The sequence below is a fragment of the Salvelinus sp. IW2-2015 genome, linkage group LG6.1 (assembly GCF_002910315.2).
Source record: "Salvelinus sp. IW2-2015 linkage group LG6.1, ASM291031v2, whole genome shotgun sequence".
Classification (NCBI taxonomy): domain Eukaryota; kingdom Metazoa; phylum Chordata; class Actinopteri; order Salmoniformes; family Salmonidae; genus Salvelinus; species Salvelinus sp. IW2-2015.
Window position 1 is genome coordinate 15,573,637 of NC_036845.1, and position 72,089 is coordinate 15,645,725.

General features: G+C 42.6%; 2 protein-coding genes across 2 annotated transcripts in view; both read right to left on the minus strand.

Annotated features, from left to right (window-relative positions):
• Positions 1-33,093: 33,093 nt before the first annotated feature.
• Positions 33,094-57,528, minus strand: LOC111965198 (serine/threonine-protein kinase 40). Its single transcript, XM_023989233.2, has 11 exons — positions 57,310-57,528; positions 53,084-53,210; positions 52,627-52,712; positions 51,605-51,748; positions 50,257-50,487; positions 49,540-49,592; positions 40,475-40,590; positions 38,358-38,505; positions 37,710-37,829; positions 37,386-37,470; positions 33,094-37,191 (listed from the first exon to the last, which is right to left on the minus strand). The coding sequence occupies exons 2-11, from the start codon at positions 53,199-53,201 to the stop codon at positions 36,970-36,972; spliced, it is 1,323 nt and encodes a 440-aa protein (XP_023845001.1). The 5' UTR covers positions 53,202-53,210; positions 57,310-57,528; the 3' UTR covers positions 33,094-36,969.
• A 12,521-nt stretch (positions 57,529-70,049) lies between these two features.
• Positions 70,050-72,089, minus strand: part of LOC111965202 (protein OSCP1-like) — a 10,983-nt gene continuing 8,943 nt past the window's right edge. The window contains exons 9-10 of the mRNA XM_023989236.1: positions 71,412-71,475; positions 70,050-70,999 (exon numbers count right to left, since the gene is read on the minus strand). Coding sequence (XP_023845004.1) covers positions 70,874-70,999; positions 71,412-71,475 — 190 coding nt within the window. The 3' untranslated portion in view covers positions 70,050-70,873. The remainder of the gene's footprint in view (positions 71,000-71,411; positions 71,476-72,089) is intronic.

Below are 72,089 nucleotides of genomic sequence, written 5' to 3' on the forward strand. Positions count from 1 at the left end.
AAAACTTTGTGGATGGGGCCTCCTGAGTGGCGCAGCGGTCTAAGACACTGCATCATAGTGCAAACTGCATTGCTACAGATGCTGCTTCAGAACCTGTGCTGGCCGCAACCCGGAGAGATAAAAAGGCCTGTTGCAGCATTTACATAAGTATTAATTTATTTAAAATTGCATCGGCGCTTCTGGGGGATTCTGGTAAGATGCCGGCAAACTATCACACCACTGAAGATTGCAAATGTGTCGTCTGCGTAGAGGTGGATCAGAGAATCACCAGCAGCAGAGCGACATCCGTTATGTATACAGAGAAGAGAGTCGGCCCGAGAATTGAACCTTGTGTACCCCCATAGAGACTGCCAGAGGTCCGGACAACAGGCCCTCCGATTTGACACACTGAACTCTATCAGAGAAGTAGTTGGTGAACCAGGCGAGGCAATCATTTGAGAAACCAAGGCTTTTGAGTCTGCCGATAAGGATGTGGTGATTGACAGAGTCGAAAGCCTTGGCCAGGTCGATGAATACGGGACAGCAATGTCTCTTCAGATGGCAGTTATGATATCGTTTAGGACCTTGAGCGTGGCTAATGAATACACCCCTGGTGAACCACACTGAGGGAGTAAACAATTAACTTCCACATTTGTCCAAGCAGCATCACTCATTTTGTAGCCTACAGCTAATAATAAACTCAAGGCCTATTCACAGATTGTGTCTTTTAGGAGAAACAGTAATGACCAGGACCAATGATGACCAGGACCATTGGTAAGTAAACATCTTCCAACCCTGTTTAGCTGGACTACTTTATGCTCTGTATACAGTATGACACATAAACACAAGTTCATAGCAGTGATTTAGATAAACATGTGAGATAAGATGACAACTGGAACATTGAACTGAAGAGCATTGAAGAGCCTTTGAAAGCAGTCGTCGTTATATTGGTCACAGACACACARATGAAAGAGCATTAGGGCGTTGTCTCTKGGGTGTGTGACACGTGGTCACTCTRTCTGACGTACACCCTCCTTGTTGAACCTTGTGAGATGCCTCTGGGCGGTGAYATCATCAGCGTCCATTATACACAGCCCTTTTATATTGAACTCCATATTCTTAAGGACTTTAAGATTTTGAAGGTCTTTGACTTGTGTCCTCTTGTTTACCACCATAGATAAACGTACTGGGTTGTATTCTATATCTATTTTATATTTATGTGTACCACATAAGATTGGTCTTTTCACAGGTAACTTGTAATTGACCAATACGAAAAGTTATACCGTATTATCTTTTTTATTAGAAGTAAAAAAGTATAGAGCATATTAAGCATAACCATGGCCAATAACATTTGTATACCAAATGTATTGTTTGAGGTTAACACAAAAAATGGCAAGCGTGGTGGTTTGGGTTTGACAAAGCACCAGGCCTGCAAGCTGGAACCAGTTAACTGTCCTACCCTCCCTCCACCCCACACTGGCGACTGACCTGTCATAATGACATAGTCCGTCTGTAGTCGCCCCCACCTAAAACATTCTGCTCCTTTGGCCTCAGTCCGACCTCCTCCGCCCCAAACCACCTCCCTGAACTCTCCTACTCGCCTCCTCTTCAACCTTGTCTCCTAGATAGCACTGACACTAYAGCTGAGAAATGGACGCCCTCAAAACTCTAGACAGATGCGTTCTTTCCCCTTTAAAAAAAAGAGGCTACAATGAATCTCTCAAAGGCATACTCTGTTCAACTCACAAGGGAAACAGAGAGAAAGAGGCAGAGAGGGAGGCAGGGAGGGAGGGAGGGACGAGGCCTCACATGCCTGTGTTGACCTGTGTTTTGAACTCTGGTGCCTTTAACAAACTCACATTTAACTCACTTAATTTCACAAGACAGGGACATGACAGATCATTAGCCTGGCAATATAGAATCAAAATAGTTACAATCTCGAACTGTTCAGACTTTACAGATGTTTTCGTGAGAAGACCTGTTTCCGGGATGTCTCCTCGTCCCACAAACTCTGTTGTATGTCAGCTGTTTTCCACTGCAGAACCAAATGGCCGACAATGGCGGATGCAGTGGATTGTGACGCAACCCATGCAAAAACACGGAAGTCTCTAGCTTAAAGTCATGGATTTTAATGAATGAAACGTCAATTAAAGTATTATACTAATTTGATTCCTGCGGACATGAACTCCATATATTGAACTTTTCTATATTCTACTAGCTAAATAATATTAGTGACATGTATACAGGGCCTATAGAAAGTCTACACCCCTTTGAACTTMTTTTTCACATTTTGCTGTCTTAAAATTACATTTAAAAAGGGATTAAATAAAAACAAATCCCATAGAGCTACACAACCTTCTCCACATTTTCTAAGTGAAAGAAAGTTATAGAAAATTGTYCAAATTAAGAAAATGTAATAAAACTGAAATATCACATTTGGATAAGTCACCACTCCGCTGAATACTTGGAAGTACTTTTGGCAGCCATTACAGATGTGTTATCATTTTCATTAAGATTCTACCAATTCTGCAACTCTTAGGACAACATATATTCATAGTTTTGGTCAAAATTGTTCAGGGTCAGTAAATTTGGTTGGGAATCATTGATGGATAGTCATATTTTAACTTAGTCTCCAATTTTTAAAGCAGATTTAAGTCAGGACTGAGACTAGACAACTCAGGAACACTCAACACCACTTGGAAAGCCATTTTGGTGTGTCTTTTGCATAACAATGTGTATAATTGTCCCACAGAAAAATAAAACCATATGCCAGGGTTAGGTTTTCAGAATACATTTTACCTGGGCTTTGCTCCTTTCAAATTTATTTTGATCCCAGTCCCTGAAATGACATGCATAACCACAATAACCCATAAAATAGAGGGGGTTTCACTCTGTGTTGTATTGGAATTGACCCAACTATGTCGTTTTTTAATTTATGGCAAAAAGTGATTTGCTGTGTTGTCTTGCAGTATTACTTAACAGCCTTGTTGCAAACATAATGGATGATTTGGAGTGGATTATTTAACACAGGTTTCTATGAATGGAGCAAAGCTCAGGTAAAATGTTAGAGGAAAGGGGGGATCAGTCTTCTGAAAACCAACCCTGAGTTTTATTTTTCTGACATTTTAATGCCAAAGACACCAGAATGGCTTTCCAAGTGGTGTTGAGTAGGTTTGAATATTGGTTTGAATATGGCTGTGATGCTGTCCATCAATGATTCCCAACCAAATTGAATGATCTTGAGCAATACCAAACATAAGGAACACCTTCCTAATATTGAGTTGAACAGCCTCAATTCATCACAGCATGGACTCAACAAGGTGTCGAAAGTGTTCCACAGTGATGCTGGTCCATGTYGACTCATATGCATCTCACAGTTGTGTCAAGTTGGCTGGATGTCCTTTGGGTTGTGGACCATTCTTGATACACCCAGCAATGTTGCAGTTCTTGACACAAACCGGTGCACCTCGCACCTGCTATCATACCACGTTCAAAGGCACTTCAATCTTTTGTCTTGCCCATTCACCCTATGTTCCTAATGTTTTGTATTCTCAGTGTATGTTGCCCTAAGAATTTAGAATATGTTCTATAACTTTCTTTCACTTTGAAATTGTGGAGTAGGTTGTGTAGATCTCTAGGAARAGTGTGGAAGTAGTGGATACAGCTCTGGGCGAAGTCATCCMCCAAGCCCCCTCCTCTCAGTTGATGTCCTATACAGTATATGAGWCCCTCTACTCTACTGCCTCCACTCAGACAGGAACCCCAGGAACGGTATGCGGGTGCCTTGTGGCGCTCCGGGCTGCAATTTGGTTTACACGTAAACAAGCCTTCCTGCCAACAGGAAACCAAGTMAAAGCATGTTTCGGATTCCCAGCTATTCCTGGTTTATGGCAAAGAAAGGAAAAGGAGGATGTTAAAAAAGAATTACCACAAAAAAAGTGTTTTTCGACTGTCTACGAGTACCCTGTGCAATGCTATAGTGGGATTATGATTTAAGATCATGAGGCATTTATACATGATAATCAATGGGTATCATTCATTCAATTGTTTTAAAAAATATCAGAGTAGGCCTTTAAGGCTGTGAAACCTTGCGCGATCTGTTAGTTTCGTTCACCTGGGGGCAAACGTCCTTGTTTATCAAAGGAGGATTTCCTTGCTGATAGAGCTCATTTATAACAGGGAGTCTTTTGGTCAAGGGGTTCTCACTACTAAACACGAATGGCTTATGCGGACTAATGGCATGTTTATGAGGAAAAAGCTAAAAGCCTCAGGAAGAGAGAACCCCTTGTTTAGCAAGGCCAATAAAAAAAACTTTTTAAGTAGTGGAAATGGCCCTGTATTGTCACATTCGTGTTTTTGGGCCTATAAGAAAGCAAGACATTGATTTAATACCCCACCCCAACCAATGAGCACTCCCTTGGGACAAAATCTGCCAATCAGGTGCCAGACAAATCCACATTGTCCCGTCACTAATGTGTCCATGCTCCAATGATATACTTCCTGGAGTCCCAGGAGGTTTTAAGTCCTCACAACCATCATCCTCCCTATGAAAACACATAACCGCCTCACCCGGTCCCGTAGACACTGTACTGTATATACACAGACATACAACTAGACTTACAGCTATAATTACAAGCTCTTAATTYTTTCTGAGCTTCTCACGTCTGTTACGGGAAAGAGATAAAGAAGTGAAATGTTAACCAAAGGCAATCATATGCATCGGATGAGGGTTGCATGAATCATAAGGATGCCGGTTTAGACCATAGACTGTATAAAGGAATACCCCCATTGCAGATTATAAACTGTATAAAGGGATAGACCCATGTCTTGCCAAAGCCACGCAGACAAACCTCACAGGACCAGATCTGTGTTAAAATACTATTTAAAATATTGTTCAAAAACTTTGAGCGTTGGCTTTAGCCTGTGCCAGGTAGACGGGTTTGCACATTTGGGACATTTCTATTGGTTCCTTTGCAACAGRCAATATCAATCAAGCACAGGTAAAGTATTTGAAATGATTTCAAATAGTATTCGAACCCAAGTCTGGATGGATGCGTGCCTCACCACAACCGAGGAGACGAACAACACAGCCTTCCACATAATGACATGGAAACTAACTGGCAGCAACAATRTGATTCCGATAACAAACAATCTGTTTCCAGTCATCCGCTTCCCACAGTTTAATGCCTGGACTTGTGCATAGTGTATACAGTATGAATATTGAAATACCACACAGAAAAAATGTGTGTACATTCTAGCATTTATAAGATAAATTCATGTAGATTATACTGCGTGTGTGTGTGTGTGTGCTGGAGGCACTTGGTTGGGGCATTTGTTGTGTGTGTGTGTGTGTGTGTGTGTGTGTTATGATGACGTAGTACAGATCCATTAGCACCAGAGCTCTCCCTTTCATTAAGATGGAGCCTACATGAGCGTGCTGGAGAAGAGGAGTATAATCAGGATAATGACAGGGTGACACATACTGATGATAGGCAATGGAGACCAGAGCCAGGTTAACAGACCAGGCCCACTGCACATTTACTGCAGGTGATCACCAGGTTCACTGCATATTCTTCCCCCAGCACAGGACCCAACAAGCCCAGGCTGGGAGAGGGGAGTGAGAGGACATGCCCATCCTGATGTTCCTCCACTTTGTGTTCTGTCTGTCTGTCTGTCTCTCTCACGCACACACACTGTAGTCTACAATAGTTGTATTCCACCCATCTACATGCTAGACAGACAATATGCTAATTTTTCTGTGTGGTATTTCAATATTCATGCTGTATACACTATAAACAAGTCCAGACATTTTGAGATATTTAACCTGAACTGTCTCCATCTCCAATCCCCAAATGATTTGCAACACTCATACTCTTACTGTTTCTTTCAACTTCAGATGGCTGCTGGCTAACTCAATCCCCATGCAATCCCTCATCACCTTGACCCTCCCCTTCCTCCCTCTCCCTTTGCCGGTAACTGTTGACTCACAGTTAATTAAAATAAATAGACTGAGTTAGTGGCATCCTCCTGGGCTGGAGTCATTACTACATGGTGGCTGCTCGGTCATTTGGCCTCCACTGGTTCAACAACCCGGGAGTGCTGCTCAAAGGACACCCACACTAATGACAACAGGAAGCACTGCTTTTCATCACAGTCCATCCACAAGGCAAAGATTGACACTCCACATTCATCAGTGGGGTTTAGACCTACGGTAAGTGCGAGAGGAGTCTGGCCTTTTAGAAATGGGTGAAGAGACTGCATATTCCAATGAGCAACATACTGTAATTCAAATGGGGTTTTAAGGCAAAAGTACTGCAAACAAAGAACCATGGGTTTTAGTTACACATGGCTGTGGTAAGGATATGCAAATGTCGTATTTTGCTCTGTCACCATGGTAGTTTATAGATAAAACACAGACTAAAATCCTACGGACCAATTGTATCCTTTTCTTTTACATGGAGGTTAGATCAGCTTTAATATTGAAGATAGATTGTAGGTTCTATCAATTTAATTGTTTACATCATTTCTGATCCCCCTAATTTATATTTTCTCTAAATAGTTTTTTCACCGTACCATCCCTACCCTAATTGGACTAAACTAAAGGACAAAACTTCTACTGCTACTWACAACTATTTCACTCACATCTACAGTACCTGTAGTTAAATAATTATACATATATTCCTAATTTCCTCTTTTTTCAAGTGCTGGATTTTCACCCACAACGGCCAATCCACCATTCATTTTGATTTTAACTCCAACCCTCCAATTTTCACAGATCAAGAGTTCATTTGGGTGTATATGCTGTCTCTTATACACATCTAGATGTGTATAAGAGACAGCATCTTTTCTCATCCCCCTAATTTATATTTTCTCTAAATAGTTTTTTCACCGTACCATCCCTACCCTAATTGGACTAAACTAAAGGACAAAACTTCTACTGCTACTAACAACTATTTCACTCACATCTACAGTACCTGTAGTTAAATAATTATACATATATTCCTAATTTCCTCTTTCTTCAAGTGCTGGATTTTCACCCACAACGGCCAATCCACCATTCATTTTGATTTTAACTCCAACCCTCCAATTTTCACAGATCAAGAGTTCATTTGGGTGTATATGACACTGGCCTGGATGTTAGAAGTGCAGCAAGCCATAGACCGTTCTCTCTGCTATCACATGGCAAGCAGTACCAGAGCACCAAGTCTGTGACCAAAAGGCTCTTGAACAGCTTATACCCCCAAACCATAAGMCTGCTGAACAGTTAATCAAATGGTTACTCTGACAATTTCGATTGACCACCTTTATTATTTATTCGACTTAATTGTTTTGCACTGACTCATAGACACACTTTGCATATGCTTCTGCTACTCTGTTTATTCTATATCCTGATTGTCTGGTCACTTTTACCCCTACCCACATATACACACTAAAAAGAAAAGGTTCCTGGAGTATCCTTTAAGGGTTCTTCAAATTTGAACTGTGGGGGAATCCCTATAAGTTCTTCAAATAACTCCTTTTAATGGATACTCAAACATTTTGGGGTACTACCCCGCTCCCCTATTATTATTATTAATAATACCCATAACAATACCACAATATTTTAGCTGTCAGTGTTTATTATGATTTTAGTGGCAAAACAGAAGAAAAAAATCCAAATATGACGTAAACTTGTGAGGACAGATGCTGGGAGACAAGAAGCCAGTACAGGGAGTGAACACTTAATAAACAACGGGCACAAAACAGACGACGGACAGCGTGGGGACAGGGAAAACATAAACAACAATAATTCTGACACGGGGATGAAAGAGGAACAGACAAATATAGGGAAGGCAATCAAAATGTGAAGGAGTACAGGTGAGTTCAATGAAGCGCTGATGCGGGTAACGAAAGTGACAGATGTGCGTATGATGTGCAGCCTGGCGGCCTCGAGCGCCATGGAGGGGGAGCAGGCGTGACAGTACCCCCAACCACCCCCCCCCTCTAGGGGCGCCCGGCGTCCATCTGGGCGAACCTGACGGGCCGGCTGAGGTGTGAAAGACTGACGATTCCACTGTGGTGGAAGCCTTGACGAGCCGGCTGAGGCGTGGGAGCCTGACGAGCCGGCTGAGGCGTGGGAGCCTGACGAGGCCGGCTAGGCGGAGCCTGACGAGCGGCTGAGGCGTGGGAGCCTGACGAGCCGGCTGAGGCGTGGAGCCTGACGAGCCAGCTGAGGCATGACGTGGGATGGGAGTCTGCTGAGCCCACGAGAGCAAGGAAATCTCTCGAGCTAGCTAAGGTGTGGAAGCCCAACGAGCCAGCTGAGGCACCCCCGGTTCCATCGGCAGCGGCACCTGGACCCGACGCCACCAACAAAAAACAAAAACTCCCTGATGCTTCAAATTGTGGAGTCAGCATTATTTAAGGACAGACGCTGGGAGACGAGAAGCAAGTACAGGGAGTGAACATTTAATAAACAACGGACATGAAACAGAACACGGACAGCGTCTGGACAGGGAAAACATAAACGACAATAATGCTGACACAGGGATCAAAACGTGAAGGAGTACAGGTGAGTCCAATGAAGGGCTGATGCGCGTAACGAAGGTGACCGGTGTGCGTAATGATGGGCGGCCTGGTGACCTCAAGCAGGTGTGACAAAACTCCCTGCAGAGCCCCAAGTCCAATGGGTATATCCTCTGGCGTGTTGATGTTAATGTGTTGATGTTCTCTGTATCCATTGCCAGAATTATTTTGCAGTGCATGGTGATCGAACAGGTTTCCTGTTATATTCATCAGAGATGTAGGGAGGGAATCCAAAGAATAGTTATTATACAAACGTTTAACAAAACATGCACACAACAGTTTTCATTCCTTGATTTTTGTGGTAAATGTGAATAAAAAATAACTGTTTTGATCATGGTTTTCATACACATACAGTACCTTGTCCATAATGTAAAGCCTATGGGATTTTCATTGAAGAAGTAAAGGAAGAGGATGGTGCATGTGATCTGCATCACATACCAATACCAATTGACATACCTTTGTATGCCTCCTCATCTGTATACCTGCAGACAGAGACACCAAAGTGAGCAGTTCTGTCATCTGCACCCAATGCAGCTAGCCTTCAACATATTCCTTGCCTTGATTGACCAAACCCTCCTTCCTTGCTCCTGGCCTACCTTGCTTGTTCCACTTATCCATTTGTTTTTACGGACAGACAAGAGCAGAAGCTCTGAGCTTTCCGATCAGGCCCATTGTCTATTGTCACTCACACTGTTCCTAATCCTGTCAGTCATTATGAATGTAGTTTCCAGGTGAATAGAAATTCCACCTGTTGGTTATCCTAACTCTGGCTGGATTCCAATAGGAATTACACATCACCTTAAAACGCAGCATAATGTAACTTGCAAAATTCGGGTAAATTTCCCAGGGTGTCCAGAAATCCCAGTTGAAAGATTCCTGGAAATCCTCCATCCAGGATTTTTTTTTACATCTGGGAATTTTGGGAAGATTACTGGAATTTTACAACCCTACTTGCAGGCCTGATGTGGCCACTGTATTAGGCTAAAGATAGGCCTCAAAATAAGTCCTTATGAGATACAATATGTAATGTGTAATGTACTGACATAAAAAGTTTAATAATAATGAAAATATTCGCCTAGGAACTCACATGGTGAAGGCCACTAACAAATTCAGTCATGGGTGGCAGCTCTACAATTCACTCGAAAAATAAATTATATTGGAGGAGAGGCTTAGTGGGGCTGTTACTCTAAATGTTCAAGCTGATAACTCAAATCTGGCTCACCCACAGCACAGGTTTCAAACTCATTCCAAGGAGGGCCGAGTGTCTGTGGGTTTCCGCTCCTTCCTTGTCCTTGATTGATGAATTAAGGACACAAATTAGTAAGGAACTCCCCACACCTAGTTATCTACTATAATATAATAATACTACCACTATAATTGAGAATTTCAATAAGCATTTTTCTACGGTTGGCCATGCTTTCCACTTGGCTACCCCTACACCGGTCAACAGCCCTGCACCCCCCACAGCAACTCGCCCTAGCCTCCCCCATTTCTCCTTCACCCAATTCCAGATAGCTGATGTTCTGAAAGAGCTGCAAAATCTGGACACCTACAAATCAGCCGGGCTAGACAATCTGGACCCTCTCTTTCTAAAATKATCTGCCGAAATTGTTGCAACCCCTATTACTAGCCTGTTCAACCTCTCTTTCGTATCTAGACCCAAACTGCTACAGACCTATATATATCCTAACTTGCCTTTCTAAGGTCTTCGAAAGAGACATTACTGTGCAGCCGTATTCATCGACCTGGCCAAGGGTTTCGACTCTGTCATTCACCACATTCTTATCGGCAGACTCAACAGCCTTGGTTTCTCAGATGATTGCCTTGCCTGGTTCACCAACTACTTCTCTGATAGAGTTCAGTGTGTCAAATCGGAGGGCCTGTTGTCCGGACCTCTGGCAGTCTCTATGGGGGTGCCACAGGGTTCAATTCTCGGGCCGACTCTCTTCTCTGTATACATCACTGATGTCGCTCTTGCTGCTGGTGATTCTCTGATCCACCTGCTACGCAGACGGACACCATTCTGTATACCTCTGGCCCTGCTTTGGAAACTGTGTTAACTAACCTTCAGAGACAAGCCTTCAATGCCATTAAAACTCTCCTTCCGTGGCCTCCAACTGCTCTTTATAAACAATGCATGCTCTTCAACTCGGATCCAGCTATGCCCACACCTGGCCGCCCATCCACCCGTTCCAGCATTAACTCTTCTGGACGGTTCTGACTTAGATATGGTGGACAGACTACAAATACCTAGGTGCTGGTGTAGACTGGTAAACTCTCCCTTCCAGACTTCACGAATTAAGAGCAATGTCTCCAGTATCCAAAATTAAAATCAAGAATCGGCTTCCTATTTGCAACAAAGCATCCTTCTCTATGCTGCCAAACATACCTCGTAAACTGACTATCTACCGATCCTCGACTTCGGCGATGTGCATTTACAAAATAGCCTCCAACACTGTATCAACAAATTGGATGCCAGTATATCAGCAGTGCATCCGTTTTTGCCACCAAAGCCCCATATACTACCCACCACTGCGACCTGTATGCTCTCGTTGGCTGGCCCTCGCTTCGTACTCGTCGCCAAACCCACTGGGCTTCCAGGTCATCTACAAGTCTCTGCTAGGTAAAGCCCCGCCTTATCTTAGAGGTCACTGGTCACCATAGCAGCACCCAACCCGTAGCACACGCTACAGCAGGTAACTCACTGGTCACTCCCAAAGCCAATTCTTCCTTTGCCCGTTTCCTTCAGTTCTCTGCTGCCAATGACTGGAACAAACTGCAAAAAATCATGAAGCTGGAGACTCATAGTCTCCCTCAACTAGCTTTAAAGCCCAGCTGTCAGAGCAGCTCACAGGGGGACCCCAACGCAAAACCTGTACATATAGCCCATCTGTAAATACCCACACAACTACCTCAATCCCCATACTGTAATTTATTATTTTTCTTGCTGCTTTGCACCCAGTATCTCTACTTGCACATTCATCTTTTGCACATCTACCATTCCAGTGTTTAATTGCTATATTGTAATTACTTCGCCACCATGGCCTATTTATTGCCTTACCTCCCTTATCCTACCTCATTTGCACATACTGTATGTAGACTTTTTTTACTGTATGTATGTTTATTCCATGTGTAACTCTGTGTTGTTGTATGTGTCRAACTGCTTTGCTTTATCTTGGCCAGGTCGCAGTTGTAAATGAGAATTTGTTCTCAACTAGCCTACCTGTTTAAATAAAGGTGAAATAAAAATAAAATAAAATAAAATCCAGGRCTTAAYTGAAAGGAAAATCCATAAACCTGGAAACATTAGGCCTTCCACAGAAAGAGTTTGACACCTCTGCCCTACAGGTTCACAGTGACTCTCAGTTTGRGTAAAGACTACAAAATCACTTTAATTAAGTAACTGTACTCAGATATATTAAGTGCAACGAGCTTCCTCAAAAGCTTTGAGTAATGACAGCACATTGGGGTTTACAGTGCCATGTACACATCACCATCATAGCCACATCTTGTTTGAACCTTTATCATCAATGCATGGACCTCAAAGGATGCATTAATACCAAAATGACTTAATCATTATCTCCTCTGCTTCACCCACTCATCCCTTTGTGTACAGTTAGCCCATGTCAAAGCATGGCACCTACTCTAGAATAGRCTCTTCCTGCAGGCACAGCTGAGAATAGACACTGCCTATTCATTACTGTCCATCACATTTACAAGGGATCTCCTTTCCCTCCTCTACCTGGACCCGCCTCCACTGATTACTGTCCAATAAAGGGAAAGGGGGATACCTAGTCAGTTGTCCAACTGAATGTATTCATACRGTGTCCTTATTAGGAGGGAGGGCTGACATTTAGGGAGTTCAGAGGGTCCATGCAATGATAGTATTGGCCTTATAAGACATTAAGAGGCCTTATTCACAGCCCATRCATGTGGATATCAATTTGTGCACTTTCATCCAAAACCTGGGAATTGAAACCCAACTCTTCAACCCATTATAGAGTCTGGTGCGGCACTTTCCCCCAGGCCCAGACCATCCAGCATTCTTAGCCTAACGACAAATCACTTCATATCAGAAGTAGTACACACAGCCAACTTTTACTGAGATAGATCTTCTTGATCCACTCCAGGGAATGCACAACTATAATTCCATAACTCAGATAGATATAGGCTTCCCTTGTGCACACCAAATACATCAACTTAGTACCAGTTCGGAGTACAGTACGTGAAGGCCATATTTTCTGCACTGTGGAGGGGTGCATGTGCGTGTGTGTGGGGGGGGTTGGTTTGCATTGCATTTCTCAGCACTCTCGTGACAGTGGAATGCAAAAACACAACTCCCTAGAAGTCCAACCATCTGCTTCACTTGTAATCGGCTTGTGCCGTGTCAGAGTGTTTACAGTGAGACCGAGCAGTTTGAAAAACCCTCAGACTCCACCATGAATCAATTTCCACACAGGACGTATGAAGACACACACAGAGAGCACACGCACATACAGACACACGCACGCACACACACACAGACCAATGAAGATACACACACACATGCGTATGAACAGTGGTGGAAAAAGTACCCACTTGTCATGCTTGAGTCAAATTAAAGATGCCTTCATAGAAAATGACCCAAGTAAAAGTGAAAGTCACCCAGTAAAATACTACTTGAGTAAAAGTCTAAAAGTATTTGGTTTTAAATATWGAACTTAAGTATCGAATGTAAATGGAATTGAAAAAATATACTATCAAAAGTAAACGTAAAAGTATAAATCATTTCAAATTCCTTACATTGAGCAAACCAGACGGCACGATTTTTTATTTATTTTTCTTTCTTTACAGATTGCACACTCCAACACTCAGACATAATTTACAAACAAACATTTGTGTTTAGTGAGTCCGCCATATCAGAGGCAGTAGAGATGACCATGGAAGTTCTCTTGATAAGTGTGTGAATTGGACCATTATCCTGTCCTGCTAAGCATTCAAAGAGTACTTTTGGGTGTCAGTGAAAATGTATGGAGTAAAAAGTACATTATTTTCTTTAGGAATGTAGTGAAGTAAAAGTMATCAAAAATATAAATCATAAAGTACCGATACCCCCGAAAAACTACTTAATTAGTACTTAAAATATTTGTACTTAAGTACTTTACACCACTGCGTATGAAGACACACACACACGCATGCAGGCACATAGGTTATTCACCCTAACTATGCTGTGTGTTGCTTATCAGCAATGACTTCAAGTTTAGGGTCAAGCCAGAGAGCTCTGCCCAGAAACATGGTAGTGTTAATAGGCACCTCTAACTGCTGTGGAGGGTCAAAATACATCAGACTTTAACTGCCAATCCATATCATTTATGGCATCAGATGAAATCTACAATAGTGGATGGAAATGTGAACACACATAACCTAAGATATTATGATTTCATAGAGTGATAAAAAGAACAAGAAAATAAATGAAGAAAAAATAAGAAATTGTTATTTGAGCAATTAGCATGTCACATCTATACTGACCAAAAATATCAACCCAACATGTAAAGTGTTGGTCCCATGATTCATGATCAGAAATAAAAGATCCCAGAAATGTTCCATACACACAAAACGCTTATTTCTCTCAAATGTGCACAATTTTGTTTACATCCTGGTTAGTGAKCATGGGGACAATAAAAGGCCACTCTAAAATGTGCAGTTTTGTCACACAACACAATGCTACAAATGTCTCAAGTTTTGAGTGAGCTTGCAATTGGCATGCTGACTGCAGGAATGTCCACCAGAGCTGTTACAAGAGAATGCAATGTTCATTTCTCTACCATAAGCCACCTCCAATGTCATTTTAGAGAATTTGGCAATACGTCCAACCGGCCTCACAACCGCAGACCACGTGTAACCACGCCAGCCCAGGATCTCCACATCTGGCTTCTTCACCTGCGGGATCGTCTGGGATTAGCCACCCGGACAGCTGATGAAACTGAGGAGAATTTCTGTCTGTAATTAAGCCCTTTTATGGGGAAAAGCTTATTCTGATTGGCTGGGCCTGGCTCCCCAGTGGGTAGGCCTATGCCCTCCTAGGTCCATCCATGGCTGCGCCCCTGCCCAGTCATGTGAAATCCATAGATTAGGGCCTAATAAATTAATTTCAATTGACTGATTTCCTTATATGAACTGTAACTCAGTAAAATCGTTGAAATTGATACATGTTGGCTTTATATTTTTGTTCAGCGTAGTTCTATCCTGCTAAAGTTATTTCAAAAGTGAGATGGAGTCTTGAGAGGGCTGTGCATGGGCTATGAAACACCTTGATTCTTTATTATTAAAGAATGCAGAACCTCCAGGGTGTTTTGTCTGCTCTCTGCATACAGTACAATGAACCCGATGGCATTCATTCAATCACACAATCCATGGAAATATCCTTTTGCTCCACTGGGTGAAATGTAATAAACATCTCTTGTTACAGCACATGCATTCCATCTGTGCAGCTGTAGCCACCATCTACAAAGCAGGCCTGGCTTTAGTGATGCATATGTGCCTCAGTTTCACAAACAGACCTGGGTTCATATATTATTTCAAACACTTTAGCTAGGCTTGATTGAGCTTGCCTGGCCCAATGGAACCAATAGAACAGTCAYGGAAAGTGCAAACCCCTTCCATCTGCCATCCAAGGCAGGTCAAAGGAAACACTTCATGAGTTTTTATCGTTTTTTTAACCTAGCTCTGCTCGTAGATGTTTCACCTTCCGAAACAGCACGTAGCACAAGTCYATATGTCCCCATCACTTAAACACCATATTTCTCAAGGGTGCTATAGGGTGATATTTATATTGGATATAGGTCGTTAAAGGCCCAGTGCRGTCAAAAATGTGATTTTCCTGTGTTTTATATATATTTCCACACAATGAGGTTGTAATAATACTGTGAAATTGTGGGAATTATGATAAGGCCATTTTAATGTAAGAGCTGTTTGAAAAGACTGCCTGAAAYTTCAGTCTGTTTTGCTGGRATGGAGTTTCGGCCKTACATGGTGACATCACCATTAAGTAAATTAGTTAATAGACCAACAAGAAAGAGTTCCAAACGGCTCTGCCAACAACAACTAATTCTCAGTTTTCCCCTCCCCACTAAGACAGTCCTAGCAAAACTCTTCCTTGAGAAATTGCTCTTTGCTACGAAGCATTTTTTCTTCTTATTTTTGAACATTTTAATTGAAAACAATCACAGTAAGGTATTTAATTGTTACCCAGAAATGTGTTGATAATGAGATAAAAACGGCTGCACTGGTCCTTTAAGTTGGACTTGGTAGGTTAAAAATGTATCGTAGTACGGTGACCCTAAGCGGCAAACCAGAGTCCAAACCAAACATCACTTCCGGATTATATTCGTCTATGGAAYCTTGATTCTTGATTTAAAGGCCAGCCTACAGCTTAGACACTCAATGACATGATTGTATTATAATGAACATTTMAAAAATATTTCAGAGTATTACAGACAGGTCACTGGTCACAGTAGCTTTTATTTCACAGGTCTGAGATCAGTAAAGATGGGGATCATTCCCTGGCCAGCTAATGATCGATTTTTTTTTAAATGGGGGTGGGGACCACAAAAAATCTAAACTAATCATCAGGAGCACAGTGACTTGCGGGTCTGCGTACCCACACATGCAGTCAGAGTCGAGCCGGCGGTAGCCTTTTGGGGGCCCTGAGCAAAATTTTGTTGCAGTTCTAAAGGAATTTTGCTGCAGTTCTATACATTTTGCCATGGGGCAGAGAGAACATTTAGCAATTTTATAGCAAATTTCATGCACTTCTACAAATTCTGCCATGGGTCTTAGAGAAAAAATKKAMGTTTTACAGCTAATTTCCTGCAATTCTACACATTTTGCCATAGGGTGGAGATACAWTTTTGCAGTTTTTAATAAGATATCTGAGTGCGAGTGACTGACAAGATCATTGGGGTCCCCCTGGTCGGTAATTCGACCAGGATTACTACAARTTTAGATWKCCGTAAACTTAATTMTGCAAGAAATGGTTGTGTAAAAAAACCTTTGAGCAAATATTGATATAATAATCATATCGAAGTAAACTTGGATTCAATCGTTGTTGTGTTGTTCTCCCACTACGACTCGGGAAAGCATAAAGTATATTAGGCTACAGATTAAATCAATTATGATAAGCTTCACAGGGTGGTGAAAGTGCACCTTATTGAGCTTGATGCTCCTTTCCAATAAATACTGAGGATCTTAAATTCTTATTCTGGTGACATGATGATCAATGCTTGGCTTCCATTTGACAAATAAAAAAGATTTTGTCCATAATAATCTCATCATGTAGGAAAGCCTACACGCACTGTATCTGYGAGCTGTTGGCTAGAGAGCATGTACCAAGACCATAAATATAACAAAAAATATTTGTTGACAAAMCCATTAGTAGAGTTGAAAATGCAATGGAAACCCATTTCACTTGTCTCCTGGGTAGATGGGAATTGAACCTGCAAAAGTCTTTATGTGCATTATGTCATCTTGCACAACATCCTTTTATCCTCAACAAGTCAATTAGATGGAAACATCTCTGGTGGGAAAATGTGCACATTGTTTTCATGCAGATTTTTTTATATTAAAACTTGTCAGTGTCTGACATAAGAGAAACTGCTGATGCACAACCACATTTTGAAATTACACCTTGTGTATTCTACTATTCTAACTCTCAACAGTAAGCTGAGACCCCACCCCCCAAAAAATCGTTTTATTACATTATTATTATTTATACAATTTTTCAGGAAAACACTGTCAGGATCTAAGCCTAGAAGCCCTCCAGTTGCCAGGTCAGTATGACCAGTATGACCACTCAGCCTGCCCCTGAGCCTGCCTGCTGTCCTGTACCTTTGCCCCACCTCTGGATTACCRATCTCTGTACCTTTACCCCTGTTGCTGTAATAAACATTGTTACTTCGACACGGTCTGCATCTGGGTTTTACCTTGATTCCTGATATTTGGGGCAGTGAGACCGTGTGTTGGATGCATTCAATTCAGATTCTCCTGAAAAATCTTGTTGGAAGTTGTCATCCAAAGTGCTATCATTACAATTGTACGCACCACATCTGACCATTAATGCACTGGTATAAATTGCGTGTAGGCCATGTGGGGAAAAACTCAGAGGTGTCTGACCTCAGATCTGGCACTGTCTTTCCCGATAGTCTGGGACTGTCGTTACCGCGTCTCCTAAATTTAAACTAAGCTTTACTCATCCTAAAATTCTGGCCTAGAATTGAAACAAATTAGATTTTCAGACAAACCACCAATATGTTCTGTAGAAATGAGTTGTACAGCATCCATATTTAGAAGTTGTCAGACAAAACTCTGTTCTCAGTTTTCAAACCATTCAAAACAGTATCACTGTGTCTCAAAGTGTTCATCACTTTGAAATCATTGTCGTTCTATCTCTAACTAAAAGTAAGCATGTAAGGTCAGACGCGTAATCTGGAAATGTGGACATGGTGAGTTCACTACAGGACACAGACAAAAAGAAAACGGCCTCACAAATAATTCCCTGGAAACTAAAAGCTGTTTGTGGGGGCAATAAGTAAAGCTTCAGATCTGTCCTCCCCATGCGGGGTTGCCTGTGTTTTATATCAGAGCATAAACACAGCTGACACCTGCTCTGGCAGGGTTCACTGTAAACAACCTGAAAATCATCAAGGATGGATGTGCACGCACGCACGCACACACAGRCGTATGAAGACACACACACAGACCTACGAAGAAACACATATGAAGACAGGCACACCACCCACACACACAGTCCATTCACAGAAATGCTCCACCCTCTTGTATCTGCCTGATAGAGAATTGAAGGGCTTGCAGTAAACCACAGTGCCTCGTTCTCCTCCCCTCTCTCTCCTGCAGAGCCTTCCACGTCATCCACTGTCTGCAGGCCTACTGTGCTTCTATGTTTATCAGCTGGTCTGGATGGGCCAGGTGCTTCGAATGAGGGTGTCTACGTAACTTTACATAACCCACACATACACACACACACCTCAGTGATTGAGGACAGAGGTAACAGTGTGGATGATGGAGGGTGATTGGTGGAGGAGCCTAATAAATAACAGAAGCACCCTGCTCTGCCTTTAAAGCTCCATTTTACAACGGGTTCTCATTTTTCAACAAAAGCACAAAATACAATCTCGCCCCAGTGCCAAGATATCCAAAGCATTTCCACAGATGGAAGATAGATATATTGCCCTGGCGTACACCAGGAGTACAGGCTTATTTTATTACTGTTTGGAGAGATGTGAAGCGCCTCAAATCCTAGGTTTGAGTTTTTCTTTCATGTGCAGAATTTCAGTCTGTCCTGAGCCCTGCACTTGCATTTCTTCAGGGAATGTGTTGACTAATCGTTTTGCGTACACGGCTTGGCTTACACCATTCTTTGATTGATCAAATGTCTGATTCGGGTTTTAATTAAATTCAATCACATTCAAATTAAAGAGAGAAAAAAAACCATTGGGTTTCATGTTTGCTGAAGCTGAAATACCCTCTTTGGTAGCTGAATTCAATTAACTCAGGAAGATATGTTATTGGCGTAATGTTCTGGGCTTCTGACTGAAACAGTTCATTTCTCCTTGTTATTTCAGTGTTATTTGTTATTTAACATGGAACGGTCTGAAACTGCGTCACCACCCAGAGAAAGTATAAAGTTATGACCTTTCCACCACGTTTTTCAAATGCAAACAAATGATCGACTTTCAGGAATTCAACAGCGACAGCCTAAAAAAATACCTAAAAATGTAAAATAAAACTCTACTGCTCTTGGAATGTCTAAATCAAAATCCAAGGTTTTTATTTTCCAAATCTGACAAAGGTCCGTGGCACACCACCCATTTACTGTGATATACTGCTGTCAGGAAGTTGGATCATTTTGCAACTCCTCATTGGATATAGACTGAACATTTACAAATTAATTATTTAAATTAAAACTATTTGGGATTGTATTTGGAAGATTTCATATATGTTTCCATAGTTAGACCCTAGGTTATGTGGAAAGCTATGATATATAGAGCATATAGAAATTGGTATAGTGCAGTTCAGCAAAGTAAGAGAGCGCATATTTTACGCTACAGAGACACCATCCTTTACACACGCCTGGAATGAAAACATAAACACAGTTCTTAACTTTGGCTAGAGAGGTGATGACACTGTCGAGGAGGCATCCCAGCTAGCAATGAGGAATCGGCCCAGAAGCGCCCCTCTTCTGGGGGGCCTGAACTGATTGAAATCTGCCCAGATTCGGGTGTCGGACTCGGCCCGGAATCAAAATGAATGACTGCCCAGAATCGGCCGAAGTACATCGGGCCGTTTCCGTTTACTGGAATTCTTCCGACTTTGCCAGCATCTTACCAGAATCCCCCCAGAAGCGGCCACATGCAAATGTAAGTAAATGTATACAAAATTACCCAAAATAAGTAATTTTAAATGTTACTACTATACATGTTATACATACAAATTAGACCCATCCACAAAAAAACATTTTGTGTCAGAGGACACACCGTACACCTGGTGACCATGTCAGCGTGCAGGCGCCTGGCCCGCCACAGGAGTCGCTACAGCGCGATGAGACAAGATCATCCCGGCCGGCCAAACCCTCCCCTAACTCTGACAATTGTTCGTCGCCCCATGGGTCTCCCGGTCGCGGCCGGCACGGGTCTCGAACCAGCATCTGTAGCAACACAGTTTGCACTACGATGCAGTGTCTTAGACCGCTGCGCCACTCGGGAAGCTCCATCCAAAGTTTTTAATGCTTATCAATTGCCTTGCACAAAGTATCAAAATACAAAAATACTACACACCACTCTTAAAGAATTTAATTTAAGTGTTAATTGTATTTTTTGATCACAGAAACAATGACAAAATATGGAAAAATCAATAATTAAATATTAATTATATAAAGCAGCCCATGTAATCATCTGCCAGAGAGTAGCCTCAATCGGCCAGAGCCCCAAGTAATATATTTAGGCCAGAATTTCTCACCGGAATTGGCCCGAGCTCAATCCCCGCATCCTAGCCATAAGTAATACTGCCGAAGGCAGCCCAGCCTCGGGCCACATGACTTCGGCCGAGTCCCCCGACTCTCAGCCGGAATCGGCCCAGATCCACTGTGGTAGCTGGGTTGTAATGATGTCGACCAGACCGAGCCCCATTCTCCTCAGCCAAATCTTTAAAATGATTGACAGYGACGGCTTGACCTCATAACAGACCATATACTGYACCAGGTGACACCCACATCCCTGTCTGGATAGTCGCTATTCCAGCCACAGAGCTCCATTGGTTGTTCTTCCCTCCATCCCCTGGTTATCTCCTCAAAATAAATAAATATAATAATAATAATGCTTTGTTTAAAAAGTAACATTTTGGAGATTTCATTTAACCTAGAGTGAGTGAGAAAAAGGCAATTCTTGAACATGGGGTGAGACGTTCTCACTAATTTGTAAATAAAGCCAGTTTGTTATKAGAATGATTTATTTCTGGAGAAATCAAACTTGATTATTTAGCAGACATCACTTGCTTATATTCAGTCAACACATACAGTTGAAATCAGAAGTTTACATACACTTAGGTTGGAGTCATTAAAACTCGTTTTTCAACCACTCCACAAATGTCTTGTTAACAAACTATAGTTTTGGCAAGTCGGTTAGGACATCTACTTTTGTGCTTTACACAAGTAATTTTTTCACCAACATTGGTTACAGACAGATTATTTCACTTATAATTCAATGTATCACAATTCCAGTGGGTCAAAGTTTACATACACTAAGTTGACCGTGCCTTTAAACAGCTTGGAAAATTCCAGAAAAAGGTCATGTTATAGAAGCTTCTGATAGGCTAATTGACATAATTTGAGTCAATTGGAGGTGTACCTGGGATGTATTTCAAGGCCTACCTTACAAACTCAGTGCCTCTTTGGCTGACATCATGGGAAAATCAAAAGAAATCAGCAAACAAAAATTGTAGACCTGGTTCATCCTTGGAGGCAATTTTCCAAACGCCTGAAGGTACCATGTTGATTCTGTACAAACAATAGTACGCAAGTATAAACACCAATGAGACCATGCAAGCCGTCATACCGCTCAGGAAGGAGACGCGTTCTGTCTCCTAGAGTATGAACGTACTTTGGTGCAAAAAGTGCAAATCAATCCCAGAACAACAGCAACGGACCTTGTGAGATGCTGGAGGAAACAGGTTACAAAAGTACCTATATCCACGTAAAATGAGTCCTATATCGACATAACCTGAAAGGCCGCTCAGCAAGGAAAAGCCACTGCTACAAAAACCGCCATAAAAAAGCCAGACTACGGTTTGCAACTGCACATGGGGACAAAGATCGTACTTTTTGGAAATGTCCTCTGGTCTGATGAAACAAAAATAGAATTGTTTGGCCATAATGACCATCGTTATGTTTGGAGGAAAAATGGGGAGGCTTGCAAGCCGAAGAACACCATCCCAACCGTGAAGCACGGGGTGGCAGCATCATGTTGTGGGGGTGCTTTGCTGCAGGAGGGACGAGTGCACTTCACAATATAGATTGCATCATGAGGGAGGAAAATTATGTGGATATATTGAAGAAACATCTCAAAACATCAGTCAGGAAGTTAAAGCTTGGTCGCAAATGGGTCTTCCAAATGGACAATGACTCCAGGCATACTTCCAAAGTTGTGGCAAAATGGCTCAAGGACAACAAAGTCACGGTATTGGAGTGGGCTATAGAAAATGTGTGGGCAGAACTGAAAAAGCGCGTGCGAGCAAGGAGGCCTACGAAGCTGACTCAGTTACACCAGCTCTGTCAGAAGGAATGGGCCAAAATTCACCCAACTTATTGTGGGAAGCTTGTGGAAGGCTACCCAAAACGTTTGACCCAAGTTAAACAATTTAAAGGCAATGCTACCAAATACTAACTGAGTGTATGTAAACTTCTGACCTACTGGGAATGTGATGAAAGAAATAAAAGCTGAAATAAATCATTCTCTACTATTATTCTGACATTTCACATTCTTAAAATAAAGTGGTGATCCTAACTAACCTAAGACAGGGAATTTTTACTAGGATTAAATGTCAGGAATTGTGAAAAACTGAGTTTAAATGTATTTGGCCAAGGTGTATGTAAACTTTCGACTTCAACCGTATATCTTAAGAATATCATGGAATATAATTGAACATTTTAGTTTCTCCATGCTTGTTTGAGAGCAGCACGAAATGGTGCTGAAATAGACATCCACAGCGAGAAGGCTATACATAAATCTTTTAAATAAAAATAATAAAATTTAAACGATAGTAAGCGATTGTAATCTGAATAAAGGCCAAAATAATATGTATAAAGGCCAATATATAGCCCTGCTATGAGCCATAATGATGCTGTACAATGTGATCATCTGTGTTTGAAAGAGTACTTTCCAGTAAGCAACAATTTGTTTGCCTTCATTAGACAACTTTGTTCCAATATTTTTGTAATTCTGTGATAATTATTCCCCATAGTTATTCGTTATGGATCCATAACTAAATCAACATCTGCATTTTGAAAGAGTATTTTTATCATTATTATATTAACGAAAGCATAAAGATGCTCATGAAGAAATGCAGTAGTGTACAGTATATACTTTTACATTTGGACAATAAAGCATTTAAAGCATTTTGAAGATATAAGCCACCTGCATTTGTTTATTAGGCTACTGTGCAGTCTGAAAAGTAAACATAGCCTACAATACATACTGTAGTAAACATGGGAAAGTGTAGAATTCCTTACATAAGGAAGAGCAGGCCATGTCCAGACTTTCTCGGTGACCTCAAGTACCTTCAATAATGGCTGTACTAGAGAATGCGGGCACGCAGGAGACCGGGGTACAATTCTCTGATGGACGTAAGGAGTAGGCTGTCCTTGAAAATAAGAATTTGCTCTTAACTGACTTGCCTAGTTAAATAAAGGTTACACTAAGAGCATAACATTTCTACACCCTCATTTTTTNTTAAATAAAGGTTACACTAAGAGCATAACATTTCTACACCCTCATTTTTTAATTCTAGTCTAACCAATACCCAAACGGAGATGAAGTGAAAATAAAAAATCTCATTGATTTATCAAGAACAGTCCCCATGCTTGTTTCAGAGCAGGGCAAAACGTTGCTAAAATAGTTGTAGGCTATTGCTTCTAACTTCAATATGCTCTAAATAAATATGACCTACACCACATTACTCAACACTAGTGAAACTCATGTTGACTACGGTAGGCCTACAGTATATCGAAAAATATGACGTGACTTTCCGCCAATAATTAGAGGATATTTCTGTAATTTATTGATATTTATTCCCATAGTAATTCGTTATGGATCCATAACTAAATAAACATTGGCATTTTGAAAGATAATTTGTATCATTATTTTATTAATGAAAGCATAAAGATGCCATTATTAGTTACATTGTTTTAGTTTCAAAGTGCAGACTGGCACTGAGAACAGAACAGCGGGAACCTTTCCCAAGTCAGCGCCATTATTAGTGCAATCCCCTTTAAATATTTTGGATATCTCGTTTTCAAATCATGTAAAATGAGCGAGAAAAAGGCCATTATTGAACATGGGGTGAGACATTGTTACTAATGTGTAAATAAAGCCAGTTTGTTATTTAGAATGATTTATTTATGTTTTTAGAGAGAGAAAAATCTAAAACCTAGTCATCTCGTGTTTCACAGTCGAGGCCAGCACGGGTATTGTACCAGGATCTGTAGCAACACAGCTTGTGGTGTCTCAGACCATTGCACCACTCAGGCACTGTACAACACCACTGGTCAAGAGAGGCCTACAGTACTACAGTAAGAGCAAAATAATCATAACAAAATAAAATAAGAAAAACCTTAGTGTAACAACAGTTTTAGTAAGTAATACTGAAGTCGTGCACAATTATCAGTTTCTATTTAGGTTTAAGTCGCCCATTCATTGTCAGTTAAACACAGTAGGACCCAAAAGCATAATCAATACTCTAACTCTCCCCTTGCGCTGGTCTGGAGCAATGAAGTGGTGACGCAGGGTACTGTACTAAACCACAAATTACCTCTAAGTCCCACGGCATAAGCTTGCAACTTTCAAAGGAGGAACCACTGTAGGTTGATGTATGGTAAATATGTAATTTATTAATAGTCACATTATGTAAGCCAACCGAGTTGCAGTAAAATGTACCTCCCAAACCATACACATACGCAGCCAGCCAGCCGGCCACACACACTAACTCACGTACACAGTCCTGTGCCTAGCTCATCCTGTTCTTTGATGAGCGCTAAAGTGATGGGCTTTAACAGATTAAGCTGGGCTCTGAAGTTTGAGGGCTTTAATTACAGAGACTATTTACTGCATGTTACAGGGAGATGTGCTCCTACCACCTCCCACCCACACCAAAGCCTCCTTTTGAAGGGGCAGATTGAGACAGAGGAAGTCCAAGGGCTATTTCCCATCACTAGATAGAGGGGAAGAAAAGAGGAGGTTGGTTACGTGCAGGAGTGGAATTGGGGTGGGGGGGGGAGGGGGGTTGGAATCACTCCATGAAACTCCCAATGCAACATCCTAGGAAAAAGGAAAAACACTTTTTTATATGTCGTATAACTCTGTCCTTCCAATTCCACCNGGCTGTCCTTGAAAATAAGAATTTGCTCTTAACTGACTTGCCTAGTTAAATAAAGGTTACACTAAGAGCATAACATTTCTACACCCTCATTTTTTTATTCTAGTCTAACCAATACCCAAACGGAGATGAAGTGAAAATAAAAAATCTCATTGATTTATCAAGACCAGTCCCCATGCTTGTTTCAGAGCAGGGCAAAACATTGCTAAAATAGTTGTAGGCTATTGCGTCTAACTTCAATATGCTCTTTAAATAAATATGACCTACACCACTTTTAACAGCACATTACTCAACACTAGTGAGACTCATGTTGACTACGGTAGGCCTACAGTATATCGAAAAATATGACGTGACTCTCCGCCAATAATTACAGAGGATATTTCTGTAATTTAGTGATATTTATTCCCATAGTAATTCGTTATGGATCCATAACTAAATAAACATCGGCATTTTGAAAGATAATTTGTATCATTATTTTATTAATAAAAGCATAAAGATGCCATTATTAGTTACATTGTTTTAGTTTCAAAGTGCAGACTGGCACTAAGAACAGAACAGCGGGAACCTTTCCCAAGTCAGCGCCATTATTAGTGCAATCCCCTTTAAATATTTTGGAGATCTCGTTTTCAAATCATGTAAAATGAGCGAGAAAAAGGCCATTATTGAACATGGGGTGAGACATTGTTACTAATTTGTAAACAAACTGGCTTTATTTACAAATTAGTAACAATGTCTCACCCCATGTTCAATAATGGCCTTTTTCTCGCTCATTTTACATGATTTGAAAACGAGATCTCCAAAATATTTTAGAATGATTTAGAATGATTTATTTCTGTTTTTAGAGAGAGAAAAATCCAAAACCTACAGTCATCTCGTGTCTCCCAGTCGAGGCCAGCACGGGTATTGAACCAGGATCTGTAGCAACACAGCTTGTGGTGTGTCTCAGACCATTGCACCACTCAGGCACTGTACAACATCACTGGTCGGGAGATGCCTACAGTACTACAGTAAGAGCAAAATAATCACTCCATGAAACTCCCAATGCAACATTGGAATCACTCCATGAAACTCCCAATGCAACATCCTAGGAAAAAGGAAAAACACTTTTTTATATGTCGTATAACTCTGTCCTTCCAATTCCACCNTTGGAATCACTCCATGAAACTCCCAATGCAACATCCTAGGAAAAAGGAAAAACACTTTTTTATATGTCGTATAACTCTGTCCTTCCAATTCCACCCCTGGTTATTTTTGTACTGACACCATCATCCATAGCCCTGGAAAGCCTCAAAAGCACAGTTGTTTCCTGCTGCTGCTAATGATATATGTTCATCCCAGTGAAAGTAATAGAGTAACGTATATACTTACAGTAAATCACTTGTGATATGGTCGCCATTCCCCTTTTGTTTCTTACAGTCACCCAACGTGAGAAGGTAACATGGTAGGCTAAGCTACTGAATGAGCCGCATGCACTTCAAAGTGCTCAATCTATTCAACAGACCCATATCAGCTTTCCTTAAATGGGGTGCCTGTAAATTAGGTTCATGTGAATAGAACTGTTCTACCCTCACTAGGGGTTTCTACGACAGACTATGAAAGTGAAAAGTATGAGCCCCAAGACAAAGAGAGCACTTGCATAAAATAACAAAATAAAGACGTTAAATCTGTTTTAGCAGTCAATTGTTTCAGCCTTTCTGTTGAACAAGCCCAGTACCATTCACGTCAAGCATGTACAGCTATCACCAGAACAAGACTGGACCAAGCGTAGTCAACCATTGACGTCATCATTCAAAATGTCGAAGCTCGGCAACACAATGAAAACATCACATATTTCACTGGCGAACGCGGTGAATGCACAGTAATTTAAGTCATCTAATTTGTGAGCAAGAAGTGAAACGTTGAGGGAGTATGCTTCTACACATCATTAAAGAAKGGAAAGTGTGGAAAGAAAGACAGCTGAGTTTCTTTCCTGCAGCATTCCCAATGCTCCTGGCTGGAACCAAAGTGAAGCACAGCCCGATGTTTCCTCATTCCCTGGGAGCAGTGTGTGTGTGTGTGTGGTGTGTGTGTGTGTGTGTGCTGACGGTGTGAATGGGGCCAGCTGCTGGAGTCGTAATCACTGAGTGTTCTGAGGCCTTTTCTGAAGCCTTCCCAAGACTTTCCCCACATTTGGCTGTAGCTAGACCTCTGTGGGATAGGTGAGGGCGTGTGTGTGTACATGTGACCGTGTGTGTGTGTGTGTGTGTGTGTGTATGTCTATATCCATTAAGTTGGGCTGCACTTGGATCTATCATCCAGCGAGACTGCTAGAGTATTTGAGTAAGAGGGATATTGACTAAATGGCACCAAAAAAAAAATCCTGAAAGTTTGGACGTGATACCGTCATATTTCAACATTTGGTATTTGGAAAACATCAACGGCCCATTTGTTCAAACCACTTTTATTTCATGTCAGACTCAATTAATTTTGTTCACTTTCTATCGGCTTGGGTGTCTCTTTATGCATTCCAAATGAAAAATCTAGCAAAGTAATTTTCAACCAATACTTATTTCAAATCATCACATAATGTGCCTCAGTATGAATTCTGCATAGGGTTAATATGTGAGTGGGTACAGGTAACTCTATCCATGAATGTGTGTTTGTAATAAGAAAAGTAGATCTGAATGGTTCTTGCATTCAGTTGATCTGAATGGTTCTGAGGCTTCATACATTACATTACAGTTGAGAACCCCTTATCTCACCTCACTTGCTCACATTGTATATAGACTTATTTTTTATTTTTTTCACTGTATTATTGACTATATGTTTGTTTTACTCCATGTGTAACTATGTGTTGTTGTATGTGTCGAACTGCTTTGCTTTATCTTGGCCAGGTCGCAATTGTAAATGAGAACGTGTTCTCAATTTGCCTACCTGGTTAAATAAAGGTTAAATAAATAAAATAAAGAACCATCGCACTGGCTTCCTGTAAGGGCAAGGATAGACATTCCTGAAGTGAAACAGAAAACTGGGTCATATTCAGTAGGCACCAAATGGGATAAAACAGACCCAAACAGGGAGGGACTACCTGAACTTGTCTAATAAGAAACACTTGTTTTCCATTGCATAGTGCTTTGCTACGGTGTGCCCCAATAAACACGACCCAGTGTGGTAGGAGGAGCAAAAGTGAGACAAGACACCAACGATATGTAGTACAGTTGTGGATATTAAAAAGGTTCCTTTTCAAAATGTCTGTTGCAGCAACGGTCCATTGTTACTGTGACAAACTCTCTTGCTGGGTGACGCCAAGCAGCAACTTCATCAGCGAACATCTAACAATAACCTATGCAGTTAAATACATTTCTGAAATATACCCGACAGCAAATGTTTCTACCTGAACTGCAGGTCAACTTTAGCATGCCCACACCTGTATGATTAACTTTACCACTCCTAAGACATATACTATTAGTAAAAGTGCAAACATCAACAAAACACCACTCCACAAATGTACACATGAACATACTCAATACTGTTCTGCACAGTGTCCTCATACATGTATAGAAACTCAAACATGCATACTCGTGCATGTGTTTTGTGCACACATGCTTGCATGTTTGCACAGGGACACAAACACACATACACGCATTTGCACACACACGGGCAGGCAGCCAGAGCGTGCGCACACAGTCACACACACCTCCCTGTTCAGCTTGTGGTGGGCCGGTATCCTGCGTTGACAGCGCGGACAAGTACTCCCATTGAAAAGTTCCCTCTTCTCCTCCCCCCTTGCAGATGTTCACAGTTAGCGGGCAGTTTGACAATGACAGATACGCTCACACGCCATTTTAGATATCCCAAATACCCTGAGACATGGCATGAGCAGAGGGAGAGAGGCAAAGAGGGAAGAGAAACCATGCATACCACACATGCTAAATGGATGGGATAGTCTTGTGTGACTCAGTCGGTGGCGCTAGCAATGTCAAGGGTTCAATTCCCACAGGGATCACATAGACATACTAAAAATGTATGCACTCACTAAGGTGGCATGTATTAAGTTACTGAACATTGCTGTATGCAGCAATCGACAAGTGAATTGACATCTATGAATCTCTATGGTACAGAGGAGTGACTGGTAGAATGCACGAGAGTTCCGAAAATCTTCACCCCTTCAGAGGACTCTAAAAAACATGTATCTTTATTGCCTGAATTCCAATCCTCTCTAGCAGTGACCAGACTCAGATGTGTCATTCTTTGAAGAATCAAACATGTTGTTTATCCTAATTCCTAGAGTGGGCCCAGTTCAGTTGGATTTCTCCACATGGAGCCCAGAGAGAAATATGAAAGGAATGGACATCCATCCCCCATTGCCCTGCAACATGTCAAACAYGAACACTGTGTGCCTGTGCTGCACAAAACGGGATGAGAAAGAATCATTAATGCCCACTCCAAACAGACAATAACAAGTGCCAAGTTGGCCAAAGACAGGCCCGCTGCAAGAGCTACACTGCAGTGCGAGAGAGAAACAGACAGAGAAAAAGACAAAGGGAAAGAGAGAGCGAGAGGGGAATGAGAGAGAAAGAGAGCGAGAGGGAGGGAGCAGCTGAAAGCAATCATCTGTCATGGGAAGAGGCCGTTACTGATGTGTTTCAGATGATGATGATGACTTAGTGGTTATGTTGCAGGTACAGCATGTGAAGGTTTAGTAAAAATTACCTCATGAACTCTAGGGATTTTAGAGGGCATACAATAACAAAACGCTGCAACCGAAAATGAGCATGTTCAAACAGTACCTTGCCGCATCACTCCGTTTCGGACCATTTTCCTTCATTTCGTGCCAGGAATCACGACCCTGGTCTCAGTCAGAGGTGGGTGGGTGGTGGGGATGATGCTGGACTCATGTGTCAGGAAGAGAAGATCAGCCTGTGATTGGACATGAGCGGCTAAAACAGATCAGAAATTTGGATTGATTACACTTGATATTCTCTGGACATTCTCCTATTTAAAATGTTGTTGTGTCACATTACGTCAATTACACAGTTATCGAGACAGTTGTAATCAGGGGTGGAATAGGTAAAAACTCACTCTGGATACCGACCATGTAAAATCCTAGGAATTCACCTTCAAAACCATTGCCTGACGACTCAAACTGAATTCTTCCTCTGCTCTGTTTGCTACACACTTCATTCTGATACTGTCATTGTTGAAGTCGTTTGTGGTGACATCAAAATGAGGGCTGTTGTACAAAACAAAGTCATCAGCGATTGGATCATCTCTAACCAATCAGAGTATCAAAGCCAATGGTGAATTTTCAAAACGCTGCTTTACCCACGTATGTTCTGGCCGAACCCATTGGTTTCTGGGATCAAACAGAATAGTTAAAATGTTGTGTTCTCATTCTAGAAATCGTTGGGGAGGTACTCAGATCCAGACTCATTGCGGAGAAGGAACTAGCGTGGTGTGGCCGGAGCAAGGAGTTTGGGAAGCCGGGCAATGAAACACACTTTTACATGTCAAAATGTTTCCACTCCTACTTGTCTTGTGCGGAACAAGTCTTTCACTGAGAGCAGTGATGTGTGGTGAACACTGGCCTATGCAGTTGTCTTAATTCATTTTAGATTGGACACTCCCCATGTCTACATCCCATAACTGACTCCAATGCCACAAAGTATTTATTTTAGCTGGCACCAGCTTTACAAATGTGTCGAAAGTCAGTAACCATTGTTGAATTTGTCTGTCCCCTTTAATGTGGGGACAGAAACAAGCCCGTGTGGTTTGGATGAGAGACCCAGCTGGATTTATAGGTCCTATTTAATGTGGAATTCAGAACTCCATTAGTGGTATCAACTTCAGCAGTGATGACTTGATATGTGTCCATCCATCTAAGTCTGATTAAATCAACAGGAAGATGTCATTCTGTGGCTATAAACTGCATCACTAAACAAATTAAAACAAATGCATACATAGTCACAGCAGTGACTGTACAACTAAACTCCTCTGTGGTCAATGAATCCTTCAGTTTTTTGCATCTTAATCCAGTCTTAGATCTTTGGGTTCATTTCCTGTATTTACTAGAGCGTGGGACAACAAAAAAAATGACAGAAAAATATCAAACTAGAGGGATAGTTGTTTGAACAACAACTGAAGGGCAGGAATCTTTTCTCCAAGTGTTTTCCCTGGCCGCTCACATGGAAACCTTATGCACATCCTGAGCGAAGAAGAAGAGATGCCTCGAAGAGCAACAGACCCTCCGCAACACAAAGTAGATGCTCAGAGGAACGTCATCAAAACACTGACTATGAGATGAGTGGGTGACACACAGGAAGAAAATTTCCTGAAACAGGTTGGGACTACCTGGAATTCTCCAATAAGAAACGCTTGTTTTCATTTTCAACGGTGTGCCATAATCAACAAGTCAATCATTCTAATCTAAACTACTTGACTGTTTATTTCCAACCTTGGACACTGAAGTGTTTACAATAGACTTCAACATGATCAGTTGTGGCATCTTTAAGACTCCACAAAATGAGATACTCTTTGTTGACGTTGGAGTGGCATGAAAGGCAAACCCTTATGAGCTAAATCAGGACATAATGATAGTGGCGAAGCCAAAGTGTAATGCCTTTTGTTCGGAGCCTGCCAGAGAACGCATCAGTCCAACAGGATACACAGCTGAAACACACACACGCACACACACTTCAATTGAAAATCTGCATAGCGAAACATTACAATTGAATTACTAGAATGGAGGGATAAAAGATCTTCATACAACAAATTTGGCTGCACCCTCAGAATGTCCGCTTGAACGGGGACGACCATTCTAGTAATTCTATTAATATGGTTGGAGGCTCGGAGCTATTGAGCCGACCCTCGTGGAGACCACTCTTCTCCCCCAGCTAAGGATGAAAGGGTGGGGGGTACAGCCARGCCTCCAGTGGCCAAGGCCCAGCCAACCATGACATACTCTAGTTGTAGGGGTCTCTGAGGGATGGGCAAGGCTCTGTAGCGTGTCAAACCCCTCGTCCGTCCACACATACATTTGTGCCGTTGCTGAGAGACTGCTAGGTCACTGAGTGATGCGCCGTTTGGCAGGAGTTTAGGTGACCTCGTTTTCTATCCATCTGACGTCAGAGCAAGTTGAAAGCAAAGCAGCATCACGGCGGAGTTCTTGTACAGACAGGAACTGAAAAACATAAGCTATCCAATCAGTGTATTAATAATTTACTTTAGAGTCCTCTTCATCTCGTGGGGACATAAGGTAGTAACAATCTTTTGTCACTGGAGTCTTCAGCCACAGCTTGCGCACTATCCCAGAGACCAGCTCAGCCGCCACTATGAATAAGATAAAAAATAAAATAAAAAGGCCCATCCATAACTCTAAATTATCTCACCAGAATCCATGTTACAGGACTGATCAGGAGCTTGTGTGCGTTAGCAGATGCAAAGAAACTAATCCCCACAAGGATGTGTGTTTAAAGGGCTGAGGTGAGGCAGCGGAGTAGGGGCACATGMCCGCGGTGCAGGGGGACCAGCAGGGGCCTTCCTGTTGGAGCAAATCTACCTTGGCCCATGGTCCAAAACTCCCTCAGAGAAAAGACACTGTTTCAATGGAGTATTTCACACACACACACACCTCTCTGCAGGGAGTCGATACACATTCTGTAACGGCATGAGACAGACTGAAGAGTAATAACTATAGGAAGATAACCATTCCTTTCCATTTGGTGAACTGAATACATAGGGTTTCATTGACGATTTAGGATTCAACACTTGGGGTCATTATCATCATTACTACACAATATCTGGTGTTCTTGGTTATACATAGAGCAAATGCATTTCTATTCTTTGAGAAAGTACTCCACCTACTGGCAATGACAGGAAGTATTGTCAACATTCAAAGTTTCACATGAAATAAAAAAAATGGTAGGAATAGTGTACTTTTCCATATCAAAGTTTATTGCTGACATGCATGTAGAGATTTGATGAAGTACAAAAATATGTCTTTTATACAAACTTTTTTTCTCATCTCTGTACAATTAGCCAGGTTTTTGTATTAGATGCCCATATCCAACAAAGCAGCTTACAACAAATCCTGCTGGTTTTCAACCATTTTTTAAACTTTTACCACCACATCATACACCATCATCTATTTTCCAGTTGAAATATTCAGCAAATCAAATACATCGTTAAACTGACAGACATTTCCCATATTTTTGAATTATAGTAAAAATGAAAACTTAAGTTGAATGTTCATTAAATGAAAAACATTAGGTTTTTCTGTAAGACTCAAATTCCCAATTCTTCCTGGTTGGTTGATTTCAGGCAATTATAATTGTGGGACCACCGCAAGTTCAAAAAAAWAAAAWAAWAATCATGCAAAATCACATTTTACAAAGAGCTCAACATCATGCTTCGTATGGTGATTTCAGTCCACAAAACTTATATGAAGGGGACAACTTTCATAGACAAATGGGACAATTCTAACAGCCAAATGTGAACACTATCTTGATAATGCTACAGATACCTAATAAACCTACATATTTATATCCAATAGTGGGTTATGGTCACCCTCAAGTACGACGGGATCACAAATTTGCCTTCAACTTCAGCAARGGCTGTGGTATTCACAAAATACCCTTTTCTCATGAACTACTGACACACTATCAACTACAATACTGCTTTTATACCCAGAAATTCACATTGAGGTGGGAAAAAAGCTAACATCTCAAAATCTCATTACATTTATTTATTTTTTCTTTTCCCAAATGTGGTGGCTAGCATTGCCTCTAATGCATGTCTATATAGAATTTGTGTTAAAGCGGGGTTGTTCAGGAGTGTGCAATGTTACAAAACGTTCAGATGAAGATATGATTTCCTGTCATGTTGAATTTGGAATCATGTCAGTTCTATTCAACACACAAAACGTTCAGATGAAGATATGATTTCCTGTCATGTTGAATTTGGAATCATGTCAGTTCTATTCAACACATTCCTATCTGCAACATTTCACCTTACTGAATGTACCCCTGATCAGAGCTGGTATCGTTCCACTAGATGGAAGCTCTACTGGTGTTGTCGCTGTAATGATGGTTTTATATTTACATACTGACCAAAAGTCTGGTATGGGGCGATAAACAGTTGGCATGGTCCCAGATCTGTTTGTGCTAGTCATTGTCAAGGCAACAGGAGTTGGCAAAACGGCACAAACAGAACTTGGATTCGGGTAATAAACAGATCACTACCATAAATCATCATAATGCACGATTATTTGTGTAAAAAATAGAACTATGCAGAGTCAGTTTCATTATTAGTGTAGCTTAAATCGACCACGAGTGTGTGGCAATGGTAAACAATTATAAAAAGAGATCTTTAATGAAGATGGGCTGAGAGAGAAAAAAYTGCAATGGCGGCTCAAGTTTGGAGAAACAAATGGAACCAGAAAACTTCTTGCTTAAAGCTAAAATGGAAAATAGATTTGATGCCTGAAAATGGACAGTGAATAAATAACAAAATAAACATAAATGAAATTGAGGAAAAAGACAATATACAATGAAATAGGACGAAACTGACTCAAGTTTCTACCCATGTGATCAGTTTGGTTATAAATAGGGTGAAGGTCTAAGCAATGCGAATACCCATAAAGATGGGTAAGCTTATGTGAACAGATGACTAATATTRTTCACGAGTTAGTAGCTTAGCAACATTGCTAGCTATTTTTGACAAACTTTGCTAACAAATGACAACATTGCCATCTGTCTAAAGTAAATTTGCCGACATAATGGCAAACATTTTCCCTACTTGCCTACTTTAGCAATGTCATCGTATTTCCAGGACACTAGTGCACTTTAGACGAAACAGCCGTTAGCCTCTGTGCAGAATGATTGGATTGATCACGTTTGGCACCACTACGGCACCGCCAGCAGAGGGAAGCTTAAGAATGTGCGTAACGCGACTGAGACAACCTCATTGTTGAGTTTCTCTATGAAATATTACACTATTCAATTATCACTATCAACATTATAGTAAGTCTTTCATGATCAGCTACTACAATATAACTTACAACAGCTAAACGGGCTTGAGAGCTATGATCATCGCGGTTTTGTTTGATTTTTAAACTTTGCTACGCACTAGAGCATTCACGACTAAGACAGGGGCAAAAWGAGGGATGCCCATCTTTCATAGCGGACACATTCAGTCCAGCCAGTTTTGAAAAGCCTGTATGTTCTCAGTGTGTGCAAGCAACTGAGGCAGGCAAGATAAACAGATTGGGAAGGATGGCTAGTTTAAGGGTCTGCACTGACTCACTGGGCTTAAATAACGTGGCTCTAGTCTGCACCTACCACTGAAAAGGCCCTGGCTTTGTCTAATACACCCCTGGCCCAAATCACACTTATCTACACACTGACAATCACTGGGATTACCATTCATTCACATTCATGCCCAATACCTGTCTCACAATGATGATGTCACGGGATAAATGGGAAGTTGAATACCTGGAAGTTGTTCAGTGGTGAACGTGGGGGAGGTATCATTTCCTTGGCTAACAATCAGTTAAGACGGGCCATGATTTCTCACCCCCAAAAAATGATAGTGTCCACGTCATGATTATTAATCAAAGATGCCAATTAGAACAGCAATAACGAGAGAGGATCAACATGAAACATCTAATAAACGTCGCCCCATCCAGCTCTTCCAGGTACTTGACACCTAAATGCAAAAAAATGGTTCCACAGGGGGTGAGAGCAAAAGCAAGAAAACAATGCAATCTGCTAGACTTAAAGACAGAAGTAGGCGATTTTGGCCACCCTTTGATAGTTAGCATTTTCAATGTAGAATAGATAGAAGTGTAGAATGCTACTTATTAGTCATAAGGAAAAAAGCTTATTCATATTCCACATTCCAAACCTTTATGCACCAAAACATAGTAATGCTTTCTGTCTACGGTGACAACACTACCCCGACAATTCCTTGTTTTCCGAGAATGGTGGACATGGTGTAAAATGCACACAAAAAATAAAATAAAAAATAAAGATTGAGAGAGGTAGATTTGAAGTCGTCAGTTTAGAGACGGGACTAGTCCAGATCATTTTGGTTATGAGGAAACTAAAGAGAGTGAATTACGTCCATGATCAAGTGATCTCAGTTTGGAGAGTTGAGGGGGAGGTTAGAGGAAGGTTGCTACATGGTTCTTCTGGCCCTGTATTGCTCAGGGTTTCAAGAATAATTGGGGGTAGGTAGGAGGGCAATGGCCAGGTCTCAGCAGAGGGAAACAAATGGGAGGGGGGGCTTTTCATGTACAAACACACACATGCGTGTCTGGTATCCCCCTGGCCTGTACGAGTCCATATGTGCCCATAGCTGTTTGGCTGAGTCCATATGTGCCCATAGCTGGCTGGCTGAGTCCATATGTGCCCATAGCTGGCTGGCTGAGTCCATATGTGCCCATAGCTGGCTGGCTGAGTCCATATGTGCCCATAGCTGGCTGGCTGAGGTGGGGGGTTCAGTGGGAGCCTTTGGTTGAGATCTTCAGATTCTCCATCTAAGCCATTGCTGTGCACACCACCGACACCCAGACTTGAAGTGTGAAAACTATGAGAGGTTGTCAGGTGAGTGATCAGTTCTGCCCCCCCCTCCCCCCATGTCTATTCCCACTCCACCTACCTAACTCCCCACAGCTAGGGACCCCTCTACCCAAGGGAGGGTTGGGCTAAGCTCCCATAGATATTCTCAGTTTCAGGGTACCTTCCCGACACAACCCTTGTGTTCCCCAACCCACTTGTCCCCTTGAGGGCAAGGTGATGGGTGAAGGGGCTACTTCCGGAGGAAGCGCTGGGCCAGGATGGCTGCGTCCAGAGGGCTGACGGGTGTGGCATCGTGGCCCAGGCGCCGCACGGGCGGGATGGCGCTGAACTGGCGTTTGGCGAGGAAACTGGCCTTGGCCTCGTGAATAGTGTTCTTCTCCTCGGCCAGCAGCAGCTGCTGGCGCATGTAGTTCTCAAACTCGTACTGCGACGACTCCTCCGTCATTTTCACCTGGGATAGAGAGACAGATGCTTATCAGTTAGTTACACACTGGGTCTTGTTCATCAGGCACCAGTCAGTAAGGGAGGAGCATTTGGCTCTGTTCCCCAGAAGGCTTTAGGTGAGCTGAAGTTCTRARGATTAGCCATGCGCTAATGCTAAAGGCTGAAGGAGGGTCAAGGGGTTGTTGACCACAGGGATCTCACCTCCTGGAGATGCTCTGGGTGGCTGATCTGGTCATCGATGTCCGGTACAACCTGAAGAGGTCCAGTCAAAGAGGATACTGACTGCCTACAAAGCACACACACAAAATAGAGTTTATCGACACAGCAAGGGTTGACTGATGATTCTATTGTGCAGCGTTTAAATTAACCTWTTACGCTATGTTGCACCAAGTTCAACATCTTGATGGCATTATAGATGATACTCTTACACCAGATGTGAATATATTGTTAAGCACTTTTTCAACCATAAACCACTACTGCCAATATCTACAGTTCTCTCCCTGTCCACCAGGGGGCGGGACTTACCATGAGGCAATAATGCCGCTGAGAGACTCCAGGACCTCGGCAGCGGTCAGCCTCTGCTGGTGGTCTAGCACCAGCAGCTTCCGTATAAGACACACAGTGTTCTCTGACACACGCCCGTCCCTGAGGGGAGAGGGAGGAAAGAGAAAGGGGGAAGGGTTATATTTATGGCCTTCAGTACCAGAAGGCGAAACTGTTGAATAATACAAGGAGGAACCAACAAGAGCATGGTCCTCTGTAGCCTAGTTGGTATAGCGTAGCGTTTGCAACGCCAGGATAGTGGGTTGGATTTCCCAGGACCACCTGTACGTAAAATGTATGCATGCATGACTAAGTCACTTTAGGATAAAAGCATCTGCTAAATGGCATATATTACTATTAGTTCAGAACTACTGTGCAAGTCTGMCAAAGTCCTTGAGTAGACCAACTGTCATGATAAGCATCATTGTAGCGACTTCCAATTCACACCAACGCAGTATAAAAAGGGCCTTGAATAATGCCTGTGTGGCGCTGTATGGGATGGAAGGTGTTATACGACATGTAGCACGCAACTCTGTATGGGGGTGCATGGAGCAATAATACTTGTGTGGTTTTGTATGGGATGTGTGGTACAGTATTGTGGGGGGGGGGGGGGGGGGGTTGTATGTTGACCTACTCTGGATGGAGTACTCTGCAGCCTTGATCTTGCGGAATAGTTCTTGAGGTATGCTGTCGTAGAAGGGGAACTGGCCGTAGAGCATGGTGAACAGCACCACGCCAAGGGCCCACATGTCACTGGGCTTACCGTGGTATGGCCGGCCTGCAAAAGAAACATTAATAGAGTCATTTAAAATGTTTCACGAGCTAGGTCTCTATACAATTGGCGACAGCCTACATGAGATTATTGTTCTGGACAACAAAAAAATAGCGTGAGTTTTTATTTGTCAAACGGCAGCCAAGCATCGACAATATTGACACGAGAATAAGACACTTGATATTTATTGGAAAGGAGCATCAAGCTCATCATTATGCACTTTCACCATCCTGTGAAGTTAATCATTTATTTCATCTGTAGCCTAATAAACTGCATGCGGTCATTGTGGGAAGTCAGTGGGAGAACCACACGTCTTCGCCCAAGTTATCGATACGTTATTATATTAATGAGCATAAAAGCATTTCAACCAGCATTTCACACATAATTAATTTTCCTGACAAAAAATTTTTGAAAAAAAAGAGATTTTTTTGTTTTGCCGACATTTGGAAAGTTGACCAAAAAAACATGTTGACATTTTGAAAGTTTACCGTTTCCATCAGGCCTGTTRTGACATTTTGTATCTGACATGTACTCGCATAAAAAGTTTGGATGGAAACCTGGTTAATGTTYGACTTTTTGCAACTGAGAAAATGACGCTTCCTTAAAAACATGTTTTGCATATAGGCTTACATATCATRCGTACAYGCACCAGTACAATCACACTCTCGAATCTTAATTCAACCACAAACATCGTTTGCTGTTACTCCTCAACCCACTGTCCTCCTCTACAACCATACATAATACCCAGAAACTCATTATCAACCACAAAACAAATGATTAACCAATGGAACACAAACAGAAGACAATGTGACTATCACTCTCCAACTGCAGATCTCGGCTCATCTTTCCAAGAAATTCCCAACCACATCTGGCAATACCGTACCTCATTTATTCTTAAACCTATGAAACAGTAAAGGCATGATGAGTCAGAAGCCAGTGATGGTAAGGGAGGAGCATTGAGCATGGTGCTCTGCTTTAAAACCAGAGGCAAGTGTTGTTATAAAGGTGGCGGCAGTTGCTTCCCTCCCTCCGCCCATGGGGCAATAATGGTAATGCAGTTGACACACACACACACACACACACACAGGGGGGGAGGGGTTGGGAGTAGTTTCCCCTCTCGGTGAGTCATCAGTGTGACTCACTGGAGGTCAGTTTCATTGCTCTGCTTTCAACTTGTCAATGTTCCGCTCATATATGCCTAGGTTCTGTGTTTTAATGGAGAGAGGGGAAGCAAACACCAGCCAAATCTGCTCTTTTCACACATTTCCCGCCAATCGTGTCTAGACCGTAGGGCTGAGAATAACTTTTCAAATGGTTAGAACCTCAGTGTACGCATGAAGTTCGTGCACAAACTACTGAGTGACGGAATATTGTGTGCCGTCTCTGCAGCAAGCGATTAAACKAATAGCAAAATGTAGCACAGTAACATGTTTGCAATAAAACCAAACAAATCAACACCACATACCCCAATACATGGCTTATYACGAGAGAACATCATGCAACTGAGATGATCAAGTCAATAAATCAAATTTAAAAAAATGCCTTGAGATATTTTCAGCCTTCACTAAATGTTCCAAGTTTGCAAAATAGGCTGTGTTGCCTAATAACCGGAAAAACCAACAGTGGACTGCCAAACATTACACAAACCTCCTGACTGACTCGCAGATTCCCAGCTCGACCCAGATTAAACTAGGCTGACCCTTCCTTTCAACAGAACAGTAAAATATATAACAGGAGCTTATCAGTCAAACCACATTGCAAAAATAACATGTGAATTACCCTTGGAAATCAATAGGCCTACATGATTTGCATCCTCTTGTTACATAAAGTAAGCATGGAGATATGGAAGTTTCAATTCAACTGTTATGCGATTGTGTTTGGCATCAGTCAGTAGCATTYGTGACAGACTGATAGAGAACTTCCTTCTCCTTTCCCTTCACATGCCATCTGTGTGTGTCTGTGTGTGTGTCCTCACCACTCAGTACGTCAGGGCTGATGTAGGCTGGACTTCCTCGCTGGTCCTTCAGCAGGTCGTCCTCACTCACCAGGTGCTTGCCCAGGCAGAAGTTGGTGATGGTAATCCGATGAGTTCTAGGGTAGAGACACCAACACACAGCAGGGTCATATTCAGTAGATAATAAAAAAAATAAAAATAAGTCAGAAACTGAGCGAAAGACACAAATGCAGCACAGTATGCCCTAATGCAGGTATTCCCAAACAGGGGAACGCCAAATAAAAATGTGATTCACATTCACAAAAAAATTACAAAATTCTCTTCACATTTTCAAACAGTCCATTTATATTCCCCCCCGCCTGAGTAGCCTCGTTTCACTGCCCAAAATAAARCCATCTAGTGTTCAGCGAAATAACACAATGTCAAATACATGTAGTCTAGTCAAATAATTAACATCCAATCACATTAACCGTCACTCTCTCGCGGGAATTCCACTAACAGTCCGTATGTAGCCAAACGTAGCTGCTGCTCATTCCGTTTGCTTGAAAATGGTAAAAAAAWWAATAATAATTGAGGCCCACGTCCATAGACACGTACCACCAGCTCTAATGGTAGTACTATATTACAAGCAGTATTACACCTGCACCTGTCGACGACAAGTTGTTCTGCTTCCATGAGCACATCCAATACTAGCATCAGTAATTCTACATTTGTTGTTAGCCCAGGTAGCATGGACACCGACAGTTGTGAATCTGATGTATCATTCACAATTTGATGACCAAATAAGGTTTTATATGTAAAATGGCTAAATAAAGAGCAAAATTATTATATTATTTGTGCCCCGGTCCTATAAAGAGCTCTGTCACTTCCCACGAGCCAGGTTGTGACAAACTCACTCATTCTTATGTTTATTAAATGTATCRTATAGCGTGTGTGTGGCAGGCTTACAATGACGGCAAAAAACAACATTTGAGAGTGCGCTGACCCTGGTGCTAGAGGGGGTACGCAGCTGGAGGTTGAATGTTTGAAGGGGTACGGGACTATAACAAGTTTGGGAACCACTGCCCTAATGAATATGACCCAGGAAACTCTACTCCACTTCCTGATTGTTAAAGTTTGCTTCGTCATCACAAAAAAAATAAGTGTTTGGTAGGCCTGTGAGACACACGATGCTTCGTGAAATAATTAAATAGATGCTGGCTGACGTGGGAGGCAGAGTTCACCCACTGCTTAATTTGACTATCACAGTTATCTGACCAAAGCATTATGGACTCTTTTGCATCATCTTAAAAGAAACCAGAGGAAGTTTCAAAGAAACAAGACGATCACCACCACCAGTTGAAGGGACAACTCCAATACCAGGAGGACAGTGATATCTAGAGACAGGGTAAACTCCAGACAGTCTGGCACTCAAGCACCGTTGCTAGGGACATCATATTGGTTTCTGTGGAAACATCATAGGCCTATCAGATGTTTGCATGAGTCATCGTAGATAAACTGTGTTTGTGCGTGTGTGTTGTGGGGGGGGGGGGGCATGCAGGTTTTAATGGTAGGCCTTCATACAGTATCTCCATCCTTTCCAGAACATGTAGAGAGAAAGAGGAAATTTAAAAAAGGCTACACTGACAAACATGTGAGTCAACCTGTGGTTAGGGATAATTATCTCGATGACTAATCCGGCATGCCATTGGGTTGACGAATGTGTATGCAAAGCACATAAGGAAAAGTGCACACAACCTTAAGTCCACCCACACGCGCAAGCATGCACACAATCACAACTGCAATTTAGAACCTTGGTCTACTCAAGATCACGTTCTCACCCACATCCCCTTTCTCCAAGGACCGAGGGCAATGCAGCTTCCCCTATTCTCTCTCACTTGCACACTGTATGCAGTTCACATTCTGCTCACACAGACAGAAGGCCACATTTAGGCTAAGTTTAATTTATGTGAAAAAAATGCCACATTGTAAAAACATTTTTGAAGAGGAAACCTTTGTCTACAGTCTACCATGTGAGGCTGTTCAAAATGATTTGTGAACATGAGTCGTCTATAATACAGTAGCCTTTTGAAATTCTCAATGACAGGAGGTGACGCTTGAAGGGCTCTCGATAAAAAGCTACTTTATGAAGGGGGCCTTTCTTTTGCCTGCATGCATCACACAACTGCGGTTGCTATTCTTACTCTGTATCCTCTCCATGAATGAGATAGCGTGTTCGCCTCGTGAGAGAGACCCTTAGGACTGGAGGGACCAAAAGAACCACACAGTCTCCACTTTCTGGTCATGTGATCCCAGGAGACAGGAAACCAGAAACCTCCACATCCCCAGTGACCCCCCCCCCCATCCTGCCCAAAATAACTTGACTGATGGGAAAAGGGGTTGAATATGGCATCCGCTGGCTCCACATGAAGCTCAACAAATTGCACAAAAAATAAACTACAAACACATTTWAAAAAATTCAGCAGGAGTGTCCCTCAATTGAAGCCATATTTGAGATGATATATTTATATTTTCGGAAAAACAACAGAACAGTGTGGTGAGGTCAAGGATTTCTCTCAAACATTTGGGGGGATTTACCTGTGCATGACTACTGTCCCATCAAACACAATTTACATTATAAAAAAGTCAACTTCACTTTCCAGTTTTAAACACAGATGGACTTCACAAATAAGTAAAAAAGCAACATTACAAAAATAGGAACAGCTTTTAGTATCATTTTGAACCCGGCACCACCAAACAAACCCTTTTAAAATGTTGATTTGCAAAGTTTATTTCCAGCATAAGCAAACTCCTGACAATGATACAGCACACTGAACTTTGCAGGACGGGGAGAAGTTGGTGAAGGGAAGAAGATTGTACAGGTGTAAACTAATCTTSAGCACAGTCAGTGGGAATACATGCAGAGGTTGATGTCACMGTCAGTGTCAAGTGTCAGCTGACTGAAGCATGCTGACAAACAAGCACTATTCGCAACTCAGTCTAAAGACTGTGCAGAGACGGGCGAGAGAGAGAGAGGGATGACCTGACAAGTGCAGCCTCTAAATGCTAGTTTGCAATCAACCAAACATCTTACAACCCTAAAGTACACCCGCAATGTAACAGTTAATTTAAGAATTACTAACCTACAAAACACCAGCTATTTAAAACAACTTGCTGGCAAGATGCAATAACAGCCTCATTCCATCCATTCCAAGTGGATAAATTACCATTTCAAACAGATAACTGACMGGAACCATAAAAAATAAAAGTAACGACCGTGCTGATGGAAACAGGAAATGCAGGTACATTTTTAAATGTCGGCATGCAATTTGTTTGTTCGACACGGTTGGTTCTTTTTGTGTCTAAAATTAATTATGCGAGAAATGGCAGCCTTTAAACAAAAATATTTATATAATAGCAATTATATCGATGTAAACTTGGATTCACACGATGATAGGCTATGTTGTGTCGTCCTACCACTAGGACTGGGGAAAGCATGGAGTTTATTAGGCAACAGATGAAATAAGTTATGAACTTCACAGGGTGGTAAAAGTGCACAGTGATTCAAGATCAAATAGGGGGTGCTTACATGTGTCCTGTTTCACACATGTACAAGTGTCTGGTGTAAAATGGTTTGTTGCATATCCCAAATCTGGATGAGGCCTTCCTCCATACATCTCTCTCCATCCCCCATACAGTATGCATGCACACTCAGCGATGACACGTGAAACATGTAGAGCAAAGGCGAAAGACAAAAAAAAGGAAGACAATGACAGGGAATGGAAGAAAGGAATCATGAAAAACAGAAAGAGTAACGAGCAAAGACAGTTTGTGTGAGAGAAAAAAAGGCTCCTGACAGACAGAGGGAGGGAAAGTAAATAGAGGGCTGGGTGTGTGTGAGAGAGAGTGAGTGAGTGAGAGACGTGTGTGTCCATGGTGAGTCAGCCCTGAGCTATGGAGGGCCTTTGGCAGGCCTCTCCTTTTGTCTCCAGCTGGGACAGTGTTCCACTCGTCTGCTCCATTCCGTGCAGCAGCCCCACCGGCCAGAACAAAACACTGTTTCATCACCACTACGGCTGCCGAATGGTGCTCACTAGGGATTAATCTAAAATTGCGATATTGACATCCACATCGCAAGAGGCTGCGATATCGTTCTAGATTCACTATAGATGGGTTAGCTGACAACGTCACGAAAATGATGTGCACGCTGCCATAGTGCAGAAGTCAGCGTGTTGTTGAAATTCTGGATGGCCAGATTGCTAGAAAGAATAAGAAACTGCCATGTGGGGAATCGTAAGTGGCTYGTTTCATCTTGTTATTGATACGTCTTGACTGATCATGTCAATGCTAATATAGTAAAAATAAAAAATAAAATTCAATAGCTAGCTAACCAATAACTAACAAAGTATTTGAGACAATTGCTCATGGTGCAAATTTTWATAAACAGAGACGAAATATAGCTTACATGTTGTCATTCCTAAGCCAACCCCTTCTATTCCCCCCTCCATAGTTGCGCACGCCTTTATTATGTTGCTAAACAACCAACCAACCAAYGCATGCATTGACAGAACAGAAAGCTCTCAACAGATTTGTCCAAACATGAACGATGTAGCTATTCACTTATATAAATCCACATTTTCTGTTATTCATTTGTGTAACTTGCTCTCTGCAAAACATTAGTTTGTTGGTCTTACCAAGCTGCTGAATTTAGCTAACTCCACTGAGCAAACTTTTGCTCTAATACAGCCTTGTACCTGTTGGAGTATATCAGCATTGGTTGTACAACAGCTTGTTCTCATAATCAGAGAGGAAAATACGAAGAATATTAAATTCTGTCTGAATGTACCTATTTAAATCKAATTAGGGTCCCATGGGAAACCCTGACCAACACTTTGGTTCCTACTGTCATAACCAACTCGTCCCCTTTTCCATTAGTTGTCATACCAAACAAAACCRCATTCCAAGTGCCCACTGTATTCCAACCATATAAATAGAATGGTCATTCTAAATTGTGTGATGCCAACAGCAGAGCCAAGTGTTTGATCTATACAGCACAAACAAAATAGCAATATATGGTACAAAAATTGCACTGGTYTTTTGCAGCGCTCACCATTACGGGCACCGGCCGGCTCAGTTCCCAGTGAGTACAGCAGTGTTTCCCAATCCTGGTCCTGAGGATCCAAAGGGTTGCCCACTTGTTTTGGCTTAATTCAACTAATCATCAAGCCTTAAATTGACCAGGATTGGGATGCACAGTATGTTCGTGTGTAATGGGGGGAGAGGGAGAGAGAAGGAATTGAGGTAGTAAACACTTCCTTGCAGTGGCTAATATGCTTTTAGGTGATGTATGGGCACTAATATTTAGATATGAATGTGTATGCATGAATGAAACTCATTCAGACCCATGAATATGCCACACTCAATTGTTTAATAGTCTACACATAGACATACTATATGAGCACGTGGAGCCAAGAGGAGGAATTGAAAAAGCCTGCACCGTTGATCAGTTAAAGTCACTAGCATACTCCTACATTTCATGGGCTCAAGATAAAAACAGCTAAATACACATTCACTCTTAATTTAAAAAAAAATATATAAAACCTGTCTAAAAATAATAATAATTCCAGCAGGGTTTTGAGAGGCTCTGGGTGCAMAATAAGGCTGGGATTTGACAGGGACCTCACAATATGATATTTAGGTGCCGATACGATATGTATTGCGATTCAATACTGGGATTTTATTGCAATTCAATGTTCCAAACATATATCTGCTACAGAGGGACAAGCGAGAGGATGAGTATGAGTTCTGATCAGCCATGGAAATAAGTGCTGAAAACAAATTGTCTCCCTATTTACAAAATGGATAACTATCTATGAAGGAAAAATGYTTCCGTTTTGRTGCAGGTACAGCAAACTAGCACGAAAACAATATTGCGATATTGTCAAAACGATACAATACCGTCAAAAATAATATTTTGATATGGAAAGGGGGATTCAACTGAAATGTGTCTTCGATATGCAACTATTGATTTGTTCCCAGATCACTAGTGCACAACCCCCCACGTCCTCACTAGCATGCACTCCGTTCACACACACACACTCCGCGCATATGTGCCCCGATTCTTGAAGCTGGGCGTTTGACAGTTTCCTACTTCACAGGAGAGGGATTCAAAAGTAAAACATTTCGGGTTTTTTCTTCTAAATGCATTTTTTCTCTCGCAGAAGTGGCTTTTTGAAAATGTTTACTTTCTTAATAAGAAACTCGTACGTAACCTGTAAATATATATAAAATGTGAAATCACGAAGCGTTTTCGCCCTGGAGAAAATACAGGATATTGCCTAGCCATGATTGGTTGAGATAGAGGGGGTGGGTCATTCCCAAGAAATAGCAAATCCTGTCACTCAAGGCTTCCCTGTCACGTCCTCTCTGCTACGGCAGATATTTGTAAACTCCTTTATATTGACTGATTTATCAATGACAACTTGCAAAGTGTAGCTACAGCTTTAAATAACAGAGTGGTGCTGAATRCAGCTGCTGGTATCGACACAGCTCTTTCTTCTGTGGCAAAAGCAGTCTGCTTTAAACAGAGTGGGAAGGATATATTTTTTTTTTATGTCTGTCGTGAATCATATTCTAACAGTTAAGAGCTTACAGTTAAAATAGAGATAGTTATCGTCTCCACTGTATAAAAAAAAATATTTTTCATYGTTAGCTAGCTAGACAGTTGCATACAGGTAACRTAATRGGCAGCTAGCTAGCTGAGATGGCCAGTTGCATTCTGCAGTTAGTTGATTGCTGGTGTACAAAGTCATGACGATAATATGTTTGTCAGTTTATTATGTTTAACTAACTAGCTACCGAAAATAGCCACTGTGGTGCGAATGCTAATCGAATAGCAAGCTAATCAAACCACAAGTTAAGTGACAGGGACACATTAAATGGCTAAATAACTAGCTATCTACACATGTTCAACTAGCTTAATACTAGCCTCGTTTAGAATTCGAGAGTGAAATAGTTACACACTCATCTCTAACATGTAGGCTCAGCATTCCCKAACAGTCCCATTAAAAAGTCAGAATGATGAACCAACTTTATTTCAACTTACTTTACCGGTTGTCCGCCGATGTTGTCCCTATGTCAGAGGTAATTTCATACATAATATACACAGGGAAGTGTTATCAACCTTTAGTACGCTGTCTGTATTTCCAGTTGTTATTTTCAAAACGGATGCAATTCGCACATGAAACACTTGCACAATATGGCCAAGACTAACCAAACCGCAAACACTTCCAGCTGATTGTGAGGGAACGTGTCAGACGACAACATTCCGGTTACATTTGGTTATTGTTTACATCGTGTTTCACGTGTAATGCGTCAAGAGATTGAAAATAACGTTACAAGTGACAGAAACTACCGGCACAGCAAATAGTCAGGTACACATCACTATCCTGCGGATACCCCATCTCCTATCAACAGCATATACAACCGGTAAAGTGTAAATATAATTTCATTCAACATTCTGGCTTGTAGAGAATATTGCATTGTTTTTTAGGGCGACTTGAGTCGGACAAAAATAAATAAATCAATGGAGTAACCATGGTAAGTCTGTTTAGGCAAGATGAATACCATATACATATAGCCTACTGCTAATTATTAGCTGGTTATCTTGTAATGTCTGCAATGCCATTGTTTCGCTGGAAACCAGTTGTTGTGTGTACAGGGCATTTTAGTAACAGGCAATAACAAGCTATWGGAGATGAATTCATTCGTWGTTTTTTTTACCTATTGTTCTGGAATTTGTCTTTCAGCAGTGTAAGGAGACGAACAAGCAGCACTTCAGGTATTTTTTCTTTGTACTTGAGCTTATTGCTCGGGGTTCAAAGAATGTTATTGCTGGTATGCAAGGTTTTAATGCCTCATCTATGTGTCTGCCTTTCTCCTTTACAGCTTAAAATTGTCTGGAGCCTGGTGTTGTGGCCATGGAGTTTTCACTCTGATSGAACTAGATTTCAGCTGCTGCGCAACGATGATGTCCTTCCTCCCAGAGATGAGCAAGCATCCCTTGGACTGGACAAAACCCAGCAAACATATTTTTGAGAAGATCAGAAATTTTGCAATGAAAAGGCCATAGACAATTACACGTCCTGCTCCAAAGGGCAAGATAGAAATATGTTCAGTTTGTTCATATCATAACTTGAACAAAAGTCACTCAAAGGATCTCATGATAAAAGCCTAGATAGTGTTTTACCTAAGCCCTTGTGTTAAGGTCTCTGATTTTAGGCTACTACCTTTAGCACTTGAAGTTAATCAAATATTTTAATCTTGAAATATTTTCACAGTCACGTGAATTCTTGGTTGGGTCTTAAGGCTTAATGGGTTTAAAACAAAGCAGCACTGTAGTTCAATGTGAAAAGTTTTTTTATTATACAACAATAGGCAATTTAATACTGTTAATGGTTTGCCTAATCAGGGAACTTGGTGAGATAATGTAGAGAATTCATTTTGGCAATTTGGTGAAAGTGTTCCTTTTCTAAATATACGTTTTCCAAGGATTAATGTGGAGCACGTGAAAATCGCAGCTAAATGTTTGAATGCCCTTTTCTCCTAAACGGGATAAGGTTATTAACTTAAACCAGCATTACTTCCATGTTTTCTCCAACTACAGTGTATGATGTACCATTTTGAAGCTCAGTCTGTAATTTTATTCAATAAAATTCAGGTCACACTGTGACCTGATGTGCACTCGAGCCAGAGTTCCAACCATGTGCAGTTCCACCACCCCCCCCCCCCCTCTTCCAGAGAGAACAAAGTAAGAGGGCACGTTCTTCACCCTCTTTTTCCTCGCTAGGTTCCCATCACTGCCTTCCAAAACCCGACCACAGGGAATGAGTCACTGACTCGTACGTGAGAGAGGGGGGAGAGAAAGATGTAGAGAGCAAGAGAAAGAAAGATGGGTGAAGRGGAACTGGGCTGGGATATCTGTCTCTTCCTTGAGGCTGCGAGGTATTGACCCTGCTCGGGTTGAAGGCCAGTTGCACACTGGATACACACTGAATGGGGCATCTCGCAAGGCTGAACCAAATATGAAAGCGTGACTGAGTCCTTACCGTTTGTTCAGCACCATGTTTCCAAGCTTCAGGTCTCKGTGCACAATGTTTTTCTGCAGGGTGAAAGAGGTAGAGACAGATCAAATATGTTACCGTCAGACTGCTGTTGAATGAAGCACTGGAACAAAAGCAACTCAAGTCAATGCTGTTACTGCTCTATAAGAGCAGTTTAGCTTGGATGATGACTCATCGGAGGGGCTACATAACAAAAATGTAACAACATTTTGACTTGTCTGAACATGCCCAAGACTTAAGTTGGAGACCGTAAAGAAAACACACTTACATAATACATCTTTCAAAAACAAATTGTCAAAGCTATGCGTCATCTTGGCTCTAGAGGACTATACAGTCAAGTCAGTGACCAATTACTTGATCATGAAGGTCAGCCTGTGAAGGCAGTAGGCACTGACCAGATAATCTGATCTACAAATCATTAAACTTCCAAAACAACTGGCCACCAGATAATGAAAAGTCTGGGAAATCTGCAAAGTATGTAGCAGACTGAACACTAGTCAAGAAGCAGATGGATTTAGACTGTTTCGAACATGTTCAAAACAGCTACTGAGTCGGACTGAGTTGAATCACTGATCTACAAATCACCTCACATTCCAAATAATTAGGCAAACGCATTGTGATCATGATTAGCGATTCTGCACCTTGTCTTCCTCAAACTGATCCCCTCAAACGTGCTGTACGTGTTTTGTTGGTCAGTCTCACCTTGTGCAGGGCCTCCACTACGCGCACCACATCGTAGAAGATGACAATGGCCTCGCGCTCGCTCAGCCGCTTCTCCTTGATGACGTAGTGCTGCAGGTTGATGAGGTCCGCAGTCTTGTCGCTGAAGTCGTGCGCACAGAGGCAGTCCAGCACCAGGCAGATCCGCTTCTTCAGTCGGCGCACCTTTCCATTGTTGGCCTCCGGATCCTCCACAATCTCGTACGCCCGGTCCTAAAGTGGACAGGGGAGAGAGAGTGGGTTGGTTAGGGTGATTAGAGAGGAGACCGTATCCTTTATCTGTGCGTGTTACAATCTGTTGATATGGGTAGTGTTCAGTAAGCACAAAACAAAAGGCCACGAAAAAGAATTAAATGTTGTCCAATAAAACGATGGTTTTCTTTTGCAAAACATTTTGCTACGGTGTGCCATGAACAATACAACTCTGGGACATCTCTTTAGAAGCATGTAAGAAATAATATGGATTCTGACAAAAGACATGACAATTGAACGGCTTCCAAATCACATGTGTCATAAGCCATCACCTCTTCCATTGCCGAGTGAAATTGCACACTAGCTTCAATCAGCTATGAGAGAGAGAGAACAGTGGAGGAGATGACAGGGCTCAGTGATCTGTGTACAACCATCCCATCTCCAATGTGAATAGAACACAATCTGGGGGGGGGGGGGTTGAGATGAAAAACAAAGGTCATTCTTCTCTATTCACCTCAGAGCGAGCCACTGTCCTCGTCCCCAATGGTATTGGTTTGTCCAGATTTAGATGGCTGGGCCTCTAAAGGCTTTCTGAGACAAATCATTATTAACTGGTCCGCTTGGAGACGGAACTATAACAAACCAATCAATACCRTTGTAGCCTTGAATGAATCACGCCGCAGCCGCACGGCTCAATGTAGCTATTCTAGGAAGAGCGTGTCGAGGAGAAATAGGGTTGTGAAAGAGAGGCGACAGATGGAACAATAACAAAGTTATAAAGATATGGGAAGGGCGGGAGGGCTGAGTCACTGTGAGAGTGGACGGCTGGGAAAGTGAATGCTTGAAAAAAAAAGAAGAGAAGTGCTTCAATATCTCTACAGAAGTATCTCTAAGCTCCACTGGACTTGAATTGTGCAGTGCGGTTGGTAGGGAGGGGSTGTGAATAKAATGTTTTTCCCTGAAGGGGTGTCTTTGGGAGGCYGGTAGAAAACTATGCAAGTYTCTCATCAGAAAGAATAATGTACAATCACAATAATTCAGTACAGGTCTGTGAAGTTCTCATCATTGAAAGACATTACAATTGGCTGCAGCGCCAAGCGATGTACCTGAAAGTTTGTGGTGCACCAAGTAAATTTACCTGGAACAGGCCATGGTGGTGCACCACTCCATCCTGGTTATGGAGCAGCGAGAGGAGGGAGTACTCGGTGTGCAGCAGCATCTTCCCCTGCCTCTCCTCCTGGGTCTCCCCGGCCGCGTCTGCCCGCTCCTCCAGCGTCAGGATCTACAACAGAAAGCAGCAGCAAGGTCGTGTTCATTAGGCACCAAAAGGAAGAAAACTGACTGAAACAGGGAGGGCCTACCTAGATTTGTCCAATAAGAAACACTTGGTTTTTGGTTTCCCATAGCAAAACATCTTACTACTGTGTCGCCTAATGAATTTGACCCCGAGGTCACGAGCACAGACGCTCTGGGACTGGRGAGAAATCCCTGAACARTGAACCACATGAAGTCGTCACCCCACAACAATGCCTAAAGATGTACCATAACAGCTGACCCCAGCAGCTGATCTAGGCCTTGGGAAAGAACTTAGGAAGAGGGGGTTGAGAGCCAGAGGGGACAAAACAGGCCTGCATATTTGGCACATCAAATCAAATTTTATTTGTAACATGCGCCAAATACAACAGTGAAACTCTTRCTTACAAGCACTTAAACAACAATGCAGTTTTAAGAATAAAAAATAAATAAAAAAAATGTTAATTAAGTATTTACTMAAATAAACTGATGTTTTTTCATGCTGGTTTCATTTTATTCAGCGCAAAAACACATCCCTACATACTACAGTCAACACACTCAGGTGACAGGCCACTTTTTCACTCTTCCTCCTAAAACACCTGGTGTGTAAAACAGATTATTGGATTGCCCCAATAAACAAATTGCCTCTACAGTTTGTCTTCTGCCCAAGCAAGCGCAGGCTGCTCCACTCAAATAGGGCCGTAAAGGAATAACTGAACACTAACAAAGACGTCTGTTTAGGAAGGTCAAAGTTCAAAAGGCTATTGGGACACTGTAGCTAACTAGCTGTTTGTAGACACTAATTMATCTCCATCAAACAGTGAAAATAAATCATTCAAAAGAAACAGTGCGAGTGTGTCCACTCACCTTTAGCTGGTAGAAGTCATCCGTCCCATCCTTCCTGGCCAGACACTGCACTATGCTTGGCACGGGCGAGTTCCCCAAACGAGGCCCTGTAAGGAAGAAGTGGCAACAGCTGCATGACCAAAMGGTAAGGAGTGTGTGTGCCCTAATGCAAACCATTAGGAGGCATGCAAACTTCAACCCCCCCTAACATAACGTTTTCTTACACGTCATCTAGCAGACAGCAGAAGTCTTATGCTAACGTTTCACAAAGTAAACAGTTTMCATTTYCTGAAAAGATTGAAGAAACAGCAACTTTGCTTAATAGATTCTGAGCCATCTACCCAATGTTAAAAATTCTTCATATTCTTGCCTCAAGCTAACTGAATCCCCCCACCTCTTCCCTAGTTTCCTGCACACACACAGTTGTAAGAAGACAACCTTCCCCCTTTTCTGCCCCTGAGTAAACCCCMTCTCTTACCCAGGACAAAAGGACCTGCCCTCTTGGCGTTGCTTCCAGCTATTCCAGGACAGAGGAGCTTGCTGGCCCTGCCCGAGGTCTCTCCGGCCCCCCTCTCCAAAGAGCGCCGCTTAGACATGCTGGAGCTCTGCAGGAAGAACACAGAGACAAAAAGCTAATCAGATAACATCAGATCACGATAGGCACGTTAAGTGGTGTTGGACAGAAATGTGACCACAAGGACGCAAGACTCTCAAACTGATATGGTCTTGATGTTCTTCCAGGCCACTAGCAAAATATACATCTTGAGTTGCATAATTCCGACGCTACGATTCTGACCAAAATTCTGTCAATGTGTCATACAGTAGAAAATACATTAGTTCTCAATAATCCCTGAAACTGCATGACTATACCTGGGTCTCTCCAGAAGTTCTCTATTGACTTGACTAATGCAGCAGACTGTCTTGTGGTATGAGAGAGGAGAGGGYTTAACCCCTCCCAACCACGTTAGAAAAMCCCTCCCACAAGTTTACTAACACAGTGTGAATGGCTAGCCATTATAGGTTCATTCAGATGTAGTCTCTGGTGAGAGAGATGGCACCTCAGCTTTAAATCCTCACAATGTGGCATGCAAACGAAACATCCATGTACTGACATTGAGTGACAAATGCCTTGATGCAGAACGCAGTAGGATTACTGCAACATCAAATCCTGCAAGGGTGGAATTCTGGTGAAATGCTAAAGATAGAAAAACATGTAATAGGGCTAGGCTGAATTCTATTTTGTGCATACATGCCTTTTCATTTTATCCTTCGCAATTACTTTCTGAAAATCCTGCAGCAGCTCTTAGGACCTATATCAGGTGGTGTGAAAGGAAGGCCCGGAAAATTGTTAGGCTCCAGCCACCCAAGCTATAGAMTGTTCTCTCTGCTTCCACACAGCAAGTGGTACTGGTGCATCAAGTCTGACACCAACAGGATCCTGAACAGCTTCTATACCCAAGCCATAAGACTGCTAAATACCTAACAGAATAGCTTCAAGGATTGACTGAGTTAACCCTTTTATTTTTGCACTGTCTATACACACTCACAGGACTCTCCAACATACACATTTATACTGACTCCACACACATTCACTCAGCATTTATGCTGCTGCTACTCTGTTAATTATATATCCTGATGCCTAAATCACTTCACTCCTATACATAACTAACACTCCAGTATCCCTGCACATTGTAAATATGGTATTGGAACTGACTCTATATAGCTTCTTTCTTTGTCATTTTTAGTACTACATTGATAACTGCATTGTTGGGTTTGGAGCTTGCAAGAAAGGCATTTCACTGTACTAGTGCACGTGACATTAAAACTTGAAACTTAATCTGCACTGGTTTGCGGTTCTCTAAATCTGTGGCCTAGGCTATGTGGTGAGTTATAACCATTGACAGTAAAAGGATACGACTTCCTCTCAGAAGACAGTTTCCCATAAAAGGTTGGGCGCATGGCTTTTTTCATGACAGAAAAATAAATACCAACCCTACCATTTCCGATAAGGAACTGAAGGCACATGCCAGGGGAACCTGTGTGTGACACATCGTGACATCTATTTACAGTAACATGCCTACCTCTATAGGACCTACGGTATTCTATCTTTGAGAGGTATTTACTTTTTTGCTGCCTGTTGATAATGAGATCCTAAGTGATGAAACGTGCTCTGGTTCCCATAACAGGAAAGTAATGCTCAGAACCAACTGTGTGTGTGKGGGTGGGGGGGGGGGGGAAATCACTCAGTTCAGTCACCCCAGGGTTATCATGGACTAGGTTTTGTCAGAAATGCCAAAATATCAGAGGGATGACACCAATAAGAGCGCAAACTGAAACATGTCCTAGAGTGTAAAAAGGGGGCATCGTTTCAGAGTGAAAACAATGTGCAACTTCTTGTAGTGAAACTGCAGCACAAAGGTGATAGGTCAATGTGCCTGAAGACAGGATTGTGGTGACCGTAGATCTTTAGTGGACACATGCCAGTACAAGTTCAACCCGACTAGAGATGTTCCAGAGCGAGAAGATTCGGGCTGATAAAAGTGGGAGCATAGAGGGCAATAACAATGAATTTGAATTACCTGCATGAGAGTAGACATTGGAAACTGACACACACACAAAAAACTCAAAGTATGCATTACTGGCAACACTAGTCAAAATGCTCACACATTTGCCAACACATGGAAAACAAGACATCATTCCATTTTGAAACTGTTCCACCATAGGCCACAGTTTGGCTCTGGTGAGGACAGGACAGTTTGCAGCAGTCACAGTGGGCCTACACAAATTCTCACTTCTATGAGGATTTGTTCAGATCCCAAACAGCAGACTGTCGTAATCATGACTCTAGCCATCTCAACCAGTCATCAATCACCCAGGGAGGCTTATGAACAGTGCTTTTCTTGACTCCCAGTCACATGTGCAACTGTAGGAGAGCAGCATATTCTATCAATCAATTAGCATACCATTTATTTACACGAGTCATCTAAACTAAATGTTAGCCATTGCCATTTGCAAAGATGGAATAGTACACAGGGTATGCTGCTAAAATGACTGTCCAACAAGAGAACTATTAGAGACTGAATCAGAGCCGACAGGTTCTGATGTGCATTTCTACAAGAGCACTGTACTGCCCTAAAACCATTTGACAAAACAATTACCTTTCTGTAACTCATGCACCTTAGGCTTGCCTGAAATGGGCAGCTCACAACATGACTTCAGATTAGTTTGGCATTTGATGAATGTAAGCCAACTACCAATAGTTCAAGAACTAAAAAGGTCAAACCACCCGAGGAAAGAAAGCACAATGATTGGCAAGAATAACTTCAGCGCAATGGCATGCTAAGATGCAGTTTTATCTGATGCTGACTGTACTGAGAGAGAGAGTAGGAACATAGCCTACTGAATCATATCAGACACAAGGCACCAGAGAGAATCTCCCACGCCATCCACGGGAACATGTGCTCTTTAAATAGCTAGAGAGTGCACACACGGCCACCATAGATGACTGGAAATCCACTCACGTCCTATTATAGCAGCATGAATCAAGCATTTCACACAGTGTTCTGTTGCAAAACAAAATAATTAGCTAAAAGYACTAGCTAAAGGAGCCATCCCTAAATACATCTAATATAACCAAATGTCATTTTTACACGTTCATACCTGGAACCTAGGCTATATCCTGATAAATAATTGAAAAGGAATAGTCCAAGCTATCACAATGTTGTCAGAGGAGATGATTCATACAAATCACGTGCGATTGAAGTTGAACAATGGAATTCTTGACTTGAGGTTGCACAAGTCAATCACCCTGGACATCATGATAAATATACCTAGCTAGCTCGTAATGGGCATGTTAATGTACCTGGATGAAACCCCAACTGCCTTCTGCGCTCTTATGGTTACCCACCATCTTGCAGCCTATTGTTACATTTTGAATGCACTTGGCCATACAAGGTCACCAAAAAAATAGAGACATAGGAACGACGACAGCATGTTGCAAGGGGGTGTCAGTTGCAACATTGTATCAGGCTATCATTTGAAACAAATGAAAAGGAGCACGCATCGCAGGGATGAAATCCCCCAAGTGTAGTGTACACGACCCCTTTTGACTCCTACAACGGAGACGAGTGCCAACAATCACCCTTTGTCCACAAGCCATTGAGCCATCGTGATCTTATGTCATGACATGAGTAAAATATAACTAGGTACCATTTATAGTACCGACAACCCACGAACGTTTACAAACGAGCCCCACGCCCRAACGCAATGTTGTAGCAAAATAAGTTCTCAAACGAATATAAATTAGTAAAACACAGCGCATATACGGTGTATGGGAACAGTGGTTATGTTAATTACAAAATAATGTACGATACACGGCGTCAGCGAAACTATGTTAGGTAGCCTAACTAACGTTAGCTTAATCTGCTAAATTCCATTCAGCACGAGCAACCCAAAGCTAGCCCGAATTACAACAATGCACACCGTTCACACATCGGAACGACCCCAATGACAAATGTGCATGTATKTGTGTTAATTAATATGTTCGGTTTACAATTTACCCATTGTCTGCTAAACAATACACATTGCGCAGACCGGGGAGGCCATTTAAACAAAGTACATGCTAGCTACTACTAACGTTACTACCGCTAGAGCAAGATCTTTCGCCACCTCGCTCACTCAGGTCTTTTTTCTTTAACAACTTACCTCGAGCTGAAAACGCCGAGGAAAGTCTGCGTTGTAATGCTACAGCATGGACATTTCTTTAAAAGTATTTGTTCGGTGCATAAGCAGTTTGTTGCCCCAACCAAAGGAGACCGTATATGGAGGGTTGATATCGTGCAATGTTTGTTTTAGCCACTATTACCGAAATGACCACTCAGGAACAGCTTCCATTCGTCAGCTTTCTGATCGCATCTTTCCATAGCAGCGCCACCTGACAACGGAAATGACGCAAGTTGCATGACTGACAGACTTGCTCAGCCAATAAAAATAAAAACATAATTTGATTTAGTAGTTTGTCTAGCAGATGCAGCTGATTGATTGAGCGTTTGATGAAATGTGTTTGTTTGATAATAGGACTAGGAATGACATGACGTTGAGCAGAGGTTYAGTGTTCAACTATGTGTCAAATTCAATTCGATATAGTTTCAAAATGCACACATGGTTTCACAACTTTGTTTTACAAAAATGAAAAAGTAAATTGTGAGCTAGGAGGCAAATATTGTATCCATTCATAACTAATCAGTGGCAACAAAAAGTCCAGCATTACACTCCATTCACATGCTGTGATATCTTGGTGCCTTAGTGAAATTCTAACGTTATATCCTTGATTGCTAACAATTCCTCCATTCAMGAGAAAGGMTCTAGCAAGGGAGAGGAATGTCCCTTGAGAATGAAATAGGCTACAATAACTTTATACTCATTATCCTCATCTCTACTCAGATGGATAACAGGCTTTTGGTTTAATTCYCAAACATATCTACACCTTCATTGTAATGCATGCCTATCGTATGTATCGCACATATTGTACGAGATAATTGGAGTATTACACAGTTATACATACAGTACATGTATTTGATTGATTAGCAATCTTAGAAGCATAAATGAAAGGTGTAGATCCACTCTGAAAAAATAATAGTTCCATGTGTCTGAAATGTGCTCCCTTTCCTCCCTGACCTGTTATGCTGACTAACATGTCTYTTGGCCCCAAAAAAKAATCCTTCTACAAGCAGATTCTCCCATGCTGATCCAAATTTAGCATCCCTCTTTTGGAACAATAATCCCTCCCCCATCTACTAGTTTCGATCCAGTGGGTAGGTACAGGGGGATATAAAGGGCACAAAGTGATTTGGGCTGCACTAGTCTTCCTGTGTTGACTCAGCACAGCGTATGCCCCTGGCCACATGAAACACTTGTCAGCCTGTGTGGTTAACAGTGTCCAGCCCACAGCTTTTGATGAGGAAACTGTGAATCATACCTTAAGTGAGCTTAGAGGTAGAGCGGGACATACCATATCATTCTAGTGTTCTATTTAATTCTGTGGGAAGTCACCCTGCCTTGTAAGAGTGCAATTTGCATCCATGGATATGGCACATTCTCTCTTTACATGCTTTAATTAGAACATGAAACATARGGAATGATTGGTTTAGGAATATAATGTATATTTTTCTTGGTTTGTTTGTTATTTAACCCTTGTTTAAGAAAATAAGCAGACTGAGAAGACATTCTCATTTACGGGAACAACCTGGAGATGAGTAGCAGAGGAGAGGGAGTGCTTCAGTGACTTTGTTTTCCAAAGAAACCATGCCCTTGGGTAAGGCGCTGGTCTGACGTCTCTCTCCCCAGCAGACTGTTAGGAAGGCCTCACCTGAATCCCCCACCCACAGGTCCATTCAGCACAGCCATGTCTCAGCATGTTTTGACTGCTTGGTATGCACTGATCTTGTGTCTCTCTCTCTGTGTGTGTGTGTGTGAGTGTGAGTGAGTGATTGAAAGAGAGAATGTGTGGGTAGTAGTTGACTGAGGGAGAGGGTTCTTCAGAGACATGCCCAGACTATCTGTTTCTCTTTGACTTGAGGAGGCACTCAATTAACCCAAACCCATGCAGGTACAGCATTGTGCTGTTTCCATTGCCATCTTAATTGTAAGTGCAGACAAGGAGGGAGTTGAGGCCAAATTTGGGATGGGTGAGATTTGGACAGTGTTTGTGTCAAATATTAGGTTTGTATGTTATGATGGCTAATCCCATAATCCTGTGATGTTTTTATAGAGACGAGTTGACTACAGTCTTTCGTGACAGATTTGTTTCTGGGTGCCAATATTATGAGTTGACTGACTTTAGATGSGCAATGTGGGTGTCTTTATGCAAAGGTAAATGAGTGATAAAGTCACAACCCAGGGAGTGGGAGTAGACTTGTCACCCCTGTAACGAGAAMAACTTTTTCAGTATTGCTCRATTCAAAACTAATTAAAAAATAATGTATCAGCAGTGTGTGGGCAAGGAGGTCACAGTGTGGGCGAGAATAAACTAGATGACAAGAAATGAGGAGCAATATTCTCCTCTCTCTTGCCTTGAAAATTACATGGAGGGATTGAATGAATGTGCTGAATCATGATTTTGCCTCAAGGCAAACTGTTTGTACTCTGAAGGTAACGAAAACTCCTGATTTAAAAAAAAACTCTTTCTGCACTCGCATACTGCTAGTCAAGCAGTATAGACATGACTAAATGCAAAAAGTTATAAAGCAACAGCTCCCTCTAGCGACAGGACTCCTCTACTACAACAACAAATGTAACCTTTATTTAACTAGGCCTAACTAAGTCAGGTTRAGAACAATATTCTTATTTACAATGACGGCCAAACACGGACGACCCTGGGCCAATTGTGCGTCGCCAATAGCGGACGGTTATGATACAGCCTGGATTTGAGCCATGGTGTCTGTAGTGACGCCTCTAGCACTGAGATGCAGTGCTTTAGACCGCTGCGCCACTMGGGAGTCCCATTAGTACCCAAACAGCTGTAGAGAAGCACTCTATTGCATCATCAAGGGCACATTAAAGGGCCAATCCACAATTGAAACAATAACAAAGAAGCCACCCCACCTGCWTTGGTAAAAAGCTGAGGAATGGGCCAGGAGAAATTTAGAATCAATGGGTATATATAATCAATTTATAAGTCCAACACTGGATGTATCAACTGCAGATTGCCCCTTTAAATATACATGAACACAGTACATTAATAATTAAAAACAATGCTAATGAGAGTTTCATATTTATTTACTTTTCAATCTATGTAATTATGAACATTTCTCTCTCATATATACAAGGGGGGAGAACATAAGTTATTTGAAACACTGCCGATTTTGCAGGTATTTCCTACTTACAAAGCATGTAGAGGTTCTGTAATTCTTATCATAGGTACACTTTCAACTGTGAGAGACGGGAATCTAAAACAAAAATCAGAAAATCACATTGTATGATTTTTAAGCAATTCATTTGCATTTTATTGCATGACATAGTATTTGATCACCTACCAACCAGTAAGAATTCCGTCTCTCACAGACCTGTTAGTTTTTCTTTTAAGAAGCCCTCCTGTTCTCCACTCATTACCTGTTATTAACTGCACCTGTTTGAACTCGTTACCTGTATAAAAGACACCTGTCCACCACACTCAATCAAACAGACTCCAACCTCTCCACAATGGCCAGACAAGAGAGCTGTGTAAGGACATCAGGATTACAATGTAGACCTGCCAACAAGGCTGGGATGGGCTACAGGACAATAGGCAAGCAGCTTGGTGAGAAGGCAACAACTGTTGGCGCAATTATTAGAAATGGAAAGAAGTTCAAGATGACGGTCAATCACCTCACGGTCTGGGCCCATGCAAGATCTCACTCGGTGGGGCATCAAGATCATGAGGAAGGTGAGGGATCAGCCCAGAACTACACGCATGACCTGGTCAATGACCTAAGAGAGCTGGGACCCACACTCAAAGAAAACCATTAGTAACACACTACGCCGTCATGGATTAAAATCCTGCAGCGCAACGCAAGGTCCCCCCTGCTCAAGCAGCGCATGTCCAGGCCCGTCTGAAGTTGCCAATGACCATTGGATGATCCAGAGGAGGAATGGGAGAAGGTCATGTGGTCTGATTGAGACAAAAAATAGAGCTTTTTTGGTCTAAACTCCACTCGCCGTGTTTGGAGGAAGAAGAAGGATGAGTACAACCCCAAGAACACCTTTCCAACCGTGAAGCATAGAGGTGGGAAACATCATCCTCTTGGGGATGCTTTTCTGCCAAAGGGGACAGGACGACTGCACCGTATTGAGGGGAGGATGGATAGGGTCACGTATCGCGAGAATCTTTGGCCAACAACCTCCTTCCCTTCAGTAAAGAGCATTGAAAGATGGTCGGTGCTGGTCTTCCGCATGACAACGGACCCGAAACACACAGCCCAGGGCCACTAAGGAGGTGGCCTTCCGTAAGAAGCATCTCAAGGTCCTGGAGTGGCCCTATGCGAGTCTCCAGACCTGAACCCAATAGAAAATCTTTGGAGGGAGCAGAAAGTCCTATGCCCAGCGACAGCCCCCGAAACCTGAGAGGATACTGGAGAGGTCTGTAGGGAGGAGTGGGACAAAATCCCTCCTGCATTGTGTGCAAACCTGGTCAAGAACTACAGGAAATGTATGATCTCTGTAAATTGCAAACAAAATGTTTCTGTTACCAAATATTTAAAAGTTCTGCTTTTCTGATGTATCAAATACTTTGTCATGCAATAAAATGAAATGAATTACTTAAAACATAACAATGTGATTTTCTGGATTTTTGTTTTAGATTCCGTCTCTCACAGTTGAAGTGTACCTATGATAGAAAAATTACAGACACTCTTACGATGCTTTGTAAGTAGGAAAACCTGGCAAAATCGGCAGTGTGTCAAATAACTTGTTCTCCCCACTGATATGATATACACACATACAGCTGAAGTCGGAAGATTATACACTTTAGCCAAATACATTTAAACTCAGTTTTTCACAATTCCCCTGACATTTAATCCAGTAATATTGCCCTGTCTTAGGTCAGTTAGGATCACCACTTTATTTTAAGAATGTAGAATGTCAGAATAATAGTAGAGAGAATGATTTATTTCAAGCTGTTATTTCTTTCATCTACATTCCCAGGGGTCAGAAGTTTACATTACCCTCAACTAGTATTTGGTAGCAGTTTGCCTTCAAATTGGTTTAACTTGGGTCAAACGTTTCGGGTAGCCATCCACAAGCTTCCCACAATAAGGTTTGAGTGAATTTTGGCCCATTCCTCCTGACAAGCTGGGTAACATGAGTCAGTGTTTGTAGGCCTCCTTGCTCGCACTCGCTTTTTGCAGTTCTGCCCACAATCTTTTTATAGGATTGAGTCTGGGCTTTGTGATTGGCCACTCCAATACCTTGACTTTTGTTGTCCTTAAGCTCGTTTTGCCACAACTTTGGAACAATGCTTGGGGTCATTGTCCATTTGCCACCAAAAACTTTAAACTTCCAGACTGATGTCTGGGAGATGTTGCTTCAATATAGCCACATCCATTTCCTCCCTCATGTTGCCATCTATTTTGTGAAAGTGCACCAGTCCCTCCTGCAGCAAAGCACCCCCACAACATGATGCTGCCACCCCCATGGGATTGGTTCTTGCGCTATGGCAGCGCTCACCCGCTCTTTCCCTTCAAACTACACGATGGTCATTTATGGCCAAACAGTTCTATTTTTGTTTCATCGAGACCAGAGGACATTCCCAGAAAAGTCGATCTTGTGTCGCCCTATGTGCAGTTGCAAACGCGCTAGTAGTCTGCCGCTTTTTTATGGCGGTTTTGGGAAGCAGTGGCTTCTTCGCTTGAGTGAGCGGCCTTTCTGGTGTATGTCATATAGATCGTTTTACTGTGGAATAGATACTTTGATGTACCGGTTTCCTCCAGCCATCTTCACAAGGTCCTTTGCTGTGGTGTTCTGGGATTCATTTTGCACTGTTTTGCACAAAGTACGTTAATCTCTAGGAGACAAGAACGCGTCTCCTTCCTGAGCGGTATGGATGGCTGCGTGGACCCATGGTGTTTATTCGTGCATACTATGTCTTGTACAGATGAACGTGGTACCTTCAGGCTTTGAGAATTGCTCCTAAGGATGAACCAGACTTGGGGATGTTTACAATTTTTTTCTGAGTCTTGGCTGATTCTTTTGAATTTTCCCATTGATGTCAAGCAAAGATGGCACTTGAGTTTGAAGGTGTAGGCTTTAAAGTACATCCACAGGTACAGCTCCATATTTGATCGTCAATTACTATCAGAATCTTCTAAAGCCATGACAATTTCGTCGAATTTTTCCAAGCTGTTAAAGTCCAAAGTCAACTGAGTGTATTAAACTTCTGACCTACTGGAATTGTGATACAGTGAATTATAAGTGAAATAATCTGTCTGCAAACAATTGTTGGAAAAAGTACTTGTGTCATGCACAAAGTAGATGTCCTAACCAACTTGACAAAACTATAGAAATGTGTGGAGTGGTTGAAAAACGAGTCTTAATGACTCCAAACTAAGTGTATGTAAACTTCCGAATTCAACTGTATATATATTTTTTTGAATCTTTAATATTGCACCAGAAAAAAAAATACATGTACACCTCATGATAAATAAATAATTCCATAAATATACATCTTGGACCATCTGTCATATTGCATTAAAGAATCAGCTGTTTCGATACATTGTGGTTACATTAGTGTTGTGTCACACTTTCTCCATTAACCCATATCATCCCATTTGATGGTGACATATTGCAAAAATTCACATACAATATWTTTACAAATAATTTGTCTTCCGTTATTTGAAGACACAAAAAGGTCRCCCTAAACATACTGTATATATTTATCCCATACCAAAAAATAAAATCTAGGTACAGTAGAACTTTCAAATGACAAGTGCACTTGAGTTTCTTTCAGTTCCACCAGTCTCTTTAGGTCAGGGGTGTCAAACTAAATCCCTAGAAGGTCGTGTGTTTGCTGTTTTTTGTAATTTTCTTTCAATGTGTGTCAAGTTAAAGCCTTGAGAACTAGATGAGAGGAGCGAAAACCCGCATACACAAAGCGCTCCAGGAATTGAGTTTGACACCCTCTAGTTTAGGTCGTGTTCATTATTTAATTACTCAGTCAGACAGAGTAAATCAGATTATCAAAATTGTATAATACTTTCACGCCCTGCCTTAGTTATTCTTTGTTTTCTTTATTATTTTAGTTATCAGGTTTTGACATGGGAATGTTTGGTTTGTGGTTTTGGTGATTATATGGTAAAGGGGTGTTTGGTGTAGTGTATGGGTTTGTGTTGAGTGCATGTGTCTAGCGTGTCTATGTTGGTTTAGTTGTCTAGGAGAGTCTATGGTTGCCTGAATGGGTTCCCAATTAAGACAGCTGATTCTGTTGTCTCTGATGGAGCCATATTAGGGTAGCCATAGGCTTCATGTGATGTGGGTAATTGTCTAATGTTAACGTTTGTAGCCTGTGTGTGCACTTCGTTCTTAAGCTTCCACGATCGTTTCTTGTTTTGTTTAGTGTGTAAGTGTTTGTTTCATTTGCCTTTGTATTTCATTAAAAGGAATATGCTTATTTTCCTACTGCTGCGTTTTGGTCCGTCAATCCTCCAAAACGATCGTACAGAATACCACCATCAGGGACCAACGCAGTAAAGCGCAACAGACCCACTAACAGATTTCTGCGAAGGAGACGAATTGGAGGTAAGGACCTTGGGCACAACCGCGTAGAATATCGCCTCCCTCGTGAAGAGCTTGAGCAGCGAAGCGAACGAGCGATATGAGGAGCAGCACGGAGACAAGGCGGAAGCCCGTGAGTACAACCCAAAAAATTTCTTGGGGGGCCTAAAGGAGTGTGCGGAAGTCAGTAGGAAACCTGCGCATACCCCTGGACTACCGGGAGACGAGAGTACGGCAGGACACCGTGTTACAAAGAGCGCACGGTGTCTCCTGTACGCTGTGCACTAGCCCGTTCGGTACATTCGCTCCCACGTACTCGCCGGCTAGACTGAGCGTTGAGCCTTATGTCTGAAGTCCGGCCCACGCATCTGGCACCAGTGCTCTCCTCGGCCGGGCCGACATAGGCACCCAGCCTTACGCATGGTGTCCCCGGCTTCGCCTACATAGGCCGTCGTTATTCACCTCCCCCACTGGTCAGCACGGGAGCATACTACCAGGTAAGGTGGGCCAGGCTCGCGCTCAAGGAGCCAGTACGCATGCACGTCCTGGTATTTCGGCGCCACCTCCCCGCCCGCTACCCATACCACCATGCCTCCTCACGCAACTATAGCCTATCGTGCGTGTCTCCAAGCCCTTTTACCACCAGTGCCTAAACCACGCAAACAAGCCTCCTGTGTTCCCACAGAGTTACTTCCTGATCGTCCTGTTAGGCTCAACACGAGCCGCACTAGCCCTGAGATGCTATTAGTCGCGACCAATCAACCAGAAATGGGACCCACCGCAGCTTCCCAAGAGAACCGCCACACTGGCGACCTCTCTATAAAACCTCAACCTATTGTAGACAGCTGCCCAAGGACGGACTCCAGTATGCCTGGTCATCTGCGCATCACCCTCGGGCGAAGCACAGACACCATAGAGATCGGTCAGCTCTTCTCGGCAGGAACCCAGGTCCTCTGTCTGATGAAACAAAAATGGAACTGTTTGGCCATACATGACCACGCTTATGTTTTGAAGGAGAAAGGGTGAGCTTGCAAGCGCGAAGAAACACAATCCATGGGGTACCACCAGGCTTCCGGCGCATCATGGCATCGCGATGCAAGCTCAGTGCCTCGCGTTACGAGGATGCGCGCACTAGCGCCGTGCCCAACGTAGTCTACAAAACCGTATAGTCCGGCAACAATGAAGGAGCAGGCGAGCCATGAAAAAATCTGCGCCTGTTGCTATGTATTGAAAGCAACATCTCCAACATCGAGCTCGCTGTCATGGAAGCTTGACCCGAGATTTCGCCCGGATCGCGGACAGCTGAAGATGCAGTGCACCACGATCCCCTGAAGCATGCTTCCCAACATCGGCGCGGTCAAAACTATGCGCCGTCTTTGAAGCACACACGCGGGCGCAAAGGGCTTATTGGACTACCCGGCTTGACCCACGCGCGCAAGTCTACAATCACATAGACCCCAGACCTGCAATCCTACTGAAAAACCGATTGTGGAGGCGCAAACGTCAACAGCCGATGTGCGAAGCAAAGGAGGCCTACAAACCTCTGTAAACACCTTGCACGTTTCTGACACCAGCTCTGTCAGAGAACTCCGGCACAAAACGTGTCGACTCAAACTTATTGTGGGAAGCTCTGACTGCCCGTCTGCCATACGCCGTGCTGAACTGTCACGTTCTTGCCAGAGCCTGCAAATCCGTCCGTGGCTATGCGCCTACATTCGCAAAGCCAAAAGCCGCCCCACGAGTTTTCACAAAGACAAGACTCTGCAAGACTGTCCGCCAGACATAGGCGCTATACACAGCACGGAAACTAGTTTGACGGTACGCCTGATCAAAGAGCTAGTCTCGCACCCGTCCATGAGGCGCGGAAGCGCGTGAGATGCAAGAGAGAACCTACTAAAGGACCTCTGAAATTCCAGACCTCATTCTCATCTACTGTATAATTCCGCAGCAGATCACATTCTTACAACACTAAGAAGTGCGTGATCCTAGCCAACTGAACCGCCTTAAGAATTACCAGCGCAAGTAACCTTTACCCTGCGCGAATGCCGAGGAATTACATGGTCCACAGGAGGCCTATCCTTGTCGAGAAAACGCCGAGTATCAAAACGCTATATGTGGCCCTTAAACGGTGCATAAAGATCCTGTCCTTAGGCACCTTCACTGTATGTGTGTAGTTCATATATCGAGCCTACAGTGGCGGAGAACAAGTATTTTAGACACGACCCGGGCGACATTGCAGGAGCCTGTGTCAGCCGCAGACTTTAATCACCGAACACAGAGCCTAGAGGTCTGCATAAAGCTACCTTCATCATCAATGACTCGTCACAGCAGCACCTTCAGACTCTAGCAAGCGCACGGATCTAAAACAAAAATCCAAGGAACAATCGCACCCCAATTGAGTCCTGATTTTAAGGTCAAGACGTTACAGTCTCTTCATTTTATTGCATGACTAAGTACTTCGTGGTATTACCCAATGCCAGAAAAGCAGAAACTGTTAACATTATGCCGACGGCAACATTTGTTTGCAATATACGACGACGATCATTACATTCCTAGACCTCCCTGTAGTGCTTAGCGAGTTGACCCCAGGTTTGCACACACTACCAGCACACGGGGACCTTTGTCCCACTCCTCTCTACGAAGCACCGTCTCCAGATCCTTACTAGACCTTGTCCCGAGCGCGTGCTGTTCGAAGCGAGCCCGCAATGTAACGGCCGTCCCTAGACTGCCCTCCCTCGCCAAAAGAAGGTCTCTATATGGTGGTATCCAGTCCAGAGCGAGACTCAGCGCTACCATTAGAGGCCACCTCCATCCAGACCTGAGACCTAAGCTCTACCGAGCATGCATCGTCCTCTAGTATGCCCCGGTTCAGCCGAGCGCTAGTGAGCATTCCCGGTACGTTGTCCCGATGCTCAGCCAACAGCGACCATTGGCGCGAACGACCCAGCTCATTCAATCGGTCCTGCTTACCGAGCGCGAAATGGAGAGCTATAGCTTAGGATCAGTAAATCTCGCAGCCGATACGTCATCGCGATCAGTCATTCCCTGCCCAGCCACTCCCATATATGTAAGCCCGAGGATTCTGCCTTCCATGCCAGCCCTTCTCCGCCGTCCCTGCAGCCAGAGAAGACACTCTCTATGACAGTCACTGCATCTCGATGCCCACCCGCTTCTAGGCTTTCGGCGTGCCTTCCTCGAGAACGCCCGCGTCCGTCAGTCCGATGCTGTCCTTTTATCCTTCTTTTGGGTGCTGGCCGCCGTTGCTCTGTTGCTGTTGCCTCCTAAGTCCGGAAAGCATAGAACCCTCTTTTTTTTATTCCGTTGATTTGTTTTTCTTCCCTTTATTCTCTTGGATTCTGTCCTCTCTTTTAGTTCTCAGAAGCTTGCTCCTTCCCTTCCATTCCCAGCACAACTGGCCGCGTAATTCAGTAGGGGTAATGTGGAGGGTCATTTGAGGAAGCTAAGGACGGTATACTGTGGAGTGTGGACCTAGACCAAACACATATGCGTCCGGTTGTCTAGCACTCCAGACCACCCTGGTACTCTGAGTGGCGATAGCCCATTCCACCCATGAGCCTATCACCCCTATAGACTGAGTTACTGTGCAGCTCCCGGCAATAATCCTACTCAGATCAACGGCCTGGACATTGCGCGGGTTATGTCATCGGCACCGTTTCAGCAGCCGAGGGATCTCGGTCGTCGTCTTCTGGCATGTACTGTTTATTATATATTCTCAGTATACGGCGAGTAGTTTTTGTACTAATGTTTTCTTTGAGGACTGTCCTTGTACATGGGAATGTTTGTGTGTTGGTTGGAGTGATTATATGTAAAGGGGGGTTTGTGTAGGTATGGTTTGTGTGAGGCATGTTGTCTAGCGTTGTCTATGGTGTTTGTGGTCTAGAGAGTCTATGGTTGCCTAGGAGTTCCCAATTAGAGACAGTCTGATTTCTGTTCTTGATGGAGCCAGATAAGGGTAGCCATAGGCTTTCATGTATGGGTAATGTCATGTAAACCTTTTAGCCTGTGTGTGACTTCTCTTATTTCACGATCGTTTTCTTTTTGTTAGTCGTGTAAGTGCGTTCTGTGCATTTGCCTTTGTATTTTCATTAAAAGGAATATGGCTTATTTCCTTACTCGCGTTTTGTCCGTCAATCCTACCCAAACGATCGTGACCAATACTGTATGTACAGCCAGGATATGTGATAGAGAAAACAGTATTATATTAACATCACCGGTGATAAATTAAATGTATTTTTTATTTTATTTAACTAGGCAAGTCAGTTAAGAACAAATTCTTATTTACAATGACTGCCTAGGAACAGAGGGTTAACTGCCTTGTACAGGGGCAGAACGACAGATTTTTACCTTGTAAGCTCGGGGATTCGATCTAGCAACCTTTCGGTTACTGGCCCAACACTCTAACCACTAGGCTACCTGCCGCCCCGAAGAGAAAGTTACTATTTATCTGGGAGGAAAAGTAACAAGAAATATTGTTTAACGTGACATTCACGGAATGTCAACTTTAAATACATTGATTGAAGCGGGCTCAGCAGAGCAGAAACCATTGAATGAATTGGAACAAATAGGTCCCAACGACTCCATTTGATGTTTCAGTGCGACCAAATACAACAGTTCTGTACTATCTGTAACTAAAAATAAAAAAACTTGAGATTACCACCATAAAAGCACAAAATACAAAATCAACCAGGTTATTAGGTACACCACCCAGTTCACAAAAATGGATCGCTCTTACAGACAGTGAGTCTGGTGGCCTGCTATATGAAGCAGACAGACAGGCATCGAGTTACTGTTAGATTGAACGTTAGAATGGGCAAAACGAGTGACCTAAGCGACTTTGAGCGTGGTATCATCATCGGTGCCAGGTGTGCCGTATCCAGGATCTCAGAAACGTCCGCCCTCCTGGGCATTTCATGCGCGACAGTGTCTAGGGTTTACCAAGAATGGTGCAACAAACTAAAAACAGCAGTCCTGTGGGTGAAAAACAGCAGTCCTGTGGGTGAAAAACAGCTCACNACAGTGTCTAGGGTTTACCAAGAATGGTGCAACAAACTAAAAACAGCAGTCCTGTGGGTGAAAAACAGCAGTCCTGTGGGTGAAAAACAGCTCACCGATGAGAGGGGTCAAAGGAGAATGGCAAGAATTGTTCAAGGTAACAGGTGGGCCACAAACAGACATAACAGAGCAGTACAACAGTGACGTGGCGAAGGGCATCTCTGAACGCCGAACGGCATCTCTGTGCACAACGCACAACTTGTCGATCCTTGTCACGGATGGGCTATTGCAGCAGACAACACCGGGTTCCACTCCTATAAGCTGAAAACAAAAAGAAGCGGCGGCTCCAGTGGGCACGCGATCACCAACACTGGACTACTGAGGAGTGGAAAAACATTGGCTGGTCCGACGAATCGTGTTTCCTGATGCGTCATATTGATGGCAGAGTCAGGATTTGGCATAAGCAGCATGAGTCCATGGCCCCATCCTGCCTGGTGTCAACGGTACAGGGCGGTGGTGGTGTAATGGTGTGGGGAATATTTTCCTGGCACAAGTTAGGTCCTTTGATACCAGTTGATCAACATTTGAATGCCAGAGCGTATCTAAACATTGTTGCTAAACARGTGCATCACTTCATGGCTACTGAGGGGTCCAACCCGGTACAAGATGGGTGTACCTAAAAAACTGGCCACTGAGTGTATATTCAAGCTTATGAAGTTTCCCAACTCTCTCTTTTGCAAAATGCACAGTCTTGCAGAGAGTTTACAGTTGGTCCTTGCTGAACAAATTAATTGACCTGCTCACGTCACATCAGCATCGAAAAGCTCGACAGACAAACAAAGATGAGGTTTGTGTTGTGTGTGCTTTTGTTAGACAGCTGCCATATTTGCAGAGTGAGACAGAGGGCACAGCACAGCAGAGCAGACAAGACACTGTCCTACAGTAGAACACACCGTTCCTAACCAACTCAGCCTTGAGCCCTGCCCTCGGATTCTGGTAACCACGGTAACTGTCACAGCCCGTCCATCATGGCCAGAAGGTCATCCCCTTTACTGCTGGCACTCAATGGGCACAGCGCGCCAGCCTCCTCCGTGAAGTCCCCCATGATCTTGACCAGCTCTGCATTGGCTTGATGGTTCTGAAAGAGAAGGCAAGCCACCAATGGCAGATCTGAAAGGTCTCGTTTGGGGAGGGGCTTATGTTTGATTACGGTACATCGTGTTCGACTGGCCCATCATGATCCTAGTGCATGTCAGATAACCTACAATCCTTAGCCTGTCAATTACAGAAGCTATTCAAACTGSGCAGCATGTCTGATCATGGGTTGTTCGTAAGTGCTAAGAGATGACTGCACGGAGGGAATAAGTCTCCTGTGACAGGTTTTCATGGGGGACCATTTTGACGGTTACACCACAGCATGTACAGTAGGACAGTCTCAATCTATGAAATGCTTCCACATCATCCCTTCAAGTTACATAAAAGCATGTTATATGGTTGAATATTTATCTAGCCTCTGTGACAGAAAGAATACAGGTTAGAATTAACTTTACCTTAGACGCTTGGATTTTTATGACGTCATATGAAAACTCGTTTGGTCTCGATATCAAGGCCTCCCTGGAAGACAAATCRCCATTATTGTTAAAGGCCCAGTGCAGTGAAAAACATGATTTTTTCCCTGTGTTTTAGACACTACATGACCRAAAGTACACGGACACCTGCTCATCTAACATCCCCTTCCAAAATTATGGGCAATAATATGGAGTTTGTCCCCCCTTTGCTGCTATAACAGTCTTATGGGAAGGCTTTCCACTAGATGTTGGAACATTGCAGCGGGTCACTGAGGTCGGGCACTGATGTTGGGCGATTAGTCCTGGCTCGCAGCCGGCGTTCTAATTCACCACAAAGGTGTTCGATGGGGTTGACATCAGGACTCTGTGCAGGCCAGTCAAGTTCTTCCACACCGATCTCAACAAATCATTTCTGTATGGACCTCGCTTTGTGCACGGGGGCATTGTCATGCTGAAACAGGAAAGGGCCTTCCCCAAACTGTTGCCAAAGTTTGAAGCACAGAATCGTCTAGAATGTCATTGAATGCTGTAGCGTTAAGATTTCCCTTTACTGGAACTAAGGGGCCAAGCCCGAATGAAAAACARCCCCAGACCATTATTCCCCCTCCACCAAACTTTACARTTGGCACTATGCATTGGGGCAGGTAGCGTTCTCCTGGC